The 72,089-nt window shown below is 37.8% G+C and overlaps 1 protein-coding gene across 2 annotated transcripts; it reads right to left on the bottom strand.

Annotated features, from left to right (window-relative positions):
• Positions 1 to 3,009: 3,009 nt before the first annotated feature.
• CHIC2 (cysteine rich hydrophobic domain 2) lies at positions 3,010 to 50,747 on the bottom strand. Of its 2 annotated transcripts, none has more exons than XM_067736007.1 (6): positions 50,274 to 50,740; positions 28,117 to 28,171; positions 27,820 to 27,975; positions 7,808 to 7,864; positions 7,582 to 7,641; positions 3,010 to 4,425 (listed from the first exon to the last, which is right to left on the bottom strand). In XM_067736007.1, the coding sequence occupies exons 1-6, from the start codon at positions 50,390 to 50,392 to the stop codon at positions 4,375 to 4,377; spliced, it is 498 nt and encodes a 165-aa protein (XP_067592108.1). In that variant the 5' UTR covers positions 50,393 to 50,740; the 3' UTR covers positions 3,010 to 4,374. The 2 variants fall into 2 exon arrangements, with proteins under 2 accessions (XP_067592108.1, XP_067592109.1); XM_067736008.1 differs by lacking the exon at positions 3,010 to 4,425 and adding an exon at positions 5,042 to 5,261 and having other exon boundaries at positions 50,274 to 50,747.
• Between the last annotated feature and the right edge of the window lie 21,342 nt (positions 50,748 to 72,089).

Raw genomic sequence — 72,089 nt, forward strand, 5'->3', positions numbered from 1 at the left:
CCTGACTTTTTAAACAAGCAAAGCATTACTATAAGTATATATAGGAAGTACTCACTCTCTTTCATTTTAAAAGCAAAATTTGATAATAACTCAAGTTTCTGCCGATATTGTAAATAAGTCAGAAAAGCTCCTCAGTCATTACTATTAAACATCTAGCTACTTAACTTCTATATAGGACTTAATAACAGCAAAATAAATGATTAAAAAATATGAGGTAGTCATAGTATCCTCCTTTTGTGGAAATGAAAAGCAAAGATGCCAAGTAACTTGATGATCTTGCAGAACATCAGAAATCAATTCAAAATCAGAATCAGCAATCTGAATTTCCGTTTTCATTACTGTCTATTAAGGCTACAAACAACCTCTGTTGTTTAAATTTACCATGGGCAGGTGGCAGGGGTAGGGGGGCTATTGCTCCCTCGAACAGAAACAAGTACACAAAATTATGACTAATAATGTAAACAATATTTAAGTTTCTCCTAAATTACTATCTAAAAATCTTTGTAAAAGTACAGACAAGGTAACTCAAGATTTAAAGACAAATCTCCTTCAAATCTCAATTTATATAAAAGGTATGATCCTAAAAACAACATAAAGTTGGCTATTATATCCATGGAAAATTAAGAGTTGTTTTATTTATTTTAAAAAGGGTATTTATTTAAACACAAATTATTATGGGATAACCAATATTTTGGTTTGGGATTGGTCTTGAGCCTATTCTTTCCACCTTAATACTAACATAAATCAACTTTCTTCAGAAATAGTGGTTTGAGAAGCCCCATATGCAACCATTCTATTACTCCCTTCCTGGAAAGTCCAGATTGATAGGGTCTATTGAAAAGGAAAACACCAATTGTACCACTGCACCAATTGGAAATTTAAGTTAAAAAATTCCCTTTTAAAAATGCAAGTACCACTTTAGCAGAATTCAGTGTGTCAGCCATTCATCACTTAATGTGACTGACTCACTTTAACTGGCTTTCTAAACACCTAGCTAAGAGTGCCAAAAAATTAACATTCTTACTGGGAGCTTTGGAGAAGGAAGACAGAAAGGCAATTCTGAACTATGTCCATGCCTGGGTGAAGACTCTGGACATCAGGAGGGCAGCAAAAGCACCCACAGTACTTCAGTGGGATAGGAGAAGGAAACAGAGTCCAGGACGAGATGCTGGAATTCAGTCAAAGACAGTTTCAAACACAAGGTACTTATGATTTAGTACTACTGACCAAGAGCTGAGCCAAAGCAAATATTTACAGTGAAACATCAGGCAAGCAGCTAATGGTTATAACTGTGAAGCAAATACCATAAAAGTTGAAACAGTCTATATACAAAATATTAAACCAGTGTAGTTTGAACTCATGCAACTATGGATCCAACTGTACATGTTACTATTTAATATCATTTTTTATAACCAAGATTGATATGGAATGCTGTCAAGATTTTATATACTGTTAGCCTGTGTCTATTAACATAAAGAAGCAATCAGAAGCTCTCTACATACAACACTGAAAATACAACCATGGAGAAAGTTGTTACAAAACTAGTTCTCTAGTAAGAAAAGGATATCATTGTTTACTAGTATTCAAGCTTGAACACTTGTTGATTTCAGGCCAAAATTACATGTTTATATTTTAAATGGATGAAACCTAGTCATTAAAAAGTCTTAAAAAATCATCTGATGACCATTTGATATAGGTGAAGTTGTGAGAGAGGGGCATATATACCTTAAAAGCTAAATGTGTCACTTCAGTTTTACTGTAGTCATTAGGTTTTGGACTACATATTTTAACTTAGGTATATAAAAGTCATGTACTAAAATATAATAAAGTTTGCAAAGTACATTATTTGATAAAGGAATGTTTCTACAAAGGGATACTGGACTAATTGTAAAATGCCAGTAATATATGAACAAAGATCATAAGTAAAATCTAAACATTAGATTTTCTGCTAATACCTTTCCTTGGCCAGTTTTACAAGTACTATGGTTCATGTCTCACAAACTTTAAGTCAGAAAACAGACACTAAAGATCATCATTTAAAACACTTTCTTTGGACTAATGTTCATATAACACAGGCATCTCTGACATTCCTAATTTCCAGTAACATGGGCACTTAAATTCATGATTCAAGAAAAGGTAAACCAGAGGGCTTACACTGGGGGGTACTAATGAAAACCCAAGCGTGAAAATCTAACTCCTCAAAGCATCACTGGCTTATGGTAATGCCACATACTAAGCATTGACAGCTCTTTTCTATATATTCATTAGAAGCATGAGTGCCCATTTCTAGGGAATCCTTAAGCAACTGACATGTTGATACTTCTCAATAAAATTAGGAAAGTTTTTAAAAATCCTATACTTAACATTATCAAGTATGAAAACTATCTTACTGTTAACAATATTCTTATGGGAATATAATAATGTCAAAATTACAATTTATAGAAGAATAATAGGAGAAAAAATTATGCCTAAATAGGTATAGTTCTTCCTATAAAGCTGATTAATATGGTGCTTTACAAATTTACAAACTTTTAGATTTGGAAAACTGTGTTGCATAGTCTACACAGTCATCATATTTTTCTGTTCTTTCGGAATCCTGAGGCAGAATTAGCATTCTCCATACAATAATCTGTCACAGGGAAACCAAAGAGGAATACTAGAGTTTCCGAACAGCATTACCTTTTAATCTGCACTACTTTAAGGTGACAGGACACACCCAAGACACAAGGTAAATAGAGTGAGAAGTGTATGAATCCTTTGTACTTTGAGCTTTTCATAGGAAAAGTGTTATATAAATTCAAGTTGGTGTTTTGGGAGGCAAAGGAAACAAATAAATCTCAGACCAAAAAAAAAAAAAAAAAAAATCCTAGTTTTTAAGACAGTTCCTAATGTCCAATATAGGATATAAGATACTGGCATTCAACTATCCAAATTTACATAGAATAATAGTACTTTGGAGAAATATAAATAAATACTTCTTAAAAATACAGGTACATAAATTAATGAAACTGGTATTTAAAAGATTTAATACAAGGAAAAAAAAGTATTATATAGTGGTACCAATTCTTAATACAAATTAAGCATAGTTTATATAATTTCAAAAGTTATTCACATTATTGCTCGATACCACAGTTGTACGGAACAAGTTCTTGACACACACAAAATTTGTATAATTTCAGGTTTATAAAAACAAAAATTTATACATAGGCCATTTAGAAATTTAGAAAGTTTTAAAATGCATGGAGATATGTACAACCAAAAGGAGAAAAAAATGTATGTCTGTACATATTTGAAAGAAACAAACTGATCTGACTCAAACTTGTATGTCACACTCCCAATCAAAAAAGTATACATAACTGGACTGAAAGCAAACTAGTGGACTAAAACGGTACTAAATATGCCCTTCATTTCTTAGTAATAATCTGTTTTAAATATTAATGGGGTATTAAACACCAGCTTACTTTAATTCTACAACTTTTGCTTTCTTTCAAAAACTTTTCAGAAACACATATCCATTCTACAACTGTGTTAGACTGGGACAAATATTTTCCTTAGAAATTTTTTAAAGGCGTATTTCTATACTTTTGTATACAAGATTTGATAAACAATAAAAAATAACCCAAATAAGGCCATTATTAATATCATCTTGATCAAAAATATACAGATTGTAATGCTACTATATTTTGTGATCCTGAGCTCTAGTAACCATTAGATGCATGCATACCATTCAGGGATTTGTCTATTCTAATGAAAATAATTTAATCCTGCCTTACTACTTTTGAAGACAGAAATACCTTCAAAACTTTTTGATACGTCTTCATAATGTTACAGATATTTCTGCTGTAAACAGAGCATTAGGAATTGTATGAGAAAATATGTTAGGGTTCAAAAAGCTATGAAAGAAAATTTACTATTTTAAAATAATGACAATAAATTTAAAAAGCAAGAAAATAATACAAAGAGGGTGCTTGCTAGAACAGATAAGTAGAGCCTTACAAAGGTCTTTTTCTATATTAAGGAATTAATAAATAAAGGACTGTGTGTACCTTGGTGGTAAAATAAAAAAGGCTGGCCACTTTTTATGCTAAGTTCAAATGTATTTTTTTGATAATACAAAAAAGTAATCCTTGAAAATCAGAATACATAACATAAAAGAGCACAATAACTTAAGTATTAAACATCTGTATGAAATAACTGTTGCAAAGTCTGACAAAAATGCACACTTAGAACATGCGGTTATTTAAAAAAACAAAAACGGAAAAAAACACCACACGATTCTGTAGAACCAATGTTATGTCACCACCAGGAGAGCACCAAGCAAGGCACCATTGGAAAGACAACATACTTGGAAAGTCTCTATAAATAAAGTAAATGCTAATCTGGTCGAAAAATCGGTGTCTTTGGTAAAAATTCTATGAGGATGACCTGTAGAAGGAGAAAAAAAAGTTTTAAAAAGATTTAAAAAAAATTTTATCTTAAAAAAAACTTCAGTTATATTCCATCACTTAAAATGATTTTGATAGTGCCTCTGACAGACAGAAGGAGAGTGCATGCATGAATGAATGAGAAAAGGAAGCTACCATTTACTGAGAACTAACTACATACCAAATGTTTCACACTATATGGATCTATTTAATCCCAACAATTTTCTGTGAGGCAAGTATTGTCATACTCATTTTATAGATGAGAAAACTGATGATCCGAGAAGTGTAACACCATGGATTGTGGAGTCAGTATTTGAACAAAGGACTGTCTTAACTCCAAAGCCTTGTCCTTTCTACTGCCCTATGGTGGCTGTAGCTGACCCAATATTCACTTCCTCGGGCTTCCTCCCTTTTACCTAGAGTTGTTCTCATTTTATTGTACCAGGATATGTGATCTCTAGAAAAAGAGTTGGTCGTCTTTCTCTTAATTTTTTAAAAACAGTCTTTCTTTTTAAGTTAGCAAAATTAAAGGTTAAAATTTGTTCCAAAAGACTTTTTACAAGAAAACTAAAGGAAAATCAACAAATACAAAACATAGTAACACAGAAAGACACAAGTTGACCAGAGTTGATTTTTATTCTAAACTTGGAACTGTCTTAAATTACAATCAATTCTTCCTCTTGTTCCAACTCTATATGGAATAGATGCTAAATGATGAACTCCTCACTCTTTTTCAGAAACTGTGTCTTGATATGACCTCCAGGTTTGGATACTCTTCTACATTTAGCCATCTGGGCCAGAAACCTTCATTTTCACTCTTCAGTTCTGGCTTTTGATCTGTCTCAATAAAGAAGGTATTTCTATACGTGGCTCCAAAACATTCCTCTCCTAGTTCACTTATCCTTTGGTGCCCCCTGGGCCACTCTCCTGACCTGTTATTTGCCTACAAAATGTTTATTAGCTTCCTATCCAGCTTTTTTATTTGAGCTAGATTCCTCTGTTTCTCAGTTTCCTCATCTATAAAATAAAGGGATTGGAGAGATGACAAGATTCTTTGTAGCTCTAAAATTTGATGATTAAATTACATTTTACAGTATATACTACATAATGAATAATAAAAGCTATCTTTGACTATACTTGAATTATTACCAGTTTTTAAAGAATATCTCTTACAAACTTTTCCCTTCAGAAGCCACACATAAAAATTAACCACTCGTCTCATTTCTTCTAGATCATACTGCTCTGCCGTATCTCAATAAAAAAAAGTTGGTACAAGTTGGTATTTTTCATAGATTTACTCCAATATTCAAAATATAATCGAGGAGAATTACTTCCCTTTAACTAACAAATGAAATTTCTGTAAGTTAAATAAAATCTGAGGTCAAATAGATATATATGGTAGATTATTTACTATCTTAACTTTTCAAAACTATTTTTAGGGGGTTTTTTAAATTATGTTTTTCCCCCATTCAACTATCACAAACATATACATACACATATACACACACACTCTCTCTCTCTCCAAGAAAACTTAGAAAAATACATTTTTTAAGCAATTTTTTTTAAACTACTCTTCTTAGTAGAGTGTTTATCTAAAAATTTATGATAATTAAAGGGAACTATTTTACAAACACAGCACATAAGTTCAGAATGTTTTGGAAGGTTAAATTATTTTGTTTTAATAATAGAACATCATAAAAATAAACATGAATATAATATGCATATTTTATGAATGAATGACATTCTTATAGTTCTATCTGGAAATAACAGTATTGGGAATAACTTTTATGTTTTTCTTTCCAAAGTAAATTTAGAAATGTGCAAAATAAATAAATAAATAAAAAGCTCCATTTTAAGCTTAGTGTTTGGGTTTATAAATATAGCAAATATTCTTTTCACAAAATCCTTTAAATCTCTTACATATCCATCCCTCCTCACAAAATACATAAACTCTCTCACCATCTATGATGAAAATATAAGACTAGCATATTCATAGGTCAATCTCAAAACAAGTTATTTGAATGTGCTTTTATTATTATAAAGAAGTATCGAGTGTCTTTTTATCATCATAAATTAACATGCTTAATATAATAGATAATGATAAAATCTACATTATTTGGTTCACTGAATAGAGATATTCTATGAAAGAAGAGACATTTTAAAGATATCTTTTATGTTCAAGGCTAGAAATGGGATTTGATTGTGCTAATGAAAGGGAAAATGCTACAGAGAAAAAAATTTTATGATAATTTCCAACTATTTCCAGTATCTAAGCACTGTTTTCATCAATCTTTTATACACATACACACACACACACACACACACAAAACCTATGATGTCTATACTATTTCAAAGAATAGACAAAATTTGTCAGAAATGATGTGTCAGTTAACTCTTCCTCAGATCTTTTTATTTTTGTATATTACCTTTCCATATTTAAAATAAAACACCCAAGCTCGAGGGAGAATAAAGATTCATAATTTTCTATAGTATTCTGAACTTTTCAAAAGGAGAAAAACTGTTCAAGTAAATCAAGCAGTCAGTAAATTAAATCCCATTCTAAGCTCTAAAATCATTGTATATACATGCCCATTAGACGTCGTTTAAAGAATAAACACAGGATGAGCAACATCTCATCTCCTGTTTACTTTTAAGATAATTTTTACAAAATAATATTCCAATAACACTTTAAAAGACTCTTTAAAGGCCACTGAGGTATGGGCAGTTAAAATCTATAAAGGCTAAAGGTTTCTTAAGCTCCAGCGGCTTGACTGAAAGGTTTTCTTCCATACTTGGAAATCTGATTAGCATTATATAAAAAAGCCATATCTGACTTGCTGCGTAACCAAAGTTGTGGTTATTCTTTATACAGCATCTAAAATTTCACACTCCATCAACACATGTTCAGCCTATTTTATCTTGGCAATTAATTTATTATTTTTCAGAACACAGTGAAGCCTTGTTTTCAAGTCATTCATAACTTTATAAATCAGTCTTGCACATGAAACCATGCATCTGTGAACCGTAGAAAATCCTTGCACTCAGGAGATTAAGCTCCTGACACCTTTGCTGATTAATAATCATGGAAAGAATAAGATCAGAAGCAAAATAAATGATCATTTAATAGAGAAACTCACAAAACAGCCCTTTAACTTACATATTCCATCATGTTATTCGTTTCACATTTCCTTTTGCTCAGTCTCCAGTGCAAGCACAGCTAGACAAGAAGGAGAGTAAAAGAAGAAAAATGAGCTCTATTTTATTGCAGCACACAGACTAACCCATTTGTCCACCTTTCATATTTTTAGTTCAACAAAAGCATCTGTTTCCATACTGTGCAATTCAGACCCCAACGGTACGAAGCTGCTCCCTGTGGTACTCACCTTGTGGTATAACCTATTGTTTTCCCATTCTAATAACTTCTCAATCGATCTTCGTGTCTGGAAGACAAATGAGAAAAAAGTTTACTCTTGACTGGTTTTAGAAAAACTTTGTTTTGCAGCTGCTTTTTGTGTGAAAAGGAAAGAGGTATAAGACAGTGACTGAGTATAGGGTGGTCTATAACACTATCAATATTCTAGCACTAAATTGTAGCCTGAACAGAAATAGTACTTTGTTTTGATAAAGATATGGTTTTGGTTTTTGGCATTGTATTTTTTAACTGTTTCGAACTTACTAGCCTCTGATTAAAACTATCAAAGTCTAAACAGCTAATGTTATCTACCAAATGACACAAATTTAAATCCCCATTTCTTTCAAAAATATTGTAATACTTAAGTAGTAAAACAAGAATACCTTAATATATATATATTTTAAAGCAAAGGTTATTTACACATTAGTTAACGAAATGAAAAGGGCCTTTATAGTAAATTTAAAAAGGAAATAATTAAAGGTTAATAAAAAAATCAATTTGCTAACAAATCAAACTAATTTTTACCTCATACTTAAAAATAACGTCCAAATTTAAGAGCTAGTTTATTATTCCACAGATAAAGATTTTCCAACAGAGGCAAAACTGCATTTAAACCAATCATTTTTGTTGGTTTTCAAACAAAACTGGTTTTACTTGAAAATCAAACTATTCAATACTACTGTTAAAGGAATCAACTAAGAAATTTATATTTAAGATCACTTGATTTTTGCAATATATACTATGCAGCATGAAATGTTTCTTGCTTGGGAGGAATAAAGGGGAGGATAATTCATGGTGCCAGGTGTTAGGATGAGACTGACACAGATGCAGGTGCAAACAGGACAGTGTTGCCACAAGAAGCAACTGCAACTTGCTGCAGCTGCAGCTTCATTCAGTCTCCAATCATTTTTGTTGGTTTTCAAACAAAATTGGTTTTATTTGAAAATCAAACTCTTTATTCAATACTACTGTAAAAGGAACCAACTAAGAAATTTATATTTAAGATCACTTGATTTTTGCAATATATACTATGCAGCATGAAATGTTTCTTGCTTAGGAGGAAAAAAGGGGAGGATAATTCATGGTGCCAGGTGTTAGGATGAGACTGACACAGATGCAGGTGCAAACAGGACAGTGTTGCCACAAGAAGCAACTGCAACTTGCTGCAGCTGCAGCTTCCTTGCAAGGAAAGGAGAAAAGCATACAGCTCCATTAATGTGGCACAACTAAATAAGTACTAATCATCAAATACGAAAATCTTCATGTCAAACAAGGATGAGCTAGGTGAAAAACTGTTAGGATCAAGCTGGTTTTGAATGTTACATAATAAAATGTTTAATATTTATTTAAAGTACCTACTATAATTTAGTTACCATATTACCTCTTAGCATGTTAAACATGCTAAAGACACCACAGTCACAGAGGTGCCAATTATAATTCATAACTACTACTTACTGCCTGACATTTTCTAAGCTTATGTCATAAAAATCAGAAAATCAACTAACTCCCTGGATAATAATATGCCAATGACTAATTTATTACATTACTTTTTTTGAACAGTTTTTTGGCAAGAATTTTAAAGGAAAAAAGTGCCCTTGTTAACAATGATCAGCAAACCTCACTTGTTTCTTTGTAAAGATAGCCTTTTAGAGGCAGCTCTCCTTTTAAATGAAAATAGGGCAGCAGTTATGGTCACACTTTTTGTTAATTTAGTTGCCAGTCAGCCCCAAATCAAAAGAAAATAAGGCTGCAGAGTGTAATTAACATTCAGTTCAGTCGTTTTGTCCCTTGTCTAGCCCCCAAGCTTTGTTAAAATTGCCATCTGAATGCTGAAGGCTGTAGGGAAATCGATTTGATTCTAATCGCACCATGAAAAGAACATGATCTAACTGCTTTCAGCCCTCCGTAAATCTGTACTAGGTCTTTAGCACAATGCAACTTCCAATTTAAAAAGCACTGAATGTCTCGTCAATGACTTTGTGAAGAAAAAAGAACAAGGAGCAGACATAAAAATTCCAATAGTTGTTTAAGCATTAAAGTTCATTTGCATCACAGCGAACCTGAAAAGGGCTGACCTCTCAAACCGCCTCTCAGGTCTATGAAGTTGTAGCCTTGACAAGCTCACATTGACAGAGCTCATTGACTCTGAAAGGCTACTCTATCAATGGTGAAAAATGGCAATAGGTTCTACTCTGAGCAGGCATCTGCCTGCCCACCCGCTGCTAAACCAATGGCAAAACCGATTCAAAACCTGAATCTACCTTGTAATCTTCCTTTCTAGGACCTTTTAATAATAGATTAAGATTACTATACAATTTGAGGTTTTACTTTTTACTGATGGTTTAAAAAGGGGGCAGGGGGTATGAAAGAAGTAAGGTGGGGAGAACAAGCTTTCCAAGTCTCTTGTTTCATATTAATGTATAAAAATTAAAAGGTTGACATTACAATCTGCAAATATTCATTACTCACAGAAAAAAGGGTAGTTACCCCAATCATCGTTTCATCACAAATTTAAACCCATACTATATTATAACAAGAACAAATCTCATTATGAATGGATCTCATGGTGTATATCATACATACACACACACATAAATTTAGAAACTTAAATATTTACTTTAAATAAATCAACTACCAGTATTTGAATAAAAGGTAATTATAAAGTATGAACCTTAAATTCCAAAATATTCATGTAGGAATTCTGAATTTATCCTTTGCCTCTAATTGAAAGTTTAATGACAAGGTTTGATGATATAATAATTATATCTTACAATATTTAAGAATTCTAAACCAAACAAACGGTGGTATGCCATATTCTAAGTAAGCATCTAAATATAAAATATTTTTACACACTTCACAGTCTGGAGTAATAGCTGTGAATTAACACCATCTAATCTTGCTATAAGACTTCTTTCCTGCTTGACAGGTGAAAAAAAAAGCACTTGCACGTGCAGCTTAATTAATCATTGCACTTGACATCTCAATGATTTACAGTGAGGAGCAGGTGAGAACATACAAAACCAGAAAGGAACCCTTCATCTGAGTGGAACATTTCTAGCACACTAAGGTGACAAGTATATAGATTGTAACAGTCATTAAAAAAAAAAAAGAAAGAAAAGAAAGAAAGAAAAGAAACTGTGCCACAAATTATTTGTTAGTAACAACAAAAGCTCAAATTAAATGGGGGAAAAAAAGCTTTAACTACTGAGAATGTTTAATACTTTGCAATTATTTTAGTTAACAAAATCAAAATATATTTTCACAATTAAATACAATACCAATTTGGCAGATATTGAAAAAAATATGACACTTCAGCATTTATAAAAGCTATTTAAAGCCTTTAAACATGAAAAGAAAGTACCTTATTATTGCAGTAATCTAGAAATAAAAGTTAAGAGTTTATGTCCACAGGGTTGTCAGATAGCTATTTCTAATGAAATATAAGATTTAACATTGCCTAACTCTGTGATTACTACTGGACAAACAAACTTAACCATATAAATATCTGTCCTTGATTTTTAAAAGTTTGTATCGATCACCAAATTCAACATAAATTAAAGCAAACTAATATGCATCAGAAAAAAAAACAATATGTATAAGGTCTGTCAACATGAAGTACCAAAAAAATATATCATCTTTCGGTATTCTAGGTCAGTGGATCTAAAAATAAGTCATCTTAATTTTCTTAAAAGAATTTGGTGCTTGTGAAAAGCACCAGACTGACAGTCATGGGAACTAAAAATCTTCTATTTAACTGAAAGAACAGGGGAAAGGGCAGTTCAGGCTTCAGTGCAAGCTTCCCTACAGTGGGCCTTAATCCTTTTCAGTGCTCACACCCTGGGGGCGAGAGGACAGGTTAGTGGTTCTTAACCAATGAATCCTCAGTCCTTCTGCATAAGATGATCAATAAGAAATCTAGTTTTATCATGGATTCTTATCCTTAATTAAAAGGACCAAGACCATCAACTCATACCATGTAATCAAAACAAGTTTTTTATGAGAATAACATCATGTCAACTAACCTGGTTGGGAAAAGGACTGCTCCAAGCATCTGGACTCCTACCCATCTCCCTCATCACAGAGCTCTCACTTTAACTTTTTTTTTAACACATTTCCTCATTTCAGCACCTTGCTAATTTTATTTTTCTCACTGGTGAACTAGTTCTAATATAGCTGTTCAGCAATGTTAAAGTAAAAAATAATAGAGGTTTAAAAACATCATTACAATTATAAATAGACTTATTTATTAAATAGACTCAACTTGAGTAGTAAGTAGTAATAACAGGAGGATAGAAATTTTGGCTTCTACTCCTTTGGTTCCTTTACATTTTTGGCAGAATTGTGGAAATAAGTCAAAACATGCCAACTGCAAAAGAGGTAAAATAGCCTGGATAATTCACATAAAAGGCTAATTAAATAATGATTAATCAACAATTAATATTAGGTATGATATAGCCCTATCAATTTCCAAAGAAGCATCTAGAGTAAGCTTACAATAGAAAAATACATATGAAACACCTAAATAAAGTTATGTTACTGCAATTGAAAATCAGGATTTCCTGAAAATTCAAATTTGACGTATCATTAGAAGAAACATTTTTGTAATTTTTTTCTAATATCATACTTTCTAAGGAATATGTTATTATTCCCTATAAACAAATTATGTGCCACTAGATATAAATAAGTCTTTCAGGACAGCAAGAAATCATTTAGCAAATCTTCAATGTATTACTTCTCTACTTTGTTACCACTATTACTTAACAGCATACTCATTACCAACGATTCATTTACTCACAATCAATTGTTTGAAAAAACGGTTTTTCAAAGAAGTAGTTTTCTAGAACTTGCTAATAAAATCAATAGAAATTTCACAGATTTTAAAGTACTTAAAACCAAAGGAAAAACGTTTAATGTGGAAGCTGTAACAAAATTTCTCTGAATTTTTCTCAAAGAAATGGCATTCTTATCAGTCTTTAGAACATAAGATGCTAAGATATGTTAACAAAATGTATAAATAGGGTAGCTCACTAATAACTATTTGTAAAAGTTCAACTACTTAAAATTAAAGCTTATTTGAACAGGATTTATTCATAACATCACAATGTTCAATGTCTTATTTAAAACAAGTTTTAGTTTTAAACTCCTACGTTTATAATGCATTAATTAAGCTTTAGCTAAAATAATGCTTTGAATGTATTCATAATTTTTTAAACTTTTAAGTATTTTCAAATAAAAACTATACTTATCTTTTGACATCTGTGCAAATTCAAATCATTAAAATAAGTGAAACAAAAATGTTCTTAGTTATAAGTCATTAGAAAGAAACCATACAAAATTTTAAATAATTATTTTAACTTAAGAGAAAATTACTTGATTCACCTCTGTCTGTTCTGGATTAATATAAATCTTATACTGCAGTTATGTGCAGAAAATTAAATGGCATATCTCAGTATTATGATACATGAAAACTCTATATTCACCAAAAGACAAACTAGAATATGATTAGATTCCTCAAAAGGATTTTTAAACAAATTCCCTTCCTGTACTTAAAGGCCGCTTTTAAAAATTTTATGTGAATACTAACTTTTAAGTAACCTAAACTAAATATCCACTAAAGTATATTCAGAACAATCCTTTTCATACTGTTTGTTAAAAGTACTATTTTTAGATGAAGATAAACTAAACAACTGCAAATATTTTGTGTATCAAAAGTGCCCTTTTAACTTAGTACTGAGCAGTGACTTACAGGTACTAATCTTAAACAAGGTATGCTTAAATACAATTTAATCAAGAGTATATGACTAGGGCTTCCCTGGTGGCGCAGTGGTTAAGAATCCACCTGCCAATGCTGGGGACATGGGTTCGAGCCCTGGTCCGGGAAGATCCCACATGCCTCGGAGCAACTAAGTCCACATGCCTCGGAGCAACTAAGCCCGTGCACCACAACTACCGAGCCTGCGCTCTAGAGCCCGCGAGCCACAACTACTGAAGCCCGAGAGCCTACAGCCCGTGCTCCACAACAAGAGAAGCCACCGCAGTGAGAAGCCCTCACACCCCAATGAAGAGTAGCCCCCACTCGCCGCAACTAGAGAAAGCCCATATGCAGCAAGAAGACCCAACACAGCCAAAAATAAATAAATTTATATTAAAAAAAAGAGTGTATGACTAGGCTTGTGGTTCTTAACTTTTTAAGGTTACTCTGACTACCTTGTGAATGATGAAAAAAGCATTTATGCATCAATATGTAAAATGTTGCACACAATTTTAAGGGGTTATCCACAAACCTCTGATAACTTTTCAGAAAATACTGATAACATATCAAAAAACTAAAACTGAGTTTCAACTGACAGCAGAAAATTAGAAAAATTATTCATAAGACAAATGAATTTCACTAAGCTAATAGAGTCAAATGTATTACTATCAGGGATTTTTAAAATCTATATAACTACACAAGGAAGAATCACTGGCTAGAACCAACAGGTGGGGTTAAAAAAAAATTACTGCTGATTAATTATAATGGACAACTGGAGAAACAGAAACAAAAAAGGAGTAAGGAATAGTATTTGTTGATCCTCACTTTGGATGTGACCCCATGCCATGTGTCTTCCCTTTGTTACCTTATTTAATCTTCACAATAAACCTAGAAGGCAGCTTGTATAACTTTTATTTTACATATGAAAACTGTGTCTTAGTGGGGTTAAGAAATTTAAAGCTACACTAGGAAATGGTGGAGCTGCGATTTGAAACCGGGATTGTATGGCTTTCAACATCATGCTCTCTCCATTATTCAACGAACTATGAATTTGTCAAGAATTTGTAACTTGTTGAATAACATGTCTATGACACGCAAGGTATCTTAAGCCACTAACTAGGCTATCGGCCTTGAACAGCCAACCTAATCTAAAACTAAATTTTCTCCAGCTCTAAGGTCTAGAAGTACTCATTCTACTTTATTCTTAAGTCTCAATGAGATTTATCCAAAATGTATTTTGTTTTTGTTTATATCTTGCTTTGTGCAACAAAACATGAATTGAGGTATATTATTATTTTATAGATTAAGTACACAGGCTTAAAGAAGTTAAATAGTTTGCCCAAGGTCACACAGCCAGTAAGGGTAATGACAGGATTCAAACTCAGATCTCTAAACTTTAAACCCAACATTCTTTTTACTTGGGATCAGCAAGCATAACTATTTTTACTTGCAACTGAATTAAGAGACATCAATTTATAAATCCTCCCAATCAAGGCACAAACATAAAATGAATACAACGTCCTTAAAATACGATTTCTTCAATTCCAAACACGAAGAAATTTCAAACAAAATGTTAAAAAACAAGAGAGTGATAATCACACCATTCTTTCCTTCCCCACATGCAAAGAACAGCATAATCTTTATGTAAAGTCAAGGTAACTAGAGACTTATATTTCTGTGTAGGATGTCAAACTCAAGCCAACACTCCCATCACAAATAGAAACGGATAAACTGAAGAAGAAAAAAACCCCATTATTTTTAAAACATCAGAAAATTCTGGAAGCAACAAGGACTAGATGAAATAAAATCCAGTGAAGGAAAGAGCGCTTTCTAAATCATTTGATGATTATGTACTGGCCATTTTCTTTCTTTGTTGATTAGAGAGGTCAGCTGAGGATTAGGCTTGGCACCAGTGGGACTCTACTAGGGAAAAGGGAAATCAACAGAGCTTTTGTAGGTTGTACAGCCTGGCCCAATGGACTGGAAATTAGATGTACCCTAAAATGCAAAGCCAGTTTTCCCTAGAGATACTACTGAATTCTGGGGCAGCATGGAAGGATGGGGGACCAAGACAAAAAGGCAGAGAAAAATTACTCATAGTCTCCTAGTATTTAGGAGACAAAATTCTGCTAGATGGAGGAGGATCTGCAACAAACTCATGATTGGTCTCCCCCTCAAAACACCTGAACCTGCATAAGATGGAAAGCTAAACTCAAAATATCCAAAGGATACAACCTCCTGAGGAGAGGAGACAAAGACCTGCCAGGCCTCAATCAAAAGTCTGAAAGGGTCATACCCAAGAAATAGAAAACCAGAGATGGACTGAATCTACTAAACTTGCAACCCAGCCCAACCCACCTCAATCTCTCATTAGATCAAAGTGATCGTTCTCCTCAAGCTATCTGCCTAATACAGAACAGATGGGACCCTTGATTTTGGAAGATTTTTTCTGGAGTTTCTACTTCATTCTGTTTATAACATCTACCATAAAATTTAAAACTTTAAGAGTCAGGAAAAAATGACCAATAATCAAAAGAAAAAACCCACAGAAACAGATCCACAGATAATCCAAGTATTGGTATTAGCTGACAGGAATTTAAATTAACTATGATTAGTATGTTCAATTAAATAGAGGGAAAAGACGGACAAAATGGGTGAAAAGATGAAGAATTTCAAAAGAGGACTAGCCTCTATAAAAACATCAAATGGACCTTCTAGAACTCAAAAATACACCATCTGAAATTAAGAACTCATGGCATGGGGTAACAGCAGACTGGACACTGAAGAAGGTGAGCAAATCTTTCTATAAACCACCACACCAATACTATGTTCTAAATATTCAGAGGGAACTGAATGTCAGCCAGCTCTAGGCAAAACACATTTTAAAGGAGTCGAACACATCTTTAAAGTCCCAGTGCAATCTCTGCACATTTAAGACTCAAAGTTTACACTTCTTTCTTGCATATCTTCTTTCATAATGAGAATTTAATTTAGTAACATGTTTTTACTCCAGCTAAAAACAAATCATCAGTGCCATTCACACTAACGGAAGTAATTTATTTAGTTTATGTAAGAATCAGTTTTCTAAGTTTCACGCCTAAAGTATTCTTTAAAATGAAACAGCAATAAATATATTCTTCTGGTCCTAAGAAATTTTTTACATGAGATCCCTTTTCCACAGCAATTGAAGTAAGATTTGAAAGAGGTTAAACCTATTTATCCTTATAATGTGGGAGATACTAAAGAAGAGGCAAGAAACTGCAAATTGAACACTTAAGGATAGATGGGTGTTAGAATACCGGACTCTACCTTCAGTGCAAGTCCCTGTCCCCCCTACTTTGCATTAACTCCTTACATGACATTCTCAGTCTCTCTAAGAGTAAATACACAAGTTTTAAGGAAGGGTGTAATATTATAAAAAGAAAAAACTTTACCAGAAATAATGTGTACTTATTTATTAGGGAGTGAGACCCTGATAATTTTTCAAAGACAGGGATGTTGATTTTTGTTTTTATAAAAGTAAAATAGAAGCAAAAGCAATGTATCAACTCTTAGTTGTCCAACTGGAACTTTGTATAAAATCTGATTAAAATATACTGTTTTCCTGCATCTTTACCTCCTTTATGGCCTCCTTCCTTTACTGTTAGTTTGTATTTTCAAGAAATACAAATTTGTTTATGGGCTTCCCTGGTGGCGCAGTGGTTGGGAGTCCGCCTGCCGATGCAGGGGACACGGGTTCGTGGCCCGGCCCGGGAAGATCCCACATGCCGCGGAGTGGCTGGGCCCATGAGCCATGGCCGCTGAGCCTGCGCGTCCGGAGCCTGTGCTCCGCAACGGGAGAGGCCACAGCAGTGAGAGGCCCACGTACCACACACACACACAAAAATACAAATTTGTTTAAATATTAGGGAAAAAATAATTGGAAAGCTAAATCTGCTGAAAAACTAAAGTACTGCAAAAGCTAATATAAAATGCTTGAACACTGTTACCATTTATAAATCAACTGGATAAACTTACAACACTCAATGGGCCTGAATCTCCTATCTTGTGAAATAATGATCTTTTAAGCTTCTTCCAAACCTCTAAAATCCCCCTGCTTCCAGGTATAAAATTAAATTATGATAAGTAATAAAAAACAGCTTGATTTTGTATCCTTATCAAAGAGTGAAAAAAAAGCATATCTGAGGCTTTACGCCTGGGGTTCAAATTATGGCCTAGCTTTGTAGACTGTGGGATCTCAAACAGATTACTTAACTTCTGAGCCTCAGTTTTCTCATCCTTAAAATAGGAATAATATGAATGCCTACTCTTGGAATTTGGGGAAGACTGAATGACACAGTACAAGTAAATTGATTAACTCAATGACCCTGGCATAAAGTGAACACTCAAGATTAGAAGAGAATGTTTGGGTTTTGCAATATATATGTGTATCAGATCATCATGTTATACACTTTAAACTTATGCAATGTTATGTGTCAATTACATCTCAGTAAAGCTGGGGGTGGGGGAAGAATGCATGGGGTAGATCTTACATTAAATGTTCTTGTCACACATACATACACAAAAAAAGAGGGAGGAAAGGAGTGAATTATTAGAGGTGATGGTTGGGTTTACAGCACCGCTTATAATGTTGGTTTCACAGATGTATACTTATCTTGAACATATGAAAGCCCTTATAAATATGTTATATTTATAGAAATAAAGCAATTGGATAGCATTCGTTAAAAAAAAGTTAGCACTGGTTTTCCTATACTTTCAATTAATAATAATGATTGTCATAAGACTACATTTAACTCATCATCTCTTTTGTTTACCAGAAACTTTTCAAGATCGCCCTTCACTAAAATTTCATTATGATGTTTTTAAGTTTGTTTTGCTTTCATTACCTGAAACATGTTAGCATTTTTCTTCATCTAATTCTTCATCCAAAGGTTCACTGACATTCTCATCTTATGATTCAGAGTTACTGAATACACATGCTCAAATCCCAAACACAGAGTAAATTAGAGTTCTAAAAGTTTTGGGTAACTTTTAATACTGTTAGTATAACTGAGTAAGTATACTTCAAATTCCTCTCATATACAAATATTTGCAGCTCTTTGGTTATGACTGTCCTAGGTTCACTTTCCCTTGAATTTTTTTAAGTCTTACAAGGCTGCATTCTCACTCAAAACCCTCTACTCTTGACCTCTTCCATTTGGATTTTCCACCCCTTCTATACCCCAACCAAAGTGACTCACAATTATTGGATAACTAAACTTGAGGTTGAGAGAAAAGATATCTAGAAGTAAATCTAAGCATAATACAACTTAAAGTAAAACAGATGAGATACAGGCCTTTTTTTTTTTAATCAAAGTTTCAAAACTAAATAGCAATTATCCAAAAAAAACTCAGAGAAGCCAAAAAAGTAAAAGGAAAACTAAAAAAAAACAAAGAAAGAAAATATTTTACTAAAATGTTCAATCTTTAGATTTGAAATAAAAATCAATATTGAGAACTTCTTTACTTAGAGCTTGGAAATAGCGATGTTTTGTAGACCTACACAGCTCAATTTTCAAAGGATTATAGATTTTTAGGGCTGGAGAGTACCTAGAGAGATCAGTCAGCCTCTCTTCTTCTGAAATTAAAAGAAAAAGAAGATGTGGGGGGGATGGTGGTGAAAGTCCAGTCTCAGAGAGGTTTTAAGCGACTCTCTCAAAGTCACTCAGCTTCAAACACTAATTTACTATTGTTTATACTTTATCACACTGCTCCTGCAGAAAAAAAAAAATGTTATTTACTCTAAAAGACAAGATGCTTTTATTTACTTAGGAATATTATTTTGAATAGTGAGGACTATATCTTCTGAAATGTTACGTTCTTACTACTCACAAATTTCAAAAGCCAAAAGGTACATTCATTCAGCAAATACTTATTGAACATAAAGTAGACGAGAGGCACTGTGAGAGGCACTGGGGATATAGTAGTTAGCAAGACAGACACTGGGAAGAATAATAAAATGATATTAATAGCAACTGCCATTAACTAAGCACACACTATAGCCAAAATGCTATACTAAGTACCCTACATGCACTTGCTCTAATTTTTAAAACAACACTGCAAAGAAGAGATTAACGCCATCTTAGAGAGGTAAAAACTGAGGTTTAGAGAGAGTGAACTGATCAGTCATTCTGAGTAAGTACCACTTTCCAAACCAGTTCCTCTAGCACCAAAGTGCAGGTCCCAGCTACCACATGTTGCAGCCTATTTCCCTATTCCTAAAGAAATGATTCCCTGATACAGGACAACATACAAATAAAAGTATAAAGGGAATGGAAATATACACTATTTACAACAAATCCATACAGAGAGCACTTTTAGAAAGCCACACAATTTTGGTCATCATATGTAAGAGAGAGATTAAAGCACTAAAAAAAGGAGGTAAGACAACTCATTAGATTAAGAAATTGGTGTATAGGGCTTCCCTGGTGCCGCAGTGGTTGAGAGTCCGCCTGCCGATACAGGGGACGCGGGTTCGTGTCCCGGTCTGGGAAGATCCCACATGCTGCGGAGCGGCTGGGCCCGTGAGCCATGGCCGCTGAGCCTGTGCGTCCGGAGCCTGTACTCCGCAACGGGAAAGGCCACAACAGTGAGAGGCCCGCGTACTGCGGAAAAAAAAAAAAAAAAAAAAAGAAATTGGTGTATAAACATTCTAAAACTTAAGAGTTCTTCAGTCAGAAAGGATAATGGTTGAGAGCATATATAAACAAAGTCTATAAAACCACTAAATGTGGGATATTTTATATATATATGCAAAATCTTAGAAGACTGAAACTAATAGTTACTTTAGGATGGAAAACAAGCTAAAACAAAAAATACTGTAACACAACGTACAGTAAAATTATGAAACTTGTTTCCTCAATAAATAAGCCAGGCTGAAAGAAAAACAAGTCATAAAGAGTTTACTTACTTAGACATCAATTTTCAAAACTATAATATTACAATTAAGGCACAATCAAAAAGCAAAGTATAATCACAAGTATCAATGAAAATAAGCTTTTGCAAAGTAAAGGTCATAAGATCTATTTAATGAAGCTGAAGCATTTTATTTGCTTGTAAGCTCCTCAAGCTCTTACAAAGAACAGCAAAAGGCTGAGGTTTTCTGCTTTATTGTCTTCCAAGCACTTATCACTATCTGTAATTACCTCATTGCTTTCTGTCTACTTTTTAAGTCTACAACAGGAAACATATAACCTCTAAACAGTATCTAAACAGCAGCTTAAACAGTACCAAGTCCACAGTGCAGCTTTAGAAATATTAATTGAATTAATGAATAAGTAACTTCCAGAGAATGGCATACTAGCAGCATAAAGAAGTGGTAGCTAAAACCAGCAATTTCATAAGACACATATGCTTATATTCTAAGAGTATCAACTTTATTCAATAAGTCATTTTAAACATTTTCTATTAAAACAAATATATGTTATGTAATAGAATGTAAAATTCAGATGAGTGTCTGAGATGTAACACAAGACTTCAAACATATTTTGTGATTGCAGGTGGCTACCTCATATTTCTAGACCCTAAGGACATATATTTATTGTCTTTTGTTATTAGAGCTACCTCATGAAAAACATGACAAGTACTTACAAACTTACTATCTCTGCACTCATCTAGCCAATTCTCCAAATAGACTACATGCTCTTTGAGTATAGCGTTAATATAAATCTTTCAATCCGCAGCACAGTAGTTATTTGTCAAAACACTTCTATAGAAAGAGGACATTCAGACTTTCATTTTCAGCGACGATGCAGCAATAGGCACCAGATTTACCCTCTGGCCTGAAACCACCAAAACAAACAAACAAAAACCCAAAATACCCCTCAAAGCATATGAAACTGTTTTCAAGACAATGGACAACAGACAAGGAAAGACCAGAATTCCTGGGAGACAGAGACAAATGAGAAAGGCCCTATGCTTTCCCATGATTACTGATGTCAGAGAGCTTCCAGGCCACAGTGAATGGAGGGAGAGCCCAGACAAAGCCGGCAACTCCGAGTTAAGGAGACTGAGCTGAGAATCTGAGGAAACCAAGGCAGCTAGAAGCCACAGAACAGAGTACCAGAGAGGAAAGTGCTGCAAAGAACTCCAAAGATCTGCAGATAGTCTCTACTGAGTATCAAGGTGAGTGCTGAGCAGCACACATGGGTAAGGAAACTACCAAAGGTAGAGCAAAGAACTACTAGAAAGGATTACAGGAAGAGTATCCCAAACTGACAAATATCCAGCACAAAGCCTCTTTCCATGAGCCATACTAGAGAACATCACAATTAACAAGCTACTGAGTAAAGTAACCAGGAAGGTCTTGCCTCACTAGTGCTCAGCCCTAGACTAAACACTGCTCTGGTTCCTCGAGAAGTTAAGCACAAACTGTGATATATATGCATAATGGGATATTATTCAACCATAAAAAAGAATGGAGAATTGATACACATTACAACACAGAGGAACCTTGATGAGTGCTCCTAAAATTTAAGGAAAAAATAATGCATATTCTGCACAAACTCATCCAGAAAACTAAAGAGGAGGGAACACTTCCCAACTCATTTTGTGAGGCTATCACTACCCCAATGCCAAAATCAGACATTACCAGAAAAGACTACAGAAAAATATCCCTCATGAACACAGATATAAGACTTCTAAACAAACTTATAGTCTATCAAATCCAACAAAAATATTAAAAGAAAAATAGACCAAGTGAGGTTCATTCCAGGAATGCAAGGTTGGTTTAACATCCAAAAATCCAATCAATTCCACATATTTCTAAACTAAAAACGAAAAACCATATAACCACTCTAAAGAAGCAGAAAAGGTATCTGACAAAATCCACCATCTATTCCTGATAAAAACTCTCCACAAACTAGTAGAATAAAACTTACTCAGATGATAAAGGACATCTACAAAACCCTGTCATTAATATGATATGGAATGATGAAAGTGAGAATGCATTCCCCCTAATATCAGGAGCAAGACAAGGACATATGTTCTCACTGCTTCTAATCAGTGTTTTTCTGGAGATTCTAGTCAGTGCAGTTAGAAATAAATAAATTAAATCCAAAGCAAGAAGAAGAAATAATAAAAATAAGAGCAAAAAGCAGTGAAATTGAAAACAGAAAAATAGAGAAAATCAGGTCTAAAGGAGTCCACTCTCATCACTCCTATTCAACATTTTACTGGAAATCCTACTCAGTGAAAAAAGAGAGAAAGAAATAAAAGGTATACAGATTAGAAATCAAGAAATAAAACAACATAGTTATCTATGTAGAAAATCCCATAGAATGTACAAAAACATTCCTGTAATATAATAAGATCACAGGACACAATGTCAATATACAAAAATCAATTGTATTTTTTATGTACTAGCAATGAACAACTGGAAATCAAAAATTTAAAAATACCATTAATAGCACCAAAACCAAAGAAATAAGTACATATAAAGCTAACAAAATATGTGCATGATCTGTATGCTATGCAAAAAAATTACAAAATACTGATGAAAAAGAAATCAAAGAAGACCTAAATAAATAGAGAGGTATGCCACATTAATGGTTTAGAAGACTTGTTGTTAAGATGTCTATTTTCTCCATATTGATCTATAATTTCAATCCATCAAAATCCCAGCATATTTTTTTAGACACAACAATCTGATTCTAAAACATATATGAAAAATGAAAGAAATTAGAATAGCCAAAACAATCCTGAAAAAGAAGAATGAAGTTTGGAAGACTTGCCCTACCTGATTCCACACTTACTATGAAGGTATAAGGTACTAAACTATATATATATATATATATATATATATATATATATACACACACACACACACACACACATATATGTATATATATACACACACACACTAGATACTATATATACATATATATAGATGTATCTTGTATATAGTACTTTATAGTTTTATAGTAGGTACTACAGCACTATAGCATATATATATACTATATACTATACAGCTATAAAATATTATAAATAAGATCACATGGTATTGAAATCAAGATGGACACAAGTCAATAGAACAGAACAGAGTCCAGAAATAGATCCACATATATATGGTTGATTGACTTTTGACAATGTACCCATACAATGGCAATTTAATGGAAAAAGGATAGTCTTTTCAACAAATCACCCTGGAAAACTTGAAGTCATATGCAAAAAATGAACTTTGATCTACTCACACCTGTACAAATACTGACTCAAAATGGGTGATAGACCTAAAAGTAAAATGCAGAAGAGATCACAGGAGAAAAATGTTGTGACCCTAATTTAGGCAAAGAATTCTTAGATATGACACCAAATGCACAATCAATTTTTTTAAAATTAACAAATTGGACTTAAGCAAAATAAAAAACTTTTGCTCTGCCAAAGACATTAAGAGAATGAAAAGACAATTACAGACTGCAAAAATATATTTGCAAGTTATATATCTGACAAGGGATGTCCTTCAATTGGTGAATGGATAAACAAATTGTGATACATCCATACAATAGAATGCTACTCAGCAATAAAAAAGAATAAACTATTGATACATGAAACAAAATAGATGACTCTAAAATGCACTACCTGAATGAAAGAAGCCAGATTCAAGTGGCTATATACGCTGTATACTTCCATTCATACAATATTCTAGAAAAGGCAGAACCATAGGGATAGAGAACAGATCAGTGTTGCCAGGGTTTAAAAACCGAAGAGGGTGTGACTGCAGTGGGACAGAAAAAGGAAGTTTTTTGAAGTGAAAGAACTGTAATGTATCTTGATTGTGGCAGTAGTTACAAAACTCTATCCATTTGTCAAAAATCATAGAACTGTACATCAAAAAGAGAAAATTTTACTGTATATTAAATAATTTTCAAAAATAGGCTAAGGTAATTTTTTTAAAAGGAAAAGGCAGACTTCCCTGGTGGCACAGTGGTTGAGAATCTGCCTGCCAGTGCAGGGGACACAGGTTCAAGCCCTGGTCCAGGAAGATCCCACATGCCCCAGAGAAACTAAGCCCGTGCACTACAACTACTGAGCCTACACTATAGAGCCCGCGAGCCACAACTACTGAGCCCACACACTTAGAGCCCATGCTCTGCAACAAGAGAAGCCACCGCAATGAGAAGTCCGTGCACCACAACGAAGAGGAGCCCCCACTCGCCGCAACTAGAGAAAGCCTAAACACGGCAACAAAGACCCAACGCAGCCAAAAAATAAATAAATTTTAAAAAAAATTAAAAGGAAAAGGCAATTTGGAAGACCTAAAAATAATAACGATAGGACAGATTAAAAGCCAGGTCTCTGGAACATGGCCAGGTCATAAAAAGGATCACTCATTTGGGGATGGGTTTCAAAGACAAGGCAGAAATCTAGTTATTCAAACTATTAAGTAATGTTAGGAAGGTGAAAACGCTAAGCTGCATATGGAGTATGCCTTTGGTCCTGATTTGCCTTAGAGTGAGACAATTCTAACCGTATAAGACGATTCCACATCACAAACGAGGACAAAGCAGAGGTTCAGAGGGGTTCAGAGGCTGGCAATCAGGCTGGGTTTTAGCTTTTATTTATACTAGTACCTCTAAATCAAGGGTTCTTAACATGGAATACCTAGATAGAATTCCAGCAGTCTGTGAAAGTGGACAGAACAAAAATTCATCTTTAATTTCACTAACCTCTAACTGAAATGTAGTATATTTCCTTAGGCTATGAATGCATGCAACTAACTGTGGTAGTTTAAATAGGACCTGTATATTTATCACTCATAGAAATCACAGATTTTTCCTATAACATCATACTACCATGAGTCCCCTGCTATTTTATTTTGCATGCATTAATAAATATTTATAAAGCACACATTTGAGAGGTTTCAGTATTTTGATAACTATGTAATTGGTTTCCTCAATAATCCAATGTATTTGAAAACACATTTAAGATACATTAAACCTTTCCAAACACAAATAAAACATTATTCTAAGAAAGGGTTCATAGGCTTCCTCAGACTATCAAAGGGGTCTATGATAAATAAAAGGTTAAAAATCCCTGCTCCAAATCATCCTGCCCCCATCTTACAAAGCACCCCTTTTTTCAGGGCCTCTAATACTCTTGCATGAAGAGTCCCTCTCTCCAATTATATAGAGAGAATGCATGAAGAGTCCCTCTCTCCAATTATATAACAGTTTAAACCCTCGACAGGGAAATGAACAGTTTTTTAAGCAGTAGTCAAATTTTTTATGCCCACTGGACAGTAGAGTCCATAAAAAATTAAATCATATAAATACAAGAAAGACCTTAAACGTAATAATACACAGTTGAATGAAGTGTACTTTCTGAAACTACAGACTGAAATAACCTAAAAAGTCAATCTACCTTATGTCTCAAATAAGAAGGAATTTAATGAAAGCATCTGAAATATGATCTTCTTACTAAGAATTCATGGAGAAGGGTAGGAAGTTTACTTTTGTTTTCTAAATCCTACACTGTGTGCACATTGCAATGTCTTGTTTACTCATTTAAAAAGTAAAAAACAGAATCTCAAAACCTCAAAAAAATAAAAATAACTAGGTCACAAAGGTTTCTACAGTAATAAAACTCTCTGATTCCTTGGGTTAAATAACAGCAAATGGCCAACCAAGTAAGATATAGCAGTCACTTAAACAATGGAAATGCCCAAACAGTAGGAGGGAGTGAGAGGCTCTAAACTATAAGAGCTACAAATTCAACTGTGGATGCAGGTACAACCATATTTTTTTTTCCTTTTAATCTATGGTAGGAAGATGATCTGGTGAGAACTATGGGGGGGAAAAAAGATATTCTTGGAATATAAAAAAGTAAATATTACAATAGTAATTTTATTATGAAGGCAATATCTACTTCCTATTAATAAAATGCACTAGTTAAATATTTTTCCAGTAGAAATATATATCTTATTATGTAAAACAAAAAAGGACAAATAAAATTTGCTTTTCCATATTTCCTATCATTTGATGACAAAATGAAATGTAGCCACACAAAACTATACAATTTCAATGTAATGGTATTTCATTTTTATACATTTAATTACACAATTTTTTAAAGCTTTTTAACAAAAATATAACACATTCAATCTATACTAATTTGCCTTATCTCTACCCACATCTTGGAAATTTTTTATTATAAGCAGTCAAAATTATTACACTTTAGATCATTTTTTCAGATTACAGGATTATTATGTACTCATCACAGGAAACTTGTAAAATAACAAAAAAATTTTCTTTCAATAAAAAAAGAAAACAGAATTCCCCATAATTTCACCAAATAAAAATAAGCACTATTACCATTTTATTTCTTCCATGGGTACTATCTTACATTTCAGTAATAATGCTATTAATCAACATATATTAGACTCTTGCTCTGAGCTATTCAACTAAAAGTTTTACAAACACTATTTTATTTTATCCTTACAACAGTCCTATTCAAGTAGGGAGGTAAATATTGCCATTTTACAAATATGTCAACTACAGTTTAAAGAGGTTAGGAAGGGACTTTCCTGGTGGCACAGTGGTTAAGAATCCACCTGCCAATGCAGGGGACGTGGGTTCGAGCCCTGGTCCAGGAAGATCCCGCATGCCACAGAGCAACTAAGCCCGTGCGCCACAACTACTGAGCCTGCGCTCTAGAGCCCGTGCGCCACAACTACTGAGCCTGCGCTCTAGAGCCCGCGTGCCACAACTACTGAAGCCTGCCTGCCTAGAGCCCATGCTCTGCAACAAGAGAAAGCCACCACAATGAGAAGCCCGAGCTTCGCAACAAAGAGTAGCCCCCGCTGACCACGACTAGAGAAAGCCTGCACACAGCAACAAAGACCCAATGCAGCAATAAATAAACAAACAAACAAATAAATAAATAGGTTAGGAAACATGCCTAGAAGGTCAGAGATAAGTGGCAGACCTGAACCCAAATTTTCAATTACCACCATGAATGTATACATAGAGAACGCTATATTCTACCCTAACGTAATGTCCTATGTCATAAAAATTATAATTTTCAGATTGCTATTTAACAGCATGTGGACATAACTTAATCACTCCTCTATTGGATCAAATTATTTCTGTATAGTATTCAGAATAGTGTGACGCATTCAATAAAAAAAATAAAAACTAGGTAAATGCAAGATTTGGCTTGTCAACTTCTATATTTAAATTAAAATATATAATTCAACTTACTCTTTTACTGAGGCAAATAACTGGCCACATACTGCAGCCTAGTGTGCAGCAGCAACAAAGGCAGCCACAAAGTAGCCAACGTACATTAACAGGAAGGTTCTTCTTAAGACAACTGTTAACTCTGTTGATGCTGGCTTTAAATTCTTCAGGAGCTACCTAAAGAAAAATTTTAAGAAATAACAACACTGCAGTATTAATGTCAATAAACATGTCTCATTAGCATAAATTTTTCTAATTTGTTAGGAAAAGACTTTAGTTTTGAGGCATACAAATAATACCTAAATAATTGACACTCACTTTTCCAGTTAATGAAGAAGGGAATTCTGATTCAAATTTGTTGCTCAGTCCAAATCTATTTTTTAAAAAAAGAAAAATATGTTATTACATGTCATTGTTGCAACAAATACACCATTTAACTTAATCAAATGTCAAGTAAATAGAGTGCAACTTTATACACAGAATAACAATGGAAGTTTGAGACACACTGTCATCAGCAATTTATGAAATGTAACAAGCAATTTTAGCAGCTGAATCAAAACTTTTATACAAGAGGCTGAGAATATACAAAGACATGACTTCTTTGGAGCTATCTTTGTGAGCCAAATAGTACTGTGGAAAACAACACAACTGTCCAATTCTGTCAAAATTACTAAGATTCTTCCAATTAAGTAACAGGAAGCTAAAATCTCTGCTATTAATTACTCTTTAGGTCAAGAGCATTTTGTTAACTCTCAAAAAAGGGATAACATGTCTAAGAACGCAAATTACATTTTCTGAGATCAGCATATCTACACTGCTATTACAGCTACAGAATGTCAAAAACACCTGGAACAAAACAGCTACTACAACTTTCAAATACCAAGACATTTGCTACACATACCCCCAAAGAAATGAAACCAAGGTAGTGCATTTTAACATCTTTAAGCTTTTAAGTGTCTTTAAAGATCATGAGGATTGACTGGGCACTTGACTATTTCTTTGCATAAGTTAGTGGGAAAGAATAAAACATTCATAGACAACATTGGTAATAGCAGACTGCACCCTGGAAATAAAATTGAGATGCTTACATATGACTTTTAGTGGACCCTGGAGCCAAATTTTTTTTCCGGTTTTATTGAGATATACTTGACATTTAACACTGCATTAATTTAAGGTGTACAACCTAATGATCCGATACATGCATGCATTGTGAAATGATTACCACAGTAAGTTTAGTTCACATCCATCACCTCACTGTTATATTTTTTTTTTCCTGTGAAGAAAATGCTTAAAATTCACTCTCTTAGCAACACTTGAATACACAATACTGCATCTTGGGTAGCTGGCACTGGTAAGAGGGATCCCCTAAGATATTCTGTATGAAACAGCTGGCCAGGTCAAGGGTTTCTAACTCAACCATCAGTGGAGCTAGAGAGAGAAATCAAATAAGGTAGGCTGTGTGCAGTCAATAAGGAGTGGTGGAGACCAGCCAAGCAGAGGTATACAATTTGTGTGTGTGTGAATGTAATGAGTCAGATCCAGCTGATTACTGTCACACTAGAATGCAGGCCCACCTTTGACAGGTTGTATTTTTCTTCTTCTAAGAGGAGATGGAAAACCAGATTTCTCTGCAAAATTTCCCACCTTTATAATACTGTGCAAGTCAATCACAACACTTCTGTGGGTCAGGTTGTCGTTTGCATCATGATCTAGACTTCCTTACAACATGTAGATGGTGGCATCTGAGACCATTCTGTCATCATCTTAAAGTACTTTCAAAAATTACTTAATAGCAGCACTGAAATAACATCAATATGTCTTTGTAAACAATGAATACTATTTATGAAAAAAGTTTTGACCCTAAACGTAAATTGGCAACCATTAGTGTTTACTATAATTCTGGCATTGGTGATATTCTCTTTCTAAGACTCTGAGCTAAACCTGTTTTTTCTGTGGGGGCCTCAGAGCAATGTGGTTCTACTTGAAAATGCCCCTACAGATAACTCACCTACAACTGTAAAGGCCCTAGCATGAGGAAGAGGTATGCAGTACTCGCTGACAGTTTTATGAGGTCTCTAGATAATGGACTCCCTTTTCATCTATTTGCCTTAGAGGAGATACCATTCAACAAATGTTTATAGAATACTGGACCTTCTAGATTATACACTTCCATCTCTTGTGTTATCTCCCTTGGTCTGAAGATCTTCTCCTTCAAGCAACAGGTTTCATTTCAACCATGTTTATTATTGCAATTAACCATCTCCTTCCAACCGGTCCTCAAATTTTTTTAGAAAAGCAACAACCAGATACCTCCAAGTCTCCTAAAGATAAGTATCTTCCTCTTCCACCTTCAGCCATTAAATATTTGGAACAGATTATTTTATCAAATACCTATATTTGCCAGTAATATGCTAATTTAGAGGGAGCAATCCAGTATGAGTATAAACCTTAATTTCCTTTCTCTTCCAAGCCTGGATACTTCCTTATAATAAGGCTGAGTGTTGATGCTTTGCCCAGGGAGCACTACCAGCTAATTGCCCTGCTGTTCCTGCAAGCCAGGGCTCCTTGTAAGTCAGGCTAGTAGTTATTCTTCTGAGTAAGAACTAGCAGTTCCAAGGACATTCTTTAGGCACTGTCCTCTTCAGTCATAATTTTGTTGTGTCTTAACAACAGACAGTAATCCTTTCTCTTTCTTCATCTCACCCCCAAAAGAATGACATGGTTCACAATAGATGGGAGTGCTTAGCTTTGCCACCAGCCTTCCCTTCTTCCCTCCTTTCTTCCTTCCTTTATTTATTTATGGCTGCATTGGGTCTTCGTTGCTGTGCGGGGGCTTTCTTGAGTTGCGGCGAGCGGGGGATACTCTTTGTTGCGGTGCGAGGGCGTCTCACTGCAGTGGCTTCTCTTGTTGCGGAGCATGGGCTCTAGGTGTGCGGGCTTCAGTACTTGTGGCTCGCGGGCTCTAGAGCACAGCCTCAGTAGTTGTGGCGCACGGGCTCAGCTGCTCCACGGCACATGGGCTCTTCCCGGACCAGGGCTCAAACCTGTGTCCCCTGCATTGGCAGGTGGATTCTTAACCACTGCGCCACCAAGGAAGCCCCATTTCCCCTCACTTTTCTTTCCCACCTGCTTAACAAGAATACCTGTAAAGAGGGGCAAGAAGATGCTGCTGTTGAAGGCCTTGGAGTCTCCCCAGGCCACAGGAGTGAACCCCAACTGCAATCTGCTTTCGCTTTAAAAATGTTTAAAGACTGGGGCTTCCCTGGTGGCGCAGTGGTTGAGAGTCCGTCTGCCGATGCAGGGGACATGGGTTCGTGCCCCAGTCCGGGAAGATCCCATGTGCCGCGGAGCGGCTGGGCCCGTGAGCCATGGCCGCTGAGTCTGCGCGTCCGGAGCCTGTGCTCCGCAACGGGAGAGGCCACAGCAGTGAGAGGCCCCGCAAAAAAAAAAAAAAAAAATGTTTAAAGACATTTAATATTCAAATCAAGTACTTCATGATTATAGGCAGATTGAGCCATGATACCCAGGCATCCTTTCCTCATTTCCATTTGGAATATAGTACTCTACTATATTCAAACATTTGGGTGAACAAGGGGTGTTCAAACATTTGGTGTCTGGACTTCTTTGGTCTCTTAAATCCTTGAGGACCTCAGTGAGCTTAAGCTTATGTGATTTAGATTTATCACTATTTCAGATTATACATTAGAACTGAGACATCCAAAACACTTAAAATTTTTATTCATAAATGAGCCCAAAATGCTCATTTTTACGCTAACAAAAATAATGTTTTTATGAGAAATATTTTTCAAAACAAAAAACTTTAGTGAGATTTTCTCACATCTCTTTAATGTCACACAATGGAAGACACTGAATTCTCACATCTCTTTCTGCATTCAATCTGTAGTGATATGCTCTTTTGATTAATGTTTATAAAGAAAATTGAGTTTCACCAGATATGTAGTTGGAAAATTGTATATATTCTTTGATACTATAACAAAACTTGTAAGTGCTACCTTATTAAGGATTTCTTGTAAGGAGGAAACAAGCTTTATCAATGAACTTTGAATACTCTGTTCAATTAAAATCCATTGTATATCTTGCATTTTAAATGGATTTTTTTTTTCTTACCCATACCTGATTTTATAACTTCATATATTTGTCCCTTGGAAAATACTGGTAGATTGAGTTATGCAGATTTCCAAATGTTGACACACTTCATTGTGTGATATCAGAATCATTACATTCATTAACATGACCACTGATCTCATCCTAAGTATTGAGAAGCTGTCAAGCTCACAGAGGCAGATGTAAGTTTTCCCAAATTCCAATTTTCATCTGAAAGCTGGAATTATTGACAACAAATGCTATCAGCTGTTTTACTTGAAGTGATAGTCTTGCTTTACTTAAAAAAAATAAATAAGAGGCTGAATGATAACCAACAAAACAAAACAAAAAAGGTTAGCTTGAGCTACCACCTATACCTTAAAACTAACTTCAAAGCATATTATTTTAATATATAGAATGGATAAACAACAAGGTCCTACTGTATAGCAAAGGGAATTATATTCAATATCCTGTGATAAACCACAATGGAAAAAATATGAAGAAGAATGTATATATATGTATAACTGAATCTCTTTGCTGTATAGCAGAAATTAACAAAACATTGTAAATCAACTATACTTCAATAAAATAAATTTTTTAAAAAATAGATGACTTTTTTTCCTAGCTTTGAATGTTACTAATGGAGATAGGCAATGGCTGTGGATTTTAATAGGTGTCCTTGATATGCATAAGCAATAAAAGCAGGAGAAGGAAAAATACAGGGAAAAGTTGGAAAGGGGAAGTAGAAGGAAAGAGGGAGAGAAGAAATGAAGAAGAAAGTGAGGGTTGGCAAAGTGCTACCAACAACTGTCTTATTTACCATTCAATACCTATTAACTGTCAGTCCATTAGATGCCTGAAAAATGTAGACATGTGCTACATCTACATCTATCCCTATGAAAGACCTTGTCCTTAATCACTCTTAAAATACGGCTTTAGAAGTGATAAACGATGTAAACTATTTTCGAAGAATGACATATATGACAAGAAGATAAAACACATTAAACAACCTATTTTACCTATTACAAGTTTACAAGTCTACTAGTACTTGGAGAAAAAGAGAAATTCATTCAAATCAAACTATTGAGCACCTTCTATGTAACATTTTATGATCACAAAGTCCTACAACAGAAGGCTTATATAGCTTTAAAAAAATTTTTTTAAGAAAGCAAGCATGGGACTTCCCTGGCAGTCCAGTGGTTAAGACTCCGCGCTCCCAATGCAGGGGGCACGGGTTCAATCCTTGGTCAGGGAATTAGGATCCCGCATGCCGCACAGTGCGGCAAAAAAAAAAAAAAAAAAAAAAACAAGAAAAAGAAAGGAAGCAAGCAGGTAAGAGGCCAATTTTTACTTTTTTTTTTTTTTTTTTTGCGGGATCATAGTTTGCCGACCGGGGACTGAACCTGGGCCCTCAGCAGTGAAAGTGCAGAGTGCTAACCACTGGACCGCCAGGGAATTCCCCCAATTTTTACTTTTATATAAATTGAGGTAATTTTCAAAGCTCTTACACCTGGTAAAGCTCGGCAAAGGGACTGCAACTTTACACCTAAATCTAAATGGAATCTTGAAATAGGCTTGTTTTACTCACTTACTTCCATTTCACTGTCGCCTCGTTCCTAAATCTATAGCCAAAATTCAAAGAGTAAACTCATCTGTTACCCTGCACTCTCATCTTCATCTAATTCAGAACTTCCCTTTCCTGATAGATTCTTCCCCTTCCAAACCTCTTTTAATATTTAACTTTGGAACCCCTGATCTATTGATCTGCTACTTGGATACCTATTTATATCTTCTCTTTAACCAAAAATCCTGTTGAAATGACACTCTTTCCTTAGAAATTCTCAACTATAGCTCATTCCCTGGAGTTCATCTTCCAGACTCCATCTTCCATGTCCTCATAATACTTGACTATATTCTCTCTTGCACAGTCCTTATCATATCTCATTATAATTATGTCATAAGCCTAACTCCCTACTCTGATAGTCAATGAGTTGGTTATAGGTAGGCACGATATCTTAATAATCTTTATATCCTAAATGTCTGGTCCAATGCCTGATAAATATTCATGAAATATTTGCTAAATAATTTCCAAGCAAGAAGAAATGTCTACATTCCACTACCTCCTCATTGCAAAATTCCACACCACTGCTCTCTCTTCCTCTGATACACATGATTTCCACATGTTCCAAGCCCAACCGTCATTTTCAGCCTTCCAGGTCGCTCCCTCTGTGTTGGGGGTCCCCAAGGCCACCCTCAGGTTTGATGATTCACTAGGAGGACTCACAGGACTCAGCATACAGTCCTGTGAGTATAAATCTATACTCACAGCTAGATTTACTACAGCAAAAGGATACAAAGCAAAATCAGCAATGGGATAAGGCATATGGGGTGAAATCCAGAGGAAACCAGAAGCAAGCGTGCAAGAGTCTCTTCTCCGTGAAGAACACAGGATGTGCTTAATTCCTCCTGCAACTAGTTTTCACAACATGTGTATAATGTTGTCTACCAGGAAAGGTCATTAGAGAGTCAGTGCCAAAGCTTTTACCATGGACTAGTCACGTAGGCCCCCTCTACTTAGCATGTACCAAAATTCCAGACTCCCAGAAGGAAAGCAGGTGTTCAGTATACACCATACTGTTTGTACAAACAGTTTAGGCACAGTGAGCCATTCTTATCAATTCTGGGCATACTGGGAATGCTTCCAAAGTCCAAGTTCTCAGACAACCAACCAAAAGCTGACACAGCAAGCAAGGCTTTTTAAGGATAGCAGTCTCAAGTCTGCTGTGCTCTTTTTGGCACAACTTCACACTCTCTAATGACACAGACATTCACATCACAGTTTTTTCTTTCTACAAGAACTCTTGTCTTCATCCCAAATAATTCAGTACTCAGCACCAAAACCTAAATGATTAACTGACCTCATCTACTCTGAGGAAATTCACCTCTATTTAATTCAGCAACCCACACCATCATCTGGAACTGTATCACCTCTGAAATTCTGAACTGTAAATTTCTCCTCTTACCACTACCATCAATCATTTCATTTCTCCCACCCTTATCAAATTTGCTTTTTTGTCTCTGGTTGTAACCTACTCCTTACCACTCCTCCTTGCTTTTCTACTCCAAATCTGCTCCCTATGACTCCACTTCCTCCTTTATCTGCCAGAACTACACAATCAATCCTTTAACCATACTCCAACAAAACCCTTTATTTTCTGCACCTCTAGAGTGTCCCTTGTCCATCCAATTTAATTGAAATGTTTACTTTCTTCACCTCAATTCCCACTGCCTGGAGCTACAATAGAAAAAAATCATACAAATTATTTCTAACTTCAGTTAGATTAATGCTATAGCAATTCATTCCTAATCAACTCCCTTTTCCATACTTCACAATTGCTCCTCTATGTGCTCAGCCTTTTCCTCCCAACCCACTTTTTTGCAGATAACCATGGTTCCTCCAACCAGAGGAAAAAAGATCAAGAACATAAACTGCTATGCCTTCTCTCCCTTTCATTTTTAGATTTACCTATGTTTTCAGTATCTTTACCATCTTTCTCAATGGAGGCAAACTAATCATTTGCTCCTGGTTGCATCTCCTTCAGTCTCCTCTGCAATCCACTCGTTTCTCCCTCTCTCTGGCTCCTTACACATAGCTTACAATCCTGCATAAGTCTACCCAGCCTGAGATCTGAACCCCTATTTTCTTCTCTCTCAAGGTATGATGGCATCCATCTCTTCTCCTTCCTCATCCGGTGTCTTGAAAGAGTCTTCCACATTCACCTCTTTATCTCACCTCCCATTCATTATTCAAACCACTACAATCCAGGGTTTAATTCACATTTCTTTACAGATGAGACTGCTCTCAACAGAACAGCTGAAAACACTCTCTTCAGTGAGTCCCACTTCATATAGCATGCTTTCTCCTAGCAAAGAGCTTGAGTACCAGAGTGGCAAGTCTTTTACTTGTTATCGGCTACAGCAAATACCTCCTTTGCTGTGCCAACCAAACAATACTGTCAGATAAAGTTTTAACAAAACCATCCTTTTTTATTAAATGGATAAGAAAAGCCACACACTTCATGTTTGTTAATATAACTACAAAATATCATCTTTGATGGTTTTGATGTGACATTAAGTTACTTAATTTTGATACTACCTTAGTTCCAGTTTGGGGGCTGGTGGTGCTGGTTTTGTTTTTTTAAGTTTGGCGGGAGATGGGGTTTGTTAGCAATGAAAATGAGAGGTATGTTTCAGTTTAACTGGACAGCATTATAAATTACTCCTTTTATCCATTATGTTCCTTCAAGTTTAAAGTTTTAAAATATAATAATAATAATTTAGTTTATTCTAAGTCAAAGTACAGTTGGCCCTGGACAGTAATGGAAAGGTCAAATTTCTTAAAATAATAATTCGATATGCTGGAAAGAAGAGTAATGGGTAGGAAGCTGAACTCCCTTCAAACCTAATAACCTAACATTCTGTTAACCCAAAAAACTAGAAGTAGCACTTAATAATTTTAAAAGATATAATTCAAGACGGGTGGCATCTTAGTTATCTACAAAGACTAATAAATGAAATTAAAAAAAACACTTTATGTTGGCAAGAAGGTCTTAAGATGGAAAATATCATGTACTGTCGGTGGAACTATAAATTATTACAACCATTCCAGAAATCAATTTGGCATTAAAAATATTTATACCTTTGGCACAGTAATTTCTCCTTTAGGGATCCTGCCTAAAAAATAATCTGAAATGTGAATAAAAATATATGCATAAACAAGCTCCCTGAAACTTTATTCACAATAGAGAAGAATAAAATAATGGGAATGTTAAGTAAATTACAGTATCTCAGCATAACAGAATATTAGACAACTATTAAAAATGAAGTTTGCAAACTAATAACATGGAAAGTACATATAATATACTGTTAAATAAAAAGAAAATACAAAAACATACATGTAACATATGATCTAGAATGTAAAGGAAAAAAACTTACAAAATGAAAGACCTTTCAAGGGCACAATTTGATAGTATGTAAAAAGAGTCTTAAAAAAAGTTCATACCTTTTGACCTAATAATTCTACTTCTAGAAATGTATTAGAAGAAAATAATTACAGTGGCACAGATATGTTCACGAATAATCAAGTATTCTGCAGTGCTATTTTGGTGAGGGAGTATTAAAGACATTTTGTTTCATTTGTTGTTTCTTAAAATAGGATCTGTTTTTCAGCAGATGTACAGTAATTGCTACGCAAACACATTTTATAATATACGATAACATCAATATAATTTTTTTTCTACTTGAATCTTTTATTTGGCATTAACTAGGTATGTTATCATAAGTAAACAAGTTTGGGGTTCACTAATCAATAGCTTTCCTGAATGCATTTCAACCTTTTCTATAGTTCTAGTCTACATAATCCCCAGACCTTCTTTTTAACTTCGATTTTTAATTTTTCTGTGTTCCTTGTATCTCCTCATATTAATGTCTCTTAGAATTCACTAATGCATTGTTATTTTGAATTTTGTCTTTTAAATACAGAAGTACAAGAACCTGATTTCTTCAACTTTGTTTTGTGCTATGTTTATTTTCCTTGTTTCTGAGTTGCAGTGCTATTTTTACCAGTGAAGGTTTTAAAACAATTGAAAGACTAAAACTGTATGAAATTAATTATGATATACCAATTTGAAAGATACTACACAGCTCAAAACCATGTACACTAGAGAGTAGCCTGTTACTCTGCGTGCCTGACTAGGAGCTCCCTAAGCTCTGGTGAATTAGACCACAAACAGGCATCTGCTTTAAGAACAGCTAATTCCTGGGCTGGCTAGCAGCATATGGGATGGCAGGGCCTACCCAACTTGGACAACATTAACTAACTCAATCTGATCCTCTTTCTTGAGGTATCTGAATAAGAGACTGGTAACATGAAGCTTAAGCGGAAGCAGAGATACAGTAAAGTCATGTAAGTAGAGGTTAAAAAGAATTTTTAAAAAAAAGAATAAGCTGAAGCCAACAGTAAGCAGAAACTATGAGACAGAGGCAAAAAGGAATCTGCCAGTTCACAACTGCAACAGCAGAAGCTAGAACTGAAAGAAGGTAAGTCGCTGTGACAGACCACTAGACCAAAGGACACTTGCTGCTGAGAAAAATGACAGAATAACTTCATCACCAGAGCTGCACTCAATTATCCAAAATAATAATATTCCAGTCTCCTTGAAGTCTGGCTATACAATGGCAAAGTTTCCGGTCTTCTTTAGTCTCCATGCATTCTTACAAAAAACGTGCACTGCTTAAGGCCCCCTGGGTGGTTCTGTTCTTTGAAATCTAACAGAGCCTAATGTTTCAGACTATGTAAGAACCTGTAATAAATTGGCAAATGTTCCCAATATGTTAAATGAAAAATGCAGAGTACAAAATACTTTATAAGTATGGTCTCAATTTTTAATAAAAATATTTATATATACATAGAAAAACAGAAAAAGTTTATCCATCAAAATATTAATAGTGGCTAACCCTAGGCAAAAATATTATGGGTGACATTTCATTTTCATAATTTCATGTTTTCCAAATTTTCAATAATTACATATATTAGTATTTTAAACTAAACAAAATATTTTAATAAGGACTAGGAACAAACACACCAAAATATTAAATGATCTTTTCCTCTTGGTGATTATAGATGGTTTATTTTCTGCTTCACTGGGAAGTACTACTTTCCAATTTTTAATAATCTTTATGTTTTTCATTATAATTAGAAAAAGCATTAAACCTGAAGAAAAAGTAGATGATTAAAGGAGTTTTGTTTTTACTTTTAACTCAGCCTAAGGAAATATATGTGCAATTGACATGTCTAGATTTCAAGATAATTCTACTAGTTTTAAAGTATATTTTAGAGTATATTTTAAGGATTTTTAAAGTATATTTAAATACATATTAAGTATACTGTAAAGAATTTTAAAATTAAATAGAAAAAAATAATTCCTAATTCTACAACAGAATCTCAGAATCTGAGAGCTAGAAAGGACCACAACTATCATTTAGTCCAAACATTTAATTTTACAGATGAAGAAATTGATGCATAAAAGGCAAACAGCTTGGGTCTCATAGCTAATTAATATGTAGGATCTAGGCTAGAGCCTTATTTTCCTGAACCCAAGCCCGGGGCAATTTCTACTACAGGACAATGCCTCTAATAACTTTCTCTGTAAGCATAGAAAATGTTTATCTCCTTGAACTGGAAACTCTAAATTGAGAAAATATTTGAGAATTGGAGGGAAAAAACTTTTTCCATCAAACAGAAATTATAAAACTAACACATAACAAATGTTAAAATTCTCATACGGATCTAGGGGAAAAAATCTGTTTTTGAGCTTTTCACATTTGTATCTAAAATCCCAAAATGTATAGGATTTTGTTATAAGTGTTTCTGTTGATGAATAATATAGAGAATGCTTAAGTTTGTTGCTCTGGTTCAATAAAATAAAAGCAATTAAGTAAACAATACCCTGGAGCCAGACTGCCTTGATAGAAATCTTGATACTGCCTTTTCTAGATGTGTCACTTTGATCAAGTTTACCTTTTCTGAGCCTCAGTTTCCCTATTTATATACCAGGGATAATAATCACCCCTAACTCATTAAATGAGTTCATATACATAAAGCACCAACAGTGCACAGTATAAACTCTGTATGTTTAACTGCTTTCATTATTATAAAACAATGTAAATGTATGCTTACTTTTTATTATGGTTATCATCCTTCTAATAAAGTTGACAATATTATCATTTAATGTCCACTATAGATAATGCTAAATTAGAGAATGTCCAGATCTCGATGACTTCACAAATATCCTCTTCAAATAGCTTAGCAAATAGAATAGCCGATGATAAAACTGGCTACTGTTAACTGTCAAAGATATTCCAACTTTCTGCCAACCTCGTCAAGGTCAGGAGTAATGTGGAGGAAACAGGGTACATAGAGAGGTGCTGGGTTCAGGAAAGCCAGGCAAAATTAAACAGTTGTAGCCATCATGGACAAGCATGAGGCCAGGAATCCAGGCAGGTGAGACAAAGTTTGAAAGCACAAAGAAGTTACTGTGGTGAAAATATAAGAGCAACACAATGGAGAGACAGAATGCCTGAATTCTAACCCTGGTTCAGGTATGAACTAGGTATATTATCTCAACAAAGCAAATCTACCTTTTGGTTTTATTTGCCTCGGGTAAGACAACATGCTTCTCAGGGTCATTTATGGCCCAAAAGTCAAATGCAGTCTCAAAGTTTTTAAGAAAAAAAAAAAAAAAGGCAATATTTTCCGGGTTCACATTTTATAGGTGGAACAGCTGCTGTAAAAAAGCAAGAAAGTTTTAAACATTTATTCTTGTCAAAAAAGTTTGAGAGTTTTCCTCTTTGCAAGAGAAAGTTGTCTAAAGTTTGTACTCTACCAAGCCTGGCTCACCTCACGTTCTGACAGAGGAAGCACTATGAAAAAAGAGAAAGCACAGAGTAAGAGGAAGTAGAGGAGTTTTAATTTTAAGTAGAAAGTAGGGTAGGATGCATTAAGATAATTGTGAAAGATCTGAAGGTGAAGGAGTTAGCCATTTGGGTATCTGGAGGGGAATATTCCAGAAAGTGGAACCAGCCAGTGCAAAGCCCTAACCAGAAGTGTGCCTAGAATAACTCGGGGAATGGAAAGGAGGCTTGTGTGCCTAGACTGGGGTAAACAAGTGAAAGAATGGTAGAAGGCAGAGAAATGGGCCAGATCAGGTAGGGTCTTACAGGCCATTAAAAGGAACTTTAATTCTGAAGATGGGGAGCTTCGGGGAGTCTTGATACAGAAAAGAGACGTGATCTGACTTATGTTTTAAAAGAATCACTGTGGCAGATGTACCAAAGAGACCGTAAAGGTTGAGAGGCAAAGGTGGGAGCAGGGGGAAGAAAAGTATTGAGTACAAGGCAGAAGAGAGAAAATGATAATTCACACCAGCAGTACAGATGGTAAAAAGTGGTCAGAGTTTGGATATATTTTGAAGACAGAGCCAAGAGATTGATTTCTTGACAGATTAGAGGCAGTGAAAGAGAAACGGGGACATCAAGAATGTGTCACAGATTTTTTAGTCTAAGCAAATAGGATGCCAGGTCTGTCACCAACTGAAAATGGGAAGGCTGCACTTGAAGCTGATTTGGGGGGAAGATTATAAATTCAGTTTTGGATATTTTGAACTCTGAGACACTTGACCTGTACAAATCTATAGACTAAGAGAATTTTATCTTCCTGTCGATATGACAACACATATGAAATAGAAATTTCAGATTCAACCTGAACACATGGGTTATGCAAATGGCAAGTGAAGACAACACTTATTTCCTAATGCTGAACTCTGAGCTCAATGGAATCAGCTTTTTCGCTATTTTGGGAGATGAAGCCATAACCATAGAAGAAATTAACAGATTTCAAAGCATAAAAATCACGCTTTAAATTCATCTGGCTGCCTTAATACACATCTGAATATCAATGTGGCTCATGGAAGGATAGAACTGAAAGTGTACTATATTTACCCAGAAGATACAGAACCCCTGGAGTTGGAGACATATATATGTCTCATAATATAACTCTAAAAATTTTAACTGTGTGACCAAATTCTATACATTTGGGTTCAACCAGCTCTGTGAGAGTATAATCTCATTCATAAACTAGTGAAATCAAAAATTTATTTAAATCATGTATTACAATCAGTCTATCATAACCTCATAATTATACACAGTTCTATAATATTCTAGCATTAGAATTTTACTAAGTTTCAATTATTAAGGTATTTTCAAGTATTAAGAGACGATTACATATAAAGCAATAAAGTTATGTAAATGTATACTGATTAAACTTCATGGTATTAACGTCTGATGATTTAGAGATTCAACTAATCCAACTCAACTACTTTACATTACCTGTACCAGACCAAGGAAAAAAGACCTTATATATCTAATTTATATATATTGTAGAATATTCTTCATATTTATATAAATACTATGAGCAATACAATAAATTATGTTCATTTAAGAAATAATATATAGTTGAATTGGTTTATAGTACAGACTACCAACATATCAATTTCAAGTAACATTTATAATTGAATAGTTTAGAAAGGGCAGAGAAAGAAGGCTGGATACACAGGAACTCCTTCACTGCACTAATCAAGGACTCCATTGTAATTATCAATACAATGCAAGATCAAAGAGAATAAAACAAGGTGCTCTTGCAGGAAGCATACAGACAGACAAATAGAGATACACATAAACATTCACTTCTTATCAATCAAAAGAACAAAGGTAAGTTAACACAAAGTCCAACCAACTCTACCCTAAGTAAACTTCACTTACTAGATGTAGGATGGAAAAGAGCTGAAGAAGAAGAAAATCATTTTTCCAGATCTTTGAGAAAATTTCAATCCTTATGTAGACAATTCAGTTTTAAGTGTAAACATGTAAAAAGCATAGTGTTTTCCTCCTAATGAACAGATCATTGTCAAACATCACACATCTTGTAGCTAAAGGGTACAAAGGTCCTCACTTCAAAATCCACGATCTTGTGGGAAAGCCCCTCTCCACTTCTGCCACATGCTGTTCTCTTGGCATACTAGCTGCCATGTGGCAGCAGAACAGGAAATGTACGTATGTCATCAAGACAGTCTCCAGTCAACAGTAAGGGCAGCCACAGTTCTTTGACCTCACCCTCCACAAAGCCAAAACAAAAACCAAAAACAAAACAAAAAATACCACAATTGGGGAATGAGATGGCAAAAGTGGCCAATGCGAGTTCTGCCATACCTCATAGGAAAGTTGCTAAATTTGATGGTTTACAGTTAGAACTGAAATACCTCCTTTATCTAAAGTCCATCACCCTAGACCAGGCCACTATCATTTCATCTTTACTGTTCCAAGAGCTCCTAACTACTCTTCCTAGTTTCACTCTAATCTCTCTGCAATCCTTTCTGGCCCCTACCTGAGCTCGCCAATCTCATTTCAAGGCACTATCTCCTTTGTTTCCTACATTCTAGCCACAATACAGTAGTATCCTTTCAGTTCCTCAGGGAAGCTGAACTTATTTTGCTGTTCTCCAGACTTGCAGTGCTCTTCACAGGACTCTTTCACCCTTCCTAAATGTTTCCTTCTCAGAGGGGTTCTCCCTAATCACATTATTTTCTATCAGAGACTCTAATGGTCTCCTTCACAGCAATTTTCTCAGACATAATTTGTCTATTAGTTGTAAGCTCCAGGAGGGCAGAGGAACTATGCATGTTTCATTCGTAACTATATACCCAGAGACTCACATGACATTTAGCATAAAATTTAATAAATACTTGTTAAATTACTTATCAGGAAACCTCAATAAGACAGTTGATAATGATTAGTCAAAAATACTCTGAGCAAACAAGTATCTTAAAACCCAAGTATTAAAATTCAAGCATCTAAGTCTAGCACTCAGAACCAACTTCTCTTACTTCACACATAGCTCTAATAAGGTTGGTTGTCTCATTTCCAACCTACAGCTGATCAATTAGAAAGAAAAGAAGAATGTAAACAGAAAGTAAAATCTCTCACATGTGAAATTCAAAAGAAAGTGCCATTCAGAGAAGATCCTCAAACTCCAAAATACCTCAACAGCCTCGAAGAACATCACTGTGTACCAATCTGTTAGTATCTTCTTTTGATTAAATGTTTCCCCTACTCAATCAGATAATTCTGATTTATGCTCAGGATCTTGCTTTAAAGCAGGAAAGCATATGTCACATTTCAGACTGATTTCCAAGAAAACAGTAAAGATTAACCAAAAAATATGCATGAAGGGATAAATATCAAAATATATGGTAATCATTTGCTGAATGCCTACTATGGGTCCAGGTAATCAGATAAATTATTTCTGACTGTCACACCTAATCTCTGAGGTAGATATCCCTTTTGCAGATGAGAAAACTAAAGTTCAGAAAGGTTAATGGTTACAGTTAGGAAGTTTCTGAGAACTGAAATCAATCTGCCTGACATCCAAGACCACACTCTTTCCACAGTACCATCTATTGTTTTCCAAATGCATCTGATATAAGAATCACCCAAGGTCTTATTAAAAATAAAAATTCCTAGTCTTCCCCTAAAGATTCTGATTGGGGATGTCTTGGGTAAGAACTCGAAATGTATATTTTTTAAAATGTCCTTAGTGATTCTGATGATTAGGCAAGTTTAAAAAATATTGTACTGGGATTAAGCTAGACTGCATGAACACGGAAACACTGGTATAAGATCTGATTTTACAAGTGGATTCTGAAACAAATTATGAAAAGTCACCAACAAATCTTACACAGAAGATACTGGAGTAAGGATACCTAACAGCATCTGTTGCTGTTATATTTTAAAGCTTAATTTTATCGTGAATGAAATCTTAAGTAGCTTTATAGCAGATTTGAAAGCTAAGCCAGACATAGATACTAGAGAGACTTAAAAGATTCCCTTCTGAGTATATAGTTAGTCTAATATCCTAGGTGTTTAACCTGCTAGGAATATAAACTCAAGTTGGAATTCAAGAGCAGCTCTCATATAACATTATTATTTAGAGTAATGTTATTTAGAATAATAATATTTAGTATTTGATTATTTACCATCATAAATAATTTCATATCATTTACGTCCCACCATTTAGTTCCTATATTCCACTTAGCTAGACACATAAAATCTTAAGTACTGGTTAATTTCACATCTGTTGGCAGGCAGAAATTCCACATTGAACTGTTTGGACTGGAATATCATGTGAATTTCAAATACAGTAAAATTTTGAAACTTCAGTTTACTACCATATTTCTCATTTCTTCAAGAAAGTTTACCCATTGAGAATTTTTGGCAGTTAATCCAGTTAAAACATTTAGCATTTTTTTTCCTTCATATTATCAGAGATACATTCGATGCTATGTTCTAAATCAAACTAATTTCCTCTCAAATTATACGGAGTAAGAAAATTCTCTGGGAAAAAAATATCTACTTTAGGTGACAATTTCCTCACATTCACCAAACTTTGTTTTTTAAGAAAAGGCATCAGCCTGCCCTGTGAATCATGTGGAGCAAATAGAAGCCCAGACTTGGGCATCAACCCCTATTCTTCTCTGCCTTTGGTATCCTGGCTTCTCAATTCCCTGGCATTCTTATTTTATTGTTATTTTAAAATGATAGGTATATGACATGGGAATTAATTTCCTTTTATTCCTATTTACATTGCTCGTATTTTCTTCCTCTCCTCTTAGGCAATCAATTAAATGTATTTAACATGCATCTTTTCATTTGTATGTGTTTTTACAAAAATGAACATGGTTGTGCATGGATTTTTAATAAACGAATATATACATTACAACAAAAAAAAAGAGAAGCCAGAGAATTTCCTGGCGGTCCAGTGGTTAAGACTCTGTGCTTTCACTGCCGAGGGCACGGGTTCAATCCCTGGTCAGGGAACTAAGCTCCTGCAAGCCGCACAGCACGGCCAATAAATAAATCAATGAAATAAGACTGGCCACTTATCTTATAAATGTGATTTCATAAGAGTTCTATTGTAAAATATTGTTTGCCTTCATTGGTAGGTACAGAAAAAACAAAAAAAAACAGTTATTCCTTTGACAATTCTAACAAGATCCAAAGATGTATGCAATCACCTCATTTATTTAGAGAACATTTCAGGACCTATAACATTCCAGACACTATATGAAGCAATGGAGAAATAAAAACCAAGAAGCATAATTCCTGCCCTCAAAGAACTATCCAGTTTTGTGCAGAAATATCAATAAGATCTTCAAAAATCTCCAAACAAAAAATTTAATCTTTAAAAATGGAATTATGTCGGGTGGAAGAGAGGAGGTGGGAGTTATAAAGTTTAAAACAAACTGTTAAACTAAAGTGAATCTGTTATTTGGGCAAATCATATTCAGGTCTCTTGTTGCTAACCACAGCATCTAGAAGCAGTCTTGGTCCAATACATTTCAAGACAATTTTTTTTTAACTCTACCATGTGAAAGGTCAGTATACACTAAAGTGTTCCTGTGATGTCTCCTATGCAAAGATCCTATTGTATCCCAAGTGTTCCCATATTTTTTCAAGTCACATTTCTAAATCTTTCAATTTTCACAGCTTAACTGAGATGAAGACAAAGAGAATGATGTCCCACAGCCATTGATAAAAACTGGTAAAGGATGAGGAATTATTTGTGGACATGACAGGAAGATTATACCTCAGAAGAAAGTACCCGAAGACACAATAATTTAGTGAAATTAGAAACAAACCCCAGTAAAATAAGTTGGCTCTATGACTGGGCTTATTTTAGAAGTCAAAGATTATACATGCCCTATGAAAGCTCCAGGTTTGATTCTGATATGGGAGGGCATGAAATGAGACAGGAACTAATGTCAGTTATAATGATAGTTTAGATAGGAAAAACTGGCCTAAAACCAGTTTTAAATTCTAATTTTTATATTAACACATCACTATCATCATTGTAAAAAATTAAACTCTTCAACAAATGATCATTGTATTTTACACAAATTTATTCTAAGGGGCAAAGAACACCATAATTTAAAAATATTAACAAATTTGGCCAATACCACCTAATAAGTTAATAAGTTTTTTCCCCTCATCTTCATTACATAATAATACACACACACACACACACACACACACATACACACACACACACACACACACACACAGGAAATCTACTTTTAATTGAAGTGGGAGTTCAAGCCTTTTAAATTACATGTACATAAACATTATGCAATAACAGGAACTTATCATTTCCCTCTCTTCCTTCAAATGCCACTTTCCTCAAAATATGCTTCTGCACAAGATTTCTTCCTGTTGGAGCTGCCACCCTGTTTCATATTGCTACATGCAAATCCAAAAATGAAGGAAATTATTATACTCATCTAGAAGAATATCAAGAAAGAATACTGATCTTAATGGAGGTACACAGTTTAAGCCTGATTTGGGGTCAACATGAAAATATTTTATTAGAAACTACATTAAAGCAGGCTTCGTTTAGGCAAATTATACATTTTAAATACTTATGTTCCCAAAATCTGATTATGCCACAAAACTAACCAAGACCTGCCTGTGTAGTAGAAAATGGAAGGTGACTTAATTTCTCACGTCACTATAATGACGTGCCAAATTACATCATATGAGAATATAGTGATGTCTAAAATGAGAGTAATAGTATAATACGATGTAGTAAATCATAGGGGGAGAAAAGAGTAGAAATATTCAACTATAAGCGTCTACTCAAAAGTGAAATCTGTGAAAAACACATATGGATGGATCTATATCTTTTCAGATTGATCTGTATTACAGATGATTCTATACATTACACTATAATTGCCTTTCAAGGGAAAAGGGCTCTGAACAGTTCCTTAGTTTAAATAAATGGGTAGGGGGTAGGGCAGCTGCAGTGATAAGCTTAACCAGTCTTATTATAACTATTTTAATAGCTCTTCCCATTTATACTTAAGATTTTTTTTTTGATGTGGACCATTTTTCAAGTCTTTATTGAATTTGTTACAATATTGCTTCTATTTTATATTTTGGATTTTTGGCCGCAAGGCATATGGGATCTTAGCTCCCCAACCAGGGATCGAACCCACACCCCCTGCATTGGAAGGCGAAGTCTTAACCACTGGACCGCCAGAGAAGTCCCCCCATTTGTACTTAAAGGCAAGAAAAACTGAATATGCTCAACAGGTATAGCAACCCATAAACACCAATTTCAGAAACCTTTATAGGTGTTAACTGGGTTCCTACTGGCATAGTAAGCCTGTGAATTATGTATGACAGAGTCATGTAAAAAAAGTTTTGCATTAGTTACTATATTTATATATGGCACCACAAAACAGGATTAGGTTTTCAATGCAGAAAGATTCTTATTAATCCTCACTGAAATATTTCACACAATAATTTAACCTCATACAAATTGTCTAGAAATGGAAAAACAAGACTAAAGTGAATCACTATTAGGTTTGAAAACGGCAGTTCGGATTGCTTAGTACTGTGCTTTACTCCTATGTTTCTCAAAGTGGAACACTGTGTGTGTGAATGATAATAAAGGCTAATATCTATTGAGCACATTACCATACAATGTGATGAATTCTTTGCATGTATTTTCTCAATTAATCCTTAATAATTTTAACAGTGAGGGACTATAACTATCCCCATCTTAAATGAAGAGTCTTAGATATAAATAATTTACCCAAAAAGTGGCAGAGGATAGATCTGAACCCAGAGCCTGGAACCAAGGTAACAGGAAAGAAAGAGAAGTTGCTGAGGGAGATCGCAGAAAAATTAACTCCCCTCGTAGAAAGGCATACTGTTTACTGGTGGCATATAGTTCCTCTTATACTCTGGAATAATGGTTTTCAATCCTGGGTACATATTTGAATCACCTGTGGAACTTTTTAAACAAGCTATGCAAGCCTGGGACACTCTAACTTAGATAACTGGCTTTCAACTGGGGCAAAGACACGGCTTTTTTTTTTTTTTAAAGCTCCCCAGGTGATTCTAATGGGCAACTAACGTTGAGAACCACCACTAATTCTCTCCACTCTGTTAACCTCTCTAAGCAGCCAACTAAAATCAAATTTGCTAATCACCTATTTGGTTCTGAGCACTTCGCCTATTATATTTTCCATCATGCCCAAGAAAGTACTTAGCTTTTCTTTCCCTTAAACAGAGGAAACATTATAACTATAGTTGCACCTTTTTAAATAAAATATTGCCAGCTTTTTTTTTGACAAGAGGAATGTAAGGGGCAGGGTGGGCAGACAACATGATAAAGTTTGAAAACTCTTCTTTAAGCACTCCTTAGGTTTAAAAGAATGTAAAAAGGTCCTAATAGTCAAACAAAACTTAAATGGCAGGCTCTGAAGACTTAAAAATTTCTGTGATATGTGTTAAAAAAAGATTTAATATCCCACTATATTTGGTTACACGTCTTAATTCTGCTGGTGATAACAGTTAAAATACTAAGTAACTGTTATTGTGGCGATAAATTCCATTGCCTTCTCATGGCACTGTGACAGCACTTAGGCAGCGTTTTCACCCTGGTTAAGTCACCTGAATATAAACTAACAGGTGCTAAAGAAATCAAAGCATTACATAAGCACACCCAAACAACAATATGGCTGATCACATCATGTATTGAGAAATGCAAGGGTTTTGCTGACGGTCTTATATGAAAAGTCTTACTGTTTCACTGAAAGTTATTCACTGCAAGACCCACTCACCCTAAACCAAAAATATAATGAAAAGTGTTCCAGGCAGTCTCAGACTTGCTGGCCCTTTTATTTTACTAAAAAGGTGAAGTGGGGAGATATCTGACAAGCATGAAGTTTGACCTAGGATTTGAACAGAGATCTAAAATGAAAAACAGTATAAATACTTCAAGTTGTACAAAACTCTGGACTTCTCAGAGAAACATTACAAAACTTCCTGCTTCCGGACAGCTCATTATTTGGTTCAAGTCTTCACATTCCTTTATTAGTCATGACCTTTCAGAAAGCTCTCCTTCCTTATTGTTTGAATAATATTGCGCTTTTAAAATGTTGCCAGTTGGACTTACAGGAACCCTTATCAAATGAAGAAGCCATCCCAGAGTTCATGCCCAAAGGAGGGACTTAGATTACTGAGAACCCTCAGTAACCTGAGCGGTGTGTGCCCATCACATAGATTTTTTTTTTTAATTATGTGTAAGCATACATCGTTCTGCATCTTAAATATATATGTTCATCTATACTTTTTATCATATACAATTACAGGAACTTGCACTAGTTCCGCAGAAACTGACTCTGCAAGAAACTGGGAAGACCTGTGGGTGTGTGAAATACACAAGGACAGGGAACCACTCATTACCGATCGTCACTGGGGTCTCACCCGGCCCACATCTGGCCTCTGAGCCATATGTCACTAGGCTCAAAGGCACAGACGAGGAGACAGAAGCACAGGGTAACTGGATGAGAAAACAGGGGGAGACACCTCAGAAATGCGTATTTCCACCCCAAAGCTGAAGGGGTGGCCGGAAGGGCAGACCCTGAAGAATAACCTTCCTTCTGGGATCCGTCAAGGCGCCCAGGCCCGAAGGGCCTACTAAGAGGGGTGCGGGAGAAGGGAGGGCAGCGTCTGTCCCCACTTCAGAGACCGAAACCAATGAAAATAAAGCAAGTTTTCACTTCCTGGTCGCCTACTCCTCCCGCAGGCCTCCGACACCAGACGCACACCGGGGCGAGAGGGCCCCCGCGGAGTAAGGGCCCGCCCCAGCCCTGCACCTCCCGTCCTCGCCCTCGCCCTCCTCCGGGCCTTACACGGTGACGTGACCGGAGCCGCGGACCACCACCGGGTCCGGCGAGTACTTGAGCAGCTGCTCCTCCAAGGCCCGCTCCTCGTCCTCCTCCTCCTCATAGATCTCGTCGAAATCCGCCATCCTGAGCCTCCGAGGCCCCCTGCCCGAAGGGGCCTGTCCAGGGGCTGAGGCCGGGATACGGGCTGGCAAGGCGGCGGAGGCTGAAGGGAGTCGCTGCCGCGGGCTCCGAGGCCGCGGTGTTCCCTCCGGGCTGTCTCGGCGTCGGCTACAGAGGAGATGGGGTCCCGGCCGTCGCCGCCGCCATTACCGTCAGCAATAACAACAACACAATGTCAACATCCGCCCAAGAGCCGACACCTCCACCAGCGCCGCCGCCGCCACCGCCTCCGCCGCCGTCGCCGCCGCCTCAGCAGCAACTCAGGCAACCACAGCAACAGCCTGCGCCTCCTGCAGCGGGAGCACCGGGCTACGGCATCGCGAGACTTCCCGGGAGGGCGGGCGGGCGAGCGGGCGCGCGAGCACGCGGGCTGGATGGCGGGAGCGCGCACGTGAGGCCTCGCTAGCTCCCCCAGGTCGCTTTCGTTCCTCCACTTCCACTCGCCGACGGCTCCTCGGACGCGCGCTCCCGCAGGCGCGGCACCGCCCCCCAGCAGAGGGGTCGCGGACCCACAGAGGGGAGTGTCTCTGGGAGCTGGTGGCGTTGACCCCGACTCAAAGAACAGATCTCTGAGTGTCCAGTGGGGCACTTAGTTCCCCAGAGTAATGTCTAACCGAAACAACAAAAAATAAAAACCCTGATTGGAATAGAGAATTTATTGTGTATGTGGTTGCCAGTTTATCTAACAATCGAATCTCACTTTTCGTCAGTCTTTTTAGTCTGTGATGAGAACCAGAGTCTGTACTTTTCCAATTTGAGGAACCCAACAGACACACTGCAAATATTTTTTGTCCACTATAATACAGGATTTTTCAAAACATATCTAAAATCAAACATCTTGTCCCATTATCCCCTTAAATATAGTCCAGTAGATGAGGCCAATTATGCTGATTTTTTTTTCCTACAAGAAAACTCATTTTAGTCATGCCATGAAGCAAAATTGACAAATTCTCTGGATTCCAGATTAGAAGAAGCATTCTCCTGCCCCAGCTTCCTCACCAGCTATAACCTCTTTTCTCCCGTAAGAACTTAGGAAATCCCTAAGTTCTTAAGCTCCTCCCAGGAAAGGAAAAGTGAAGGAAGGAGAGGGGAGGTACCGTTTAATGGATTCCCCTTACCAGTCTAGACTACCAGTAAAGGCTTAAGGTTCACATTGGGCACTTGGCTTCATGGTCAAGAACCTGCCCAGGCAAATAGTTCAGGGGCAGGAGTAGGCTCCTGAGAGAGTCCAGGACAAGGAACATACACTGTGCGGGCAGGAAAGGGTAGTCATACCCAGTGCTGGTGAGAATATTCTCCAAGTACAGTGTTCACTTCTACCAGTTTAGGTGGGTCGTTGTTAAAGTTGAGAAAGTGCAGGGGAGGGCAATTAGGATAGTGAGTGAGAAATGCCAAAGAACCTCCTACTGGTAATGGCTGAAGAAAATGAGCATAGTTAGCCAAGAAAAGATGAAGGAAAAACATAGTAGATAGTATCAGACTTGCTATGTATCTCTCCTGAGTACATTTATGCATTCGACAAACATTTACTGAGCTCCAACCATGTGGCAGGCACTGTGTGTGTGTGTGTGTGTGTGTGTGTGTGTGTGTAATGAGGTACAGTTCCTGCCTTCCAGTAGCTTATTTATCACTAAGGCAAGCAATCATAATCCTGTCGAGTGCTCCCAGAGGAGTATCAGAGGGCGGTAACAGAGCACACAGGAGGCAGCTTGGTTTGGTGATTAACTGCCTGCCTGCCTGCCTGTCTTTGAATCTCAGCTCTGCTACTTACAATGTGACACTGGACAAGTCATTTAACTTCTCTGTTCCTCATGTGTAAGTTGAGGATAATAATAGTACTACCCCACTGGGCTGCTCTGCAGATTAAACAGACTACTACATGTGAAATGCGTAGAAGAAAGCCTGGCACACAGTAAATATTGGGTGGCAATAGGAGATCTCTAAGGCCCCATCCGACTAATCAACTCTATGAGGATCAGCACAATTGTTTTGCATTATGTAATGCTTTACTGTTTATGAAGCACATACATATCATTTAATATTCCCCAAGAACTCTGTGAGGTAATCTAGGATGTAATTGATTCCTGAGTTTCAGAGATGCTATGTGACTGCCCTACAGCCAAATGGCTATCTAAGAGTCAAACTCAGGGCTTCAATTCAGTGCACTGGGTAGGCCAAGCTCCTGAATTTCTTTCTTGGCAGGAACTAGGAGGCCAAGTGGCTGCGCTCAGTTAAAGGAATGGCTGCAGATGGGAGGGTGAGAAAAGGGAACCAGAGGAAGAAAGGTCAGTATGTTCCAGACATGGCCCACACCCTGTGTGCCGTGACTGAGAATTCACCTTTCTGTAGAAATAACGGCAAAGATAAGGGGCTGGTGCCCCAAAGTTTCTAAATCATCACACAAGGGCAGGGGAAGTCACCCACGGCCCTTTAAATCTCCAGCACTTTCCATAGCTCCTGCTTCAGAGGAGGAGCTCAATAAATGCTTTCTGAATTGAGATATATTGTTACTGGTGCTGTTTCCAGAACATCATGAGTTAATTAGGCTTTTGAGGACTGTGCAAATCTCACCCTTATCTTAACACTGGTTCTGTGTGGGAGAAATATTCTTATTCTAAGATCTATCCAACAGAGAGAACTTTGTAACTCCCACTGCCTCAGTGTAAGGCGGGGGCTACCTTATTTTTGCTCCTCCTATTTCACGCTTCTTTTTCCTGTTCTGAAAACCCTGTCACAGCCAGCAAAAGGGTGTAGGACCTGGGAACAAGGGCGAGAGGGTAAAGGGAAGATGAGTCAAACATTTCCCTGATGATGGTTGACATCATAATCCCAAACTCCATTTCCAGCCCTCCAGGGTCCAGCTTCCTGTCACACTCCTTTTCCAGTCTCTTCCTGGGGACAAATCTCCCTTCTCAGTATCTTTTCCCTCAGCTTTCAGGTGCTCTCCTGCGCTCTGCAGTATGGACTCCCCTCCATTTGAGCTCCCCTTTACATTCCTGCTTCACACACTTTCACATGTACCCTCACACCAAAAGGCTCAAAACCAAACAGGAAGATGCCTCAGAGGCCTCATGAGGCAGCAAATCTACAGTTGTTTTTAAGGCAAATATCCCTAGATTTGAAAACTTCCAAGTTCTGTCATTACCTAGCTGAGTGGCCTTGGGTAGTTTCAACTTTCTAAGCCTCCTTTTCTTCATCCTGAAATGGGACCTATGTCATGGGGTTATCAGGGGTCAAATGAGATAATGCATGTGCTATGAGGTGAGTCGTGTCTCCCCAAAATTTATATACAGAAGCCCTAACCCCCAAGGGGACGGTATTTGGAGATAGGGCCTTTGGGAGGTAATTAGGTTTAGATGAGATCATGAGGCTGGGGTCCTCAGGACAGGATTAGTGTCCTTATAAGAAGTCACCAGAGAGCTTACTCTCCCCAACACCCTTGCCTTGGTGTGAGGACACAGAAGGAAGACTTCCACCTGCAAGCCAGGCAGCTGGTTCTCACCAGGAACCAAACTGGCAAGCACTTTGATCTTTCTGCAGACTTCCAGTGTCTCCAGAACTTGTGAGAAATACATTTCTGTTGTTTAAGCCAACCAGTCTATGGTATTTTGTTACAGCAGCCCGAGCTAAGACAGCATGTAAACCCTCATTTGTTCACTCATTCATTCATTAAACAAATATGCACTGAATTACTCCCGTGTGCCGTACTCTGCACCAGGAACTAGGGTTTAGCAATAAGGTAGTGAATGAAACACAGTCCCTGCCTTCATGAAGCATAAAGTCCATGGGGGAAGGGTGACAGACAACTATAAAAATAATTAACTATCAGAGTTGTGATCAATCCTGTGGAGAAGTACAGGGGACCATGAGAGCTAATGGACCTAACTTATCCTGAGAAATCGGGAATTCTCCTCTGGGGAAATGACATTTAAGATGATGAGCTAAGCAAAAGTATGAGGGTGGGGAAACAGAAAAGAGGAGAAAGTTCTAAGGCAGTGAAAATGGCATGTCTGTCTTAGTTTGGGCTGCTGTCACAGAATACCACAGACTAGGTGGCTTATGAACAACAGAGATTTATCCGCCCTCATGACCTAATTGTCTACCAAAGGCCCCACCTCCTGATACCATCACATTGGGGGGTAAGATTTCAACATAGGAATTTGAGGAGAACACAAACATTCAGTCTATAGCAATACTTAAAGACTCTGAGGCAGAAAAGCACATGACCCAAATCAGGTAAAAACCAAAGTGTGGTTGAACCATAGCAAGGAAGGCAGAGCCAAAATGCAATGGGATAAAAGAGGTTGAGAGAAACTTGAAGGCCTTGATAAAGAGCCAGAAGTTCATCCTAAAAGTAAGGAAGATACACTGAGGATGTGAAGCCAAGCCATGACATTATCAGATGTGCATTTTAAAATCTGCAAATGGGAGACCAGTAGTCCAACTTACCCAGCATGTATACCCTACTTCTTCTGGAAACAGCACTCATCCTCCCCTCCCTGGACAGTTTGTGGTAAACCATATCTCCCCTACTCTCAGTACAGATGATTGGGTTAAGCTGGGCACATCCCCAATTCCAAGAGTGTGCATATGACCTAGGGTGTCAAGTCAGAGAGCATGGGATACCTTGGGGCAGAGTGATTGGTTTGAACAGATACATGATTCAGACAGAACCAATGAGATTCAATACCAGAACTTTTAACATAACTATTGGGAAGAGGGGGATCTCTTTTTCTGTGAATCTACTAGGAACCATGTCGCTCTTACAGTAGTAGAAACAGTCTAAGAATGCTGCCAACACTGGGGGAAGCAGAACCAAGGAATGAAGCAGACATGACTTTTCCTGATGACCATGTCCTGAGTCCCCTGAGTTCAGCTACTCCTAAAAATTCCCCTGGTTTGTAGGAGAGAATAATGGATTTAGTGGACACCCAGTGGAGATGCCCAGTAGAACATAGTTAGATAGACATGGATATTAGACAGACAGATGGATAGATATGTGGGTAGATGAATGAAGAGATAGATAAGACAGGGAGAAGAGAGAATGAGGAGAGGGAGAGGCTCAAAAGATAAGTCTTGGCAGGAAATAAAAACATTTGGGACCCATCAACTCATAGATGGTAAAGGTAGCCATAGAAGTGCCCTAGATGGCTCAAAAGCCAAGAGGTGAGGTCCCCGGGAGAGAGTGAGAAGATAAGATGATGTAGGGTGAAGGAATTACAGTGAGTAGGGATGGAGACAGGAGGAAGGACTGACAAAGGAAATTGAGAGAAACTAGTCAAAGTGGTGAGAGGCAAACTCAGAGAGTGTGGTGTTACAAGTAAAGGGAGAGAAAAAAGTAAAAGAAGGAGGTAGTAGCTGTTCATGTGAGATGCTGCAGAGATAATGTAAGAAACCAGTGTCCACTGTATTAAGGAGAACAGCAAATCCTGAGGAAGGACTCAATTTCTACAACCAGCAATTTGATAGAGCCAACACAGAACCCCTTGATTAAATATAACCATTAAAAAAAACAGTAATAAAGGGGAGCATAACTCCCCACTCCTTAAGTGTGGACCATACATAGAGACTTCCTTCCAAAGCAAAGGGAGGAAGACTAACTTTACAGTGGTGCCACCTGACAAACACTGCAGCCAGCTAATCAAAGTCAACATCATGCTGACCATAAATTATGTTGATAGTATGTACCTTTGTTATGATACGATGACAATGGCACTTAACCTTTCTGATCTTCCTCCCCAAAACCCATAAGCCCATTCTAATCATAAGAAAAACATTAGACAAATTCCAGTAGTGATGCATCCTACAAAATACCTTAACAGTACTCCTGAAGACTGCCTAGGTCATCAAGAACAAGGAAACTCTGAGAAACTGTCACAGCCAAGAGGAGCCTAAGAAGACATAACAACTAAAGGTAATGTGGCATCCTGGATGGGATTTTGGAACAGAAAACGGAACTTAGGTAAAAACTAAGAAAATCTGAATAAACTATGGACTTTCGTTAATAATAATGTATCGATGTTGGTTCATTAATTTTAGCAAACATACTGTAACATGTTAATAACAGAAAACTTGCATGCAGTAGTGTAGGGAACATTCTGTATTATCTTCTCAATTTTCCTTAAAGTCTAAAACATCTCTTAAAAAATAAAGCCTAAGTTTTAAAAATCAGTAATATAGTAAATACTGAATTTAAAAGAGAGACAGAGAAAGCTTTTTAGAGCCAGAAGCAAAGATGAAGCTTTAAGCTTGAGTGATAGACTCATAGACTACATCATGGGGCTGGGAGGGGAAGGGTTTGGGGGAATTACTGGACCAGAAGTAGGTCCCAGCAGCTAAAGGCAGGAGTTTCAATATGCTGTGATAGGAGACCTGGCCCTGGGCAGGTTCAAGGCAGGACCATGGCATCTAACCAGGAAGGGCAGCAAGACAGAAACCAGAAAAACTCTGCCCATGGGCAAAGGAAGCAGCATGGAAAATTTTTCTCGTGGAATTCTGGGCTGAGGAGATAAAGATCTCTGGTGAATAATCAAAGGCCCAGGCCTACACCTTGCTTAACTGCCATATCCAAATTTACACCAAACTTGTAATACAGGAATGGCTGACCTAAGACATTAGTTGAGGGAGGAATCATTTCTAGCACATGATTTTCAAAAAAGGCAAATGGGTTGGGATCTAGCATACAGTGCCTGGAACCTCACAGAAGATGTTAGCTATTTTTCTTTTCTTTTTTTAAATAGATTTTATTTATTTATTGGCTGCGTTGTGTCTTCCGTGGCTGTGCACGGGCTTTCTCTAGTTGCAGGGGGCTTCTCATTGCGGTGGCTTGCGGAGCACAAGCTCCAGGCATGCAGGCTTCAGTAGTTGTGTCACACGGGCTCAGTAGTTGTGGTGCACGGGCTTAGTTGCTCCGCGGCATGTGGGATCTTCCCGGACCAGGGCTGGAACCCATGTCCCCTGCATTAGCAGGCGGATGCTTAACCACTGTGCCACCAGGGAAGCCCCAACTATTTTTCTTCTTATTACTCTATCTCTGTTACTATCTAAGAAGAGTGATAGGGACAATAAAACTAACGTATGATTTTGTATGTTCTAGAGCCTAATTTATTAATATTTGGATAGGGTAGATGTGGTATTAGGGAACATGGCCTTAGGAGCAGAAATGTTTGGTGCCAGCCATGAGTACCAACTTCCTAGGTGAGAGGAAGAAGTTTAAATTGCATCAGGAGAATTTTAAATTGTCTGGAGAAATTCAAATTTCTTGGTTCTCTGGGAAAACAAATAAAATGTCTTACTTAGTCTTTACTCATAGGTATAATTCCCAAAAAGAAGTTAATCTTCTCAACCCACACTGATCATTAGCACTTTTTTTTAAATTTATGTATTTTATTTATTTATTTTTGGCTGCGTTGGGTTTTTGTTGTTGTGCGCGGGCTTTCTCTAGTTGAATTGAGCGGGGGCTACTCTTCATTGTGGTGCACAGGCTTCTCATTGCGGTGGCTTCTCTTGCTGCGGCTTCTCTTGCTGCGGAGCACAGGCTCTAGGCACGCAGGCTTCAGTAGTTGTGGCACAAGGGCTTAGTTGCTCCGCGGCATGTGGGATCTTCCTGGACCAGGGCTCGAACCCATGTCCCCTGCAATGGCAGGCGGATTCTTAACCACTGCGCCATCAGGGAAGCCCCCCCACACTGATCATTTTTAAAATCTTTTTTAACATAAAATTGACACTATGTGTCCCAATCTTAGAGTTTGTGGTGCTCAGAGTATTACTAGTGAAAAATAGCACTGCTGCTCCAGTGCCCTAGGATTAAGGAAAGGTCGTGTGCAATACAAGTGTGTGAAAGGCCTTTGGGGAGCACCAGTTATCCTCTTCTGCTTCCACAGTCATCTGAACAACTGTGGTGACTGAGGAAGAGAGAAAGAAGGTGATCTAAACTAGAGTGGGAGCTTCCTGAGGGCAGACGCTATTCTACTTAGGAAAAGAAACAAATGCTTATATAGTATACAGTGCACGGGCTTTCTCTAGTTGCAGAGAAACTAGATGTGCAACTAGAATAGTGCACTATTCTAAGCACTTTGCATATATCAACACATTTAGCCTCACAAACATCCCTATAACATAGGTACCATTTTCATTCCTATTTTACACATATGCAAACTGAGGCAAAAGGAAATTAAAGTAACTTGGCCCAAGGCCACACAACTAGGAAATGGTAGAACCAGGATTTGAGCCTAAACAGTATGTTTCCTCACCCCATGACCTTACCACTATGCTCTCCAGTTTTAAACACCAGCAGAGAAATATTCAGATCACTTCCATCTTCCCAACACCTACAACAGTGCCTAGTATACAGTTAGTGCTTTATAAATATTAGATGACTACAGATATGAACTCATTGCTTTCATTGTTCTTTGATCATTTCACACTGTATATACATATTTAGTTCAATGTCTCCAAATATTTTTATAATAAATCTGTAAAATCCATATGGATTTTCCTAGATTACCCTAGAATAATATCTACAGCTGCTCACCTGATTTAAACCAATGCTGTAAATATGACATATAATTTGTACTGGGTTTTCCTCACTGCCATCTTTTTTTTTTTTTTTTGCGGTATGTGGATCTCTCACTGTTGTGGCCCCTCTCGTTGCGGAGCACAGGCTCCGGACGCGCAGGCTCAGTGGCCATGGCTCACAGGCCTAGTTGCTCCGTGGCATGTGGGATCTTCCCGGACCGGGGCACGAACCCGTGTCCCCTGCATCGGCAGGCAGACTCTCAACCACTGCGCCACCAGGGAAGCCCCTCACTGCCGTCTTTTGAATTCACAAATGTCTAGAGACTACTAAAATCATAGGCTCATAAGATCAGAATGAAGCCCAGAAGTCATCTTGTCCACACTAACCTCCAAAACCATGCTTCAGTCTAAATCATGTGGTGCTTCCTTCTCTATTGAACATCTTCGATAATTATATTAAATATCTGTAACCATACTGAGCATAGGCAAAAATGCTGTATTATGTTCTTCCACAGTTCTTAAAGACTGGATTCTTTAAGGTCTGGGACTGTGTCTTTGCTATTTTTTTATTCCAAGCCCTTTAATATTGCCTGGAATTCAAGAGTCATTCAATATATCTTCATCCATTAATTCTCTTTCCAATCTCTGGGGAGACATAAATCAAGTTTACTCTTTCTTCTATGTGACAGTCCTTCAACTAAGTGAAGATATCTCCACCCAAAATTTTTTCTTTGAGCTAAACATGCCCACTTACTTCAATCATTTTTCCTCCAAGAAGGTAGTTTCAAGTTCCTGACTCTTTTCAGAGGCTGTATATGCCTCTTATCAGCTTTGTTGGGTCAATAGCCATTTTATTATTTGGGGCTCAGAACCAGAAATAGTGTGATTTGACTAGTATGATAGCCAGCCTCCAGGCTGATCCCTAATGAGCCCCATCATCTGGTATTCACACCCTCCTGTAGTCCCTCCCACATTGAATAGAGCTGACCTGTGCGACCAACAGGATTGTGAAAGTGACAGTATGTGATTTCTGAGGCTAGGTTATAAAAGACATGGCAGCACCCACCTTACTCTCTTAAATCACTCGCTCTGGGGGAAGCTAGTAGCCATGTCATGAAGACACTCAAACAACTCTACGGGAAGGCTCACAAGAGAGGAACTGAGGCCTCCCACCACTCCTGTGAGTGAGCCATCCTAGTCAAGCCTTCAGATGGCGGCAACTCCAGCTAACATCCTGACTGCAACAGTATGAGAGGTATACCCTGAGAAAACCAAAATTCAAAAAGAGTCATGTACCAAAATGTTCATTGCAGCTCTATTTACAACAGCCTGGAGATGGAAACAACCTAAGCGCCCATCATTGGATGAATGGATAAAGAAGATGTGGCACATATATACAATGGAATATTACTTGGCCATAAAAAGAAATGAAATTGAGCTATTTGTAATGAGGTAGACAGACTAGAGTCTGTCATACAGAGTGAAGTAAGTCAGAAAGAGAAAGACAAATACCGTATGCTAACACATATATATGGAATTTAAGGGGAAAAAATGTCATGAATAACCTAGGGGTAAGACAGGAATAAAGACACAGACCTACTGGAGAATGGACTTGAGGATATTGGGAGGGGGAAGGGTGAGCTGTGACAGGGCGAGAGAGAGGCATGGACATGTATACACTAACAAACGTAAGGTAGATAGCTAGTGGGAAGCAGCCGCATAGCACAGGGAGATCAGCTCGGTGCTTTGTGACCACCTGGAGGGGTGGGATAGGGAGGGTGGGAGGGAGGGAGATGCAAGAGGGAAGAGATATGGGAACATATGTATATGTATAACTGATTCACTTTGTTATAAAGCAGAAACTAACGCACCATTGTAAAGCAATTATACCCCAATAAAGATGTTAAAAAAAAAAAAAAAGATCAGCATTTAAGAACATCTCTTTGCACTTAGACTACATAACAGTGGGTATAAAGATACTTCTTAAAACTTGGAGAGATCTTGATCAAAGGGATGCATATTTTATCCTGTCTAGGACTTTGGCTAACAGCCATCAACTGTCAAGATCAGCATTTCCCAATGTTTCACTCTGAGAAAATCTAGTCCTGTGAAATGCTTCTAGAAAAAAACAAAGGGAGAAGATAAGTGTTTTTCTCTTCCTTTCTTCCTTCCTTCCTTCAAAACTGAATTCAAACTGTCTCAATAAGTAGACATTTGTTGACTTCACTGATAAAGTCTAGAGGTGGGGCAGGCAAGGTACAATGCGACCAGGCCTCAAGCTCCATTTCTGGATTCTGTTTATATCTGTGTGTTATATTCTTCCTCTTCTCTGCAAAATGACTGCAGCAGATCCAACCCTCACATATACACATCACACTCTCCAGAGCATGAGAGAGGATTAGTGTTCTTAAACTCCACCACCCCGCCCCCCCACCACCAAAAGTTCTGAGACTTGCTTTTATTGGATCCTCTCAGGTCACAGGCTGTTTACCAAGCCAATCATTACGCAAGGGATAACATATACTGACTGGCTTACCCTAGATCGTATTTCCCTCTTTGGAGCCATAGATAGTATCAGCTTCCCTGGAATTCCAAGGCTGAAACAACAACACTACCAATGCTGTGGAAATAACTGACTGCTGTCCACTATAAATATATTTGGAAAATATTGACTTATACCTACTTCTTAATTCAAGTATAATCTTGAAAATGAAGACGACTCCAAACCTGGAGAATAAGCATTAACAAGAGACCAGTCCCATGAGATTTATCAGCATACCCCTAAAACTTAATATAAGGAACTGTTAGAACATAAGCCCCATTAGGAGAAAACTTTACCTGTTTTCTTTGCCCTGGTGCCATGAAGACTGCTTGACATACAGTAAGCGCTCAATAAATATTTGTGGAGTTAATGAAGGAACTGGTTTCTAATGAAGGGCCTTTGATCTGAACATCAGCAAACTTTGTTCTCAAAGGGAGGAAGGATCCATAAATCTCTAAGTTCCCCTTCTGAGGAAATGGGCATAAGAAGGAATGATTTTTCCAATTCTCCATGAGGTCTGGCTTTGCAGTTGCTGAGACATACCCTACTTTCCTTTACCTCCCTGTCTATCCTTACCAAAACACTCAAGTCAGCTGAGGGAAATTGGGTATCCATGTGTTCCTGCAACCTTAAAAAAGCCCATTTCATTACAATGTTCAATACACAGCCCTGTACAAGGAGGAATGTAAAGAGATAAAGAAAATACCAGGAACTAATTTTTGTCCTTTAAAAAATGAACACTAAAAATATGGTGCTTTGGCAAGATTTTGAACTGCAGAGTCTCAAAGGCATGGGTTTGAATCCAGGTTCTGCTCTTTACTAATCATGTGACCTCAGGCAAATTAACCTCTCTGAACTTCAGTTTCCTCATCCGTAAAATGAGGATGATATCCTCGTCACTCAGCCAAATGTAATAACATGGCAAAATGCTTATTCTGGCATAGCAGACACAATAAATGATAGTTACTATCATTATTATTCTCATCATCTAAGAAACTTCAAATTGACTTAGTTGAATAGTTCATTTAACTCAACCATCTCTCTAGATGATGCTGAGGGTTAGTCTATAAGATATTGCTCTTGAAAGATTAGCATCTGCATAAACAGATCCTGAGAAATTATGCCCCAGGATAGACTATGTAGAGATAAAACTTATAGTTACTATATATGTAAACACTGAGGAATTTTAGATTTGTGTTTTCACCATTAGGAAGAAAAAGGTAGAAAAACAGGGTAGAAGCACTTTAAGTGGGCAAAGATGTCAGTAGGAAGCCCCAGACATGGAGCTCTGTGTGCTGTGGACCACAAACAGGCCTGCCTGCTTAGAGCAGAGATGTTGGTCCAGAATGTACTAGGATGAGGGCAATTAGACAGGTAACGAGGTGATGGATGGAAAATAAATTAAAAGTTATAGCTGATGATAAATGGTGATAATGTATATGCATCAATTTACCATTTCTCCCTGCTTTTTCCATCTACCTGGGGTCTCAAAGGTGAGCAACCTTCTTTCTGGAGGTGGATATGACAGACCATTTTGCAAGCACTTGAAGTCGTTCACGAAACACAAACACCTTGTGACCCGGAGCAGTCCCTTAGGATTGTGACTCACACTGCGAATCTGAGCAATGCTGTTGCTTAGGACCAAGCCAGAAACATCTGACTGCCCTACTTGATGAGTCCTTGGCATGCTAAGTTGGCAATAGGCCCTTCAAAGTTGTATCAATCAGAAAACGTGTAAGGTCTACATGGAAAAGGAAGTCTTTTGGAAAGGAAACAAGGCAGGGTATCTGAATACTACATTAAGATTTCCCTACTTCACTCTGTTTCTATTAGATGGGCTGGGATGAAGAAAGAGTGCTCAGGCCAACTTTCTAAGGCACCTGGTTGGCTAAAGGAGGCTATTTCGAACTCTAATCCCAAATTCCCACCAAGCCACCTTCCAACCTTGATTTGGTTTCCAAATCTACTGTGTTCCAGTCCCACTGTCAACTGGTAAGGACTTGATTACCACTAGATAGACTGACCAAGAGATTATACAGTTCCTGAGAGCAGGGAAGCGAGACTCTGGAACAGAGTCAGCTTTCAACAAACATGTTAAATACTGTGTGTCAATTACTCTGGTGGGCATATACCCATCAGACCTTGAGGCCTTTCCTGACCACCGTCCTAACCATCACCTCAACCCTCAGTAATTTCATCTTATCTTAATGCTGCAACTATTATTCGAATACAGTTTAAATACTGTAGACTGATGCCATTTATTTATTTATTTATTTTTGGCTGCATTGGGTCTTCGTTGCTGCGTGCGAGCTTTCTCTAGTTGCCGTGAGTGGGGGTTACGGGGGCTACTCTTGGTTGCGTGCATGGGCTTCTCATTGCGGTAGCTTCTCTTGTTGCAGAGCACGGGCTCTAGACGCGGGGGCTTCAGTAGTTGTGGCACGTGGGCTCAGTAGTTGTGGCTCACAGGCTCTAGAGCACAGGCTCAGTAGTTGTGGCGCACAGGCTTAGTTGCTCCGTGGCACGTGGGATCTTCCCGGACCAGGGCTCGAACCCATGTCCCCTGCATCGGCAGGCGGATTCTTAACCACTGCGCCACCAGGGAAGTCCAACTGATGCCATTTTTACTTCCAGCCCCAATTTCTCTTAAGTTCAGATCCATTTTTCCAACTACTACTATACATAAAAAATTTCTCCTTGACTGTTCCCAAAGTACTAACAACTCAAAATGTTTAAAACCAAATACTTTTTCTTCTTCCTCTTCCACCCACTCCAACCACAAGCCCACCTGAAATAACGAAAAACTGCTTATCTTCCATCTGTAACCACTATGTTTGTTAATACCATCATCATTAACACAGATACCTGAGCTAGAAATCCAAATTCCCCACTGACTCATTTCTCTTCCTGTACCCACATTCCATCTAATTAGTAACCAAGGACTGTTGGTGCTCTCTTCCAAATGACTCTTGAATTTATCCTCCCTTCTCCTTTCCTGCCAACACTGATTAATGTGACCCTCTTCATCTCAGGACTGGACTTTAAGACTTTAACTGCCTCTGGTTTCTCTCTTTTCCAATCATTCCTTTCCAATGATTACAATATAATCATTGCAATTTTCTGCTTAGCACCGTCAATGACTGTCCATCTAATATGGAGGTATCTCATAGTACTTCACTTGCCACTCAGACCATTTGCTTTCTAGCGCTCAGCAGCCCTTGCTGTTTCTCCCTGCTGCGTGCAGCCATTCCACCTCCACATAACAGACATCCACCTTCTAGGCCTGTGCTCACTAGCAGACCTTTGGCCTAAAAGTCTCTTCTCTCACTGCTGTTGTGGTGATGTTGTGTTGTTTTGAAGCTGAGCATGTCCTACAAACATTTCAAGGCCCAATCTCAGAATCCCTGATGCCAGCTAGAAGAAAGAATGGCTCTCTTCTCCATGGTTTCATAGATTGTTGCATTCCATTAGAATTCATCAAGGGTTGTGGTTAGATTCTGGCCATCTTTGTTACCCTAGCACCTAGCACAAGTAGGCACTCAGTAAATAATGGTGAATTGAACTGAACTGAATTTTAATAGCAACTGTAGCTCTACTTCCAGAAGTTCCTCTAGCAATATGGCCTAGACCTTATATTTAAAATTAGCCATTATTCTGACATGTTTTGCTTGTGTTTACAACTAAATACACCAAGAGTACTGTCTGGGTAGGGGTCATTCTCTGGCCAATATAAATGGTATTGTGAGCTTTATTAGTTACGCTGTTTGGAACTCCATTAACTTGCCTGATCTCAGAAAAAGCACAGGTAAAAAGGCTTTTTTAGAACAGCAACGATGCAGTTAACTTTGGCTGCCGTTGTTCCTTTCTGAACTATGCCTTCTGCATTCATAATTAACATCTCTGTTGCCGTAGAGCACCTGGAACTGAAAAACAGTGTATAACTGAGACATGTATTAAATTCTAAATGGAGATGGCATGGCGATAATCTGTGAATAACAAACATTGAATTAATATTTCAATAAACAATTAAATTGTTCTTTTCCTTTTCTTGTCTTGAAATGTTTTAATTTTCCCCATTCACATAAAAAAGTAACAATTTATGCCATTCGAGGGATAACAAAGAAGCAACTGTCATTCACTACATGTGAACATCTTTGAGGAAAAAGTACTATCTTTAAAAATTTGTTCAGAATTGGTAATTTTATATTTACATCTATTTTCTGAATCACATTACTTTTTCTTTTACTGATTTTAGAGTTCGACATAATTAATTGTTGCTCTAACACCAGTTATTGATGAATGGCTATTGAGGTATCAATGTTCTCAAAAGGAGATGTCAATTTTTCATAATATCTGGGAAGACAGTGGTGCTGTGTATGCCCAGAGAATGAGGGACATTGTCTTGCTAAATCAGTTTGCAGTCAATGAGCTCATCAGCTAAATCTGATGGACTGACAGAGAAACCAAACATGAGGAAGGAACTATAATACACTGACTAAGACAGTATGTTGGTTTGCCCAGAGCAAGTCAGACAAGGTAGGGCATCCAGCCAAGTCCAGGGAATCGGGGCAGACTCCAAATGAGCTCGAGCTAACAAGACAATATCTCTTGTTTTCAACCCTGTGCAAATTATGAACACAAGAGGATGTGGCCATTGTGTTATGTTCCCCCAAGCACCACTCATTTAGCTGGGGCTTGAGCAGCTACATAATACTAAAGACAGACAGTAGACAGAGGACCCCAACCTTCATCCTGGGGCCAGATTTTAGAGGGACCCACAGTGAACCAGTAACCTATTAGTTCTCCTCATTGAGCCAAGTGTCTCCCACCCAAAAAGACACTCTGATTTAGAGCCTAGTCCTGGATCTGATTTGGACAAGTCCTTTAACCTGTGAATACCTCATTGTGGAAATAACTGTTGGGGAAAAAAAAAAAATCCTGTCTAGCTTATATTAATTGTGAGATCCAATGACACAACATATTTAAGACATATTTACAACATATTCTTTGTAAACTCCAAAATGCTATGTAGAGGTAAGATAGAGTTGTGGTTAGGCATCTACCCAGAACACTGGCATTCTTCTTTCAATCCTGTACTTAGTACTGATTGAGCACCTACTGTTCTCAGTGACCCCAACAGACATAAATATCCTCCAGGAGCTTTCAGTCTAGCAGGGAGATTCTGACAACAAACACACAAACACAGTACACATTATACATTATAGAGTAGGCCGGAAAGTGATAAGTGCTATGGGAGAAGAAAACAGAGCATGGTGTGGGGGTTGGGCGTACAGAGGGCACAGTAGGGGCTTTGGTATTTTTAAAATAGTGAGAAAATGACATTTGAGGGAAGACCAGAAGGTGAGGAAGTGAGCTTGTGGGGAAGAATTCTCACCAGAGGGGAAGGCCAGTGCAAGAGAGGGCCAGACAAGCAAGGGAAGTAGAGCAAGCGCGTAGGTCAACAGGAGAAGAGGGGGTCAGAGAGACAGACACGGCCAGATCATGGAGGGCCTTTTTGGCCATTGTAATATATTCGGTTTTTGCTCTGACATGATCTGACTTCTGTTTTTAGAAGATCTTCTAGCTGCTGGGTTGAGAACAGACTATAGAGGCAAGTATAGGAGAAAAAAGCCCAGTCAGGAGACTAGACTGTGATGTGGACCAGTGTGACAGTGGTGGGAGTGTTGAGAGTGGTCAAGTTCTAGATTTTTTTTTTTTTTTTTTTTTTTGCGGTACGTGGGCCTCTCACAGTTGTGGCCTCTCCCGTTGCGGAGCACAGGCTCTGGACGCGCAGGCTCAGCGGCCATGGCTCACGGGCCCAGCCGCTCCGCGGCATGTGGGATCTTCCCGGACCGGGGCACGAACCCGTGTCCCCTGCATCGGCAGGCAGACGCTCAACCACTGCGCCACCAGGGAAGCCCAAGTTCTGGATGTAGAGCCATCAGGACTTTCCAATGGAGTAAATGTACAGAGGGAAAGAGAGGAGTCAGGAAGAGTCCAAAAGTTTGGTTCTGACCCACCAGCAGATAGAGCTGCCAGCAACAGAGATGTGTCCAAATGGAAGGGAGCTGGAACTCCCTTTTTCCCTCCTAGTTGCAGGAATTCTTCCTGCAAATGTAAAATTGTGGATAAAATTGTGACTAATTGGTGACTGCTAAAGGGACTGACCATTCATCTCCCAGGACGTCAGTTTCTCTGGCTATAATATGAGATGGGCCAGCAGGATAATGGCAAAATTCCTTTTCAGCTGCTAAATTCAAGAACCTAGATGTTGCAAACAATTCTCGCACTTTTCAAGATTTCTTTGTTTTATTTTCTCTTGAAAAAAGTAAGGAAATTCAATCTTTGAACATGATCTTTTTGGTTTAAAATAAAATTATTTTGTGATCCTAGTTAGAACATCAAAAAAAATAAAAGAATCTTAGTAAGACAGCCTTCTTTAAAAAAAAAATTATGTCCTGCAATTGTTTATACAGTATCTTGTTCCAGGGAGGCACATGGCTAATCAGGAAACAGATTTCCTATGTCATATTTCATCAGAAACCTTGCTCACAAGTTTAAATTACAGCACTCATTTTGTGTCACTGTGAAAATATTCCCTTTCACTTTAATGGTACCTGAGTGGACACAAAATGCTTCTAAGGCTGCCTGAAAGAACATTTGGCTCCTGTAGATTCTCGCTGTCTTCCCTCAATACTTTTCCATTTCCTCTTGACAACAGCACTATTGATACCATTGGTTCAGGAGAAGTCACTAGAGAAGAATGAAGACCAAGTATCTGATACTCACAGCCTGATTCTAGAGAGGAATGCAGTATAAACATACACAGATTAATTTAATTTAATTTAAATCCATGGATAATCTCTTAAACTTGTAGCCCACAAACACAGCATCTCCCCTTCTCCCACATTCCATCAGGCCTGGGGAACACCATCATCGCCATCATCATGGTTTGTATATATTGAGGGCTAACGATGCACCAGGCATTTTCCCACGGTTGTCATAGCAACTCATTTAACACCCACAGCCACCCTATGAGAAGAGTCATTATTATTTTCATTGTCAAAGGAGGGGAGATTCACACCCAGGACCTCCTAACCCTATGCCCAAGCTCAATAGTGCAGTGAAAGGGTTGAGGCTGGGATGGAGCAGAATGCACACACACTTACTACAGTGTATTGTCTCATTGCTATCATTGTCTGTCTTATAAGCCCTTCTGCTGGAGGGCACAGGCCAAAATTTATGTTCGTATCATCACCATTTGGCAAAGTAGTTACCCATGAACAGAAAGCCCTGTGAAAACTCCACGATGAGTGAGACCTAAGCTATCTTGTTCTCCTGGTTTCCCCAGCGGCCTAAAGCAGAGCCTGGCATACTGTAGGCACTCCATAAATGCTCACTGAGAAAATGGATGGAAAGACGATCCAGATGGGAGTGAAAAAAACTGGCGGCAGAAAAGAAGGGGACTCCAGGAGCCATTGCTCCAGAGCCCCGCCCGCTTAGCACGTCCACCTTTAAACGTGAGGTTCCCTCCTCCCCCACCACCCCTCCCTCACTCTGAGGTCGCAGGTTCCAAGGCTCCATGCAGACAGAGGAGCTTGCCCTGCGGTGGATGCCCACTGCGTAAGCAGGAGCGAGCAGCCAAGAGGCCCGGCGCGCGGGAGGAGCCACGCCCCGCGCACCCACCCCACGCACGCACGCGCTCTCAAATGCCAACTTCTCTCTCTCACACACACACACATATATACACGCGCACACACGCCCTCTTCCACGTCCACACTCATACTCAAACGTGCACACTCCCCAGTCACACTCTTCACAGACACCCTGGCAGGCCCGCACACACACCTGCTTCCACAAACGCACACACTCATGGGACCCCACGCTTCTCACACACTCACATTCACACGTCCTCTCACACACTCAGCCTCTCTAATTCTCACATTCATATATCCACACACTCCTATAGTCACACGCACACTGATGCTTACAACCCCCCAAACTCCTAAACACCTACTCTTCACTTTTACACTTACACACACGCTACTCATATTCACACTCTTCACCTCTTCACACGCTTGCTGATATACACATTCACATCATACACACCCTCCCGCACGCACTCATTCTCACGCTCACGCACGCTCACCCCCTCACTGTCTCACACGCTCTTGCGCACACACAGAATCGCACTCGGTTCCCCCGCCCTGCACTCACGCTCGCGCTTGCGCATCTGCCACGGCGAGGCCGCTGAGCGGAGCGTGAATGCCGCCGGTGTGCTTGGAGTTTGGGGGCTGTTGCTGATGGAACCGTTTTCAGGCTGTGGGTTCAATGAGATCTCTTAGAGCCGCTGCGTTTTCCAGTAAGAAATGCTAGGCAGGGACAGGGGGAGACCGAGACCCAGAGAGGGCGACAGAAACAGGCAGGTGTAGGTTGCAGTTCTCCCGCGGTGGCAGCCAGAACGCCGGGAAGGGGCAAGGCACGCGGTGAGCGCGGCAAAATCTCAGAGCCTATTTACCCCCAACTAGGGATTGGCCTCGCGGACCGCTTGCAACTTCTGCCTCCCTCGGCTTCACCCAGACCTGGAGAGAGGAGTGACTGAGCACGAATTTCGGACAGCCCCTGGCAGAGCAGCCCTGTTCCCGTGCTCAGTCCCTGTGACCTACAGGACATAGCTCAGGAAGCTGTGGGCTAGGGTGAAAAGGGGGACAGGGTCAGCATTAGAAAGTCCTCAGTTTGAATTCTCCCTCTGCCATTTCTAAGCTGTGTGGCCTTGAACAAGTTGCATAACCTCTCTGAGCCTCATTTTTCCTATCTGTAAAATGAGGGATTACTCATTCAATAAATACTTATTCCACTCCTAATATATGTCACCTCTGAGCTGGATGTTTTATATACACTGGCGAATAAACGAAACAGACCCAGTTTCTGCCCAGTGCAGCTTGCAGTCAACTGGGGGAGGTACTCAACCAGCACTGAAATAAACCTGCAGACATACATATTGATTATGAGGAAGGCTTTTGAAGTAAAAGAATAAGATTTTTTTACACCTGCCCAAATGTCTTTCAACACTTACTATGTTCTGGGAGCAAGTGAATAAAAACAGTCACATTCTCTATCTCATCCCAATTCCAGTCTGCCTTTTCCGGCATATGGGCCACATTAGACTGGCCTTTGTTATCTTTAATATATAGCAAAACCACATTAACCAAGGAGTGGACAATAGACAAGTGAGAAATAATAAAAGTACCTACCTCAGAGGGTCATTGCTAGAAATAAATGATGCATTAAAGGCTTAACTCATAGCTGGGCACATGGTAGGTGCTCCACTACTATATATAAAATAGATAACTAATAAGGACCTACTGTGTAGCACAGGGAACTCTACTCAATACTCTGTAATGACTTATATGGGAAAAGAATCTAAAAAAGAGTGGATATATATATATACACACATATATATATAACTGATTCACTTTGCTGTACACCTGAAACACAACATTGTAAATCGACTATACTCCAATAAAAATTGTTTCTAAAAAACATAGTAGGTGCTCAATAAATGCTAGATATTATTAGGAGACAGTATCGCCTAGTGCCTAAAACTTCAGGCTTCCGCATTCTACAGACAGGATCTGAATCCTGGCTGTGTCATCTCTAGCTCTGTGACCTCGGATAAGCCTTTGAATTTCCATAAGGCTCGGGATTCTCATCAGAGAAACAACCATAAAAATAGTGCTTTATCTGGTAGGGCAGTTATGCAAATTAAATGAGGTTTTGTGGGCAAAGGCTCCTGGTTAAGGGCAAGGCGCACAATGAGAGCTCGGGAAATGATGGCTATGAGGATTCTCATACCCTCCTGTTGCCTCCCCTGTAAAACAAGTCAACAAAGCTGGAAGGTTTCTCCAGGCCAAAGGAGCCTTGAAATTTGGAGCTCAGTCCCAAGTGGGGACTAGCAGGATGGAGCTCGAGGCCTTTGACGTGGATGGGGAACAGGAGGTGGCGAGGCTCTCCAGCCAGGCCCAGGTTGACGGTACGCCCAGAAACCGAGGGCCAGAGAAACGCCCGGATGGGTGGCTCTAGGGTGCGGACGCCAGGCTGCGGAGGAGCCTTTGCCGGGGGCGGAGAAGGGATTGGGCAGAGGCTCCGGCTCCCTGGTTACTCATTAGGAAACCCGGGGCTCTGGTACCTCATTCCCAAGCCTCAGGACCCATGGAGCTGCAGGTCGCAGATAATAACAAAAACAAGAGACGCCACGAGCTCTTATCAAGCACCAGGCCAGGTGCTAGGCAGTGCTTAATTCTTCTACCCTCATTTATCTAGATTCGAGAGCTGTGTGCATTTTTCCTAGTTCGCAGATGCGGAAACTGAGATTCTTCTACCAGTCTCCCTGGCCTCGCTTCAGTTTTTGCAGTTAGCCAAGAGAAACTCTTCTCGGCTTTTGTGCCCACCCTTCGGTGTCCCGACACATTCCCCATCCCCTCCCCCCAACCCCGTCCCAGGCCGAGGCTACCCGGTTGTCCGGCAGGTCACTTCAGCCTTCGGCTTTATCCACTCCCAGAGCCTTGAGGGCTTTACTTTCATATTCACGCGACTTTTTGGGA

This window comes from Pseudorca crassidens, chromosome 4 (genome assembly GCF_039906515.1).
Source record: "Pseudorca crassidens isolate mPseCra1 chromosome 4, mPseCra1.hap1, whole genome shotgun sequence".
NCBI classification, from domain to species: Eukaryota; Metazoa; Chordata; class Mammalia; order Artiodactyla; family Delphinidae; genus Pseudorca; species Pseudorca crassidens.

Coding starts and splice junctions, on each gene's coding strand:
- CHIC2 (XM_067736007.1), bottom strand. CDS start 50,392: ATGGCGGATTTCGACGAGATCTATGAGGAGGAGGAGGACGAGGAGCGG. Junction 28,172..50,273: donor GGCTCCGGTCACGTCACCGT/GTAAGGCCCGGA, acceptor TTTAAAAAATAG/ATTTGGACTGAGCAACAAAT. Junction 7,642..7,807: donor ACAATAGGTTATACCACAAG/GTGAGTACCACA, acceptor CTTCTTGTCTAG/CTGTGCTTGCACTGGAGACT.